The following is a 72089-nucleotide window of genomic DNA, read 5'->3' as shown; positions in this document are numbered from 1 at the left end:
GCCTTTATAAGCCTAGCTATGTTATACCATTGTTCCCTTATTGACCAAGTTGTATGGTCTATATTTGTATCACAAGTCTATGATCAGCACAGAGTGCCCTTATCCAAGAGGTACATGGGTGCCACACACATGGTAAATTTAAAGTCTCCCATCCAATTGTGTAAGGTATGCTTAAATATGGTCATTGAGGAATTTTGTTTTGCATGAATAGGAAGTTTATTCCAGAAGATTGGCAATCTTTGCGAGACATATCTGTCTTTTCAGCATGTCCTGTTAATGTCTCAGGCTACAGTAAGATCTCAGACTGAGTGAATCTTGTCCCATGTGACTTGTGGATAGGCAGCATTTCCATTATGGCAGGGATTCAGACTGCTCTGTTGCCCAGGTACAAGTGGTCTCTCAGCAGCCTATAAGATACAGAGTACAGTGATGGGGCCTTCAGTCTGTCAGGAGGTCATGTGTTGCAGGCCCTGAATTTTTTTGGTGAGAATCCTCTGAGATCTGTCCAGCTGCAGATGTCTGGTGAGGTACATACAGAAGGGAGCATTGTACTGTATAGTGGTATGATGAGGGATGGGTACAGGGGAGTTATAACATCCTTAGCTCTGGATGTGATGCCCTTACTTATAACATGTGCAACTTAGAAGGCCTTCCTTACCATTGTGGAGACATGATTATCGAAGTTAAGGTTGCTATCAACCTGTGTTTCCAAATCTCTTGTCACAGGGTTTGAGCTAAGGGGGACACTGTTAATATTGGAATTTGCATGGACTTCCCCTTTGCTGAAAGGGATGATAATGCATTATTTTGCATTTATTTTGAGTCTGTGGCTTTGGCACCAATCATTTGTCTGTGTAAGCCCTTTTTGTAGTATGCCAACATCATTAGGGGATTCAATGAGTGCACCCAGTTTGCAGCCATTGGTGAGCATGGTAAACCTCAGACGATTTATTTTCTCCTGAACTTCTGAGAAATACATTCTGAATAGTGGATGGCCCAGCACAGATCCTTGTGGTACAACAGTGGTAACTGGTCTGCTGCTAGAGGTAGACTCTCCAACTTTGACTGTATGTATTTGTTGGTGATCCAGTTGACTAACCATTATGTGACATGTGGGTTAAATTCCAGCTGTGTGAGTTTCTCAATGATGCCTGAGTGGGGGATTGTGTAAGAAAGCTTGTCTAAGTCAAGATAGGCTGTATGTAGTGTTTTGATTTCATCCAGGACTTTGATGACATTCTTGAAGAAGTCCACCAGTTTTAATAAGCATGATCAGGTCTATATTAGAACATCTAAGTTTCAAAACTTCGAATGTTCTAATATCAACCCCTATTCAGCGAAAGCTGAAAACATCGAACATACAGAACAGCAAATTTTTTCCTAGGAAAACAATTTGCTGTTCAAAAACACATACACACAACACAAGCAGACCAAACAAACAGCAATCCACACACATACACCTAAAATCTTACACCTAACCCTACACTAAACTATACACGTACCACTAACTATCCTCTTACCTTAACCCAAACCCAAACCGTAAGGTCCATCACTATCGCACACTCACCTCACCCGTGCCCGAACCCTAACTTACCTACCCCGCCCTAACCCTCACGTCCACACAATCGCACACTTACTTGGCCTGTGCCCTAACTAACCTAACCCACTCTAACCCTCACGTCCACACAATCGCACACATACCTAACCCACGCCCTAAGCCTAACTCACCTAACCCACCCTAACCCTCATGTCCACACAATCGCACACATACCTAACCCACACCCTAACCCTAACTAACCTAACCCACACTCAATCGCATACTTACCTGAACCTGACCCGTAACTTTCCACCACAGAGCTGAAAATACCAAAGCAACAGAAATGGACAACAGAATTCTTTCCCCTAGGAAAAAATCTGTTTTCTGTTGCTTCAATATTTTCAGCTTTCGCTGAATAGGGGTCAACATTAGAACATTTGATGTTTTGAAACTTCGATGTTCTAATATAGACCCGCATGATCTACCCTTAACAAAGCCAAATTGTGTTGGGTAAAGAGTTTGAAGATCACTTATATCTTTGATGATAAAGTCCATGATGATGCTCTCCATGGTCTTGCAGATAAGTCTGGTTAGGGTTATGGGTCTTCAGTTCCCAGAGTCGATTGATGGATCCCTTTTGTGCAATGGAAATACTGTTCCACTCTGCTTGGATAAAGCCAACACTTACACTTGTGGTTGGAAAGACTAACAACCGGTTCTTCTAGGACCTGTTTCAGACCATTTAGAATGCAGCATGGGATGTTTTCCAGTCCCACAGAGACTGTGTTTGTGGCTATGGAGAGTGCAGTTATGACCTGATCTTTGGAGATACCGAGGTAAAATACTGGTGACATGTATGCCTTTGGGTATGTCTGGTAGGGATGGAAGGGTGAAGTTTGCCCCAAATCTGTCTGGTAGCAGGTTGGTGATGTCGTTAGGGTCAGTATGAGTGGCAACATCCACTATTAGTTTGGCACAAAGCTAGCCCTTCCCTTTCAGATTTTTGACATAGCTAAAGAATGCCTCCTGATTGTCTTTAGCTAGGGATGCTACTTAAGCTTCCTAGTTGGCATTACAGGACTTTACAAGATAGCTAATTTGCTTGTTCAAGCTGTGGAGGGTGTCTTTCCTCTGCTGAGTCATTTTCCTCTTATTCTTAGAAATTAGTTTCCTCCAATTGTTGCATAACCTATTTATGCTTGATTCCCTCTAGGGTGGCTTGTTTTTTTCTTTAAGTCCTTGTTTTGATCAATTCAGGTTCAGACAAGTGTATACATTTTATAGGTGTTTATACAGGCTATTTGTGTACACCTCCGTATAGCAGTCATTGTTGACAGTGGTAGCAGGGGGTTTGGAACTATTTATGGCATCTCTTAGGAGGCTATAGTTTGCTTTGGAGAACATTTTCATCCTTTCTGCTCTTGGGGGGGTCAGGTATGATCATTAATTTGAACAAGACTGAATTCTGATCCAACCTCATTAGGGAGGGCAACACAGATGGGGTAGTACAGAGACTCCCTATACTGGTGAGAACTAATTCTAGGATATTCAAGCCCCTTGTGAGGGTGTAGACTATCTGTTACACAGGATTTGTATTAACAAAGTCCAGGAACCTTAGGGCGAGTGTGCTTGTGATCATATATGACTCCCAATTGATGGAAGGATAGTTGAAATCACATATCACCAAGGTGTTTGGCTGTATAGTGAGTGACTCAAGTAGGTTAAAGTAGGGAGTGGTTCTCGTGGTTCATGGTGAGAGACTTATAGCTAACAATGATAAGGAAGGGGGTTTACCTACAGTTAGTTGGACTTGGGGAAGAGCTACGGAGTCATATTGTTTGAGGAGTCTTGAAGTGTATTTGTCTTTAATGAAGATTTATAGACCTCCGCCTTTGTTTTTTTCATGCTTGTTTTTGGTCAGAACATGTGGAAGGCATTGGCTGGGGGGGGTCTCTCTGCGGCCTTGAATCATGTCTCTGTGAATGCACAGACATGGGCATCTTCCAAGGTAAGCAGTGCTTCCAGTGAGAGCAGTTTCTGATTTATACACTTTGCATTAAGCAGCATAACCTTGAATTTGTCTTTAATGGATTTTTTTTTTACATCAGGAATTTAGTTGTTCTGACATTGGCTAAAAAAGGCACTATGGGGGAGGCAAGTACCTTTGCCAGTAACTGAAATCTAAGAGGTGTTAGGTAAAGACCATCTCTGGCAAAGCATCATGGTCTGTCAACCATATCTTCCCAGGCTGGCAGATACAGGATCCTCCTGGATTGACAACATAAGCTAAGCCAATTGTTGAAGTCAATCATGTTTTGTTTATACTGAGGCATCATCTTTAGTGAAAGTGGAATGCTGTTAGGGCTAGAGACATACCTGCCTGGGACAGATAATCTGAGAGCTCAGTCATGTCTCTCTTCATATAGTACAGTGAGGTACATCTCTAGTCATTTACTCCAACATGGGCTATGACAGTCATAACAGTACTTGATGTTGAGAGACTTGAGTGCATGCGTGATCTGATGTATTCTGGCACCTAACAAACAGCTAACTATAACTTTCTCCTTGTCCAGCCTGGTGAGTAGGACATCTGTGTGTATCACTATGGAGTCACTTATGACCAAGCCATTTGATTTTGAGATGTTTTGCTTTAGGACCTTATTGGCTGAGACACTGTTGTGTGTATTATTATGTGTAGTGGATTCTGTTGAGCCTGCAGTGTGTACAGTAGGTTTGCGCTTGGGACGTCTCTGATTTGTAGGTATGCTTCAAGCAAGAACCTCCACATATGTGAGTTTATGTGTTTTGAGCTTGTTATGCGCAAGAGGTGAAGTGTATGTGCTGACAACATGTTTGATATCTGGTTTGTTGTTATGGAGAGAATTGATTCCAAATTGATAGTATAGCTACAGCTTTCACGTGTTGTATTAGTTTGTTTTATTAGTAACTTTTTGACAGTATACATGAGGCAATTGCTACATTGCCTCAGGATGTCCATGTCAATCAGGCTGCCTGGAGAAATAGTGGCAAACTGTCCATCCATTATGGAAGGTATATACTGTATTAACTAATGGGGAATGGGCTAGATGGATCAGGTTTTGCTATAAGACTAAAAAAAGCATCTATTCTGTGGAGGGCTAGGGATAGAAAGATGTGCCAGTGATTCACAATGCACAACTGAGTTGCTCCCAGGTCAGCAGGGCAATCTCTGAGCAGCTCCAGTAAACTGAGTGCAAACCTGGACAAGCATGATACTGGAATACAAGCAAAGTTAAATGATTTTTAAAAAGTAAACAAAGGGAAAGACCAAGACTGAGCCTTATTCCAGGAATCCCCAACGCAGATGGGTCCTTGGCTGCACACTTCTTCCACAAAGATGCAGGGGGGAATTCTTAATGTAATGTGGCTGGTTTTAGTGCTCAAATGATACCAAACCATCTATATTCAGTAAGCCTGAACTTAGCCTATGTTTTAAAATGCAGAAGTATTACAAATTCAAAGTGCAGAAAATTGCAATCATAACAGCACTGGAGCCCAAGTGCTTAAACCATAACAAAGCCATTTAGAACAACAGGCTCGATTAGCATTCAAGCGGCAATTCCCAGCTCAGAAAGGCAGAGGCTACCATCTCCTCCCAAATGGGAGTAGACTACAAACTTTCTTAACTCACTGTAAGACAACTGGCCTGAAGCTCAAGTGCTTAAGCCAAATATAAGAGGCTTAGAATAGCAGTTACAATTTAATGTGACACATGACAGATGATAGTGACATGTCTTTTAATCTACCGACGTACATCATGTCATGGTTAGTAGACCCGGTGTTATCTTGATAAGAAAGCCCTATGGTATGTCCAGCTGCTGTATGTGTCTGTTGAGGTTCATGCAAAAGAGAGCATTATACTGTATTACTGTTCTGATGAGTTTGACTACAGTGTTGTCATACAATCCTGAGTTATGGATGTGTCTTATGATGTGTACCATAGTATGTACTAGAAAACATTAAAGAAAAAAGTTCAAAAGTAATGAGACACATTGCACTTCCTGACTTCACAACCCTTACAAGAGAATTCACTAGAAAATTATGACATAATGATTCTATCCACTGTATAATTTGGCAAGGTAAATATAAGTGACAGGTACAATTATCAGTTCAACAACAAAAATGCAGATATACTATGCACTAATGTAGTTATGCACTCTGTATATCAGACACAAAAGCTTTTGTATCCCTGAATCCAAAAGAGAGAAAACAGGGTTATAGCACAGTTATCATCACTTGCACAGGGTGTTGTGTGTGTGGGTGAGGGCAGGAAGCCTAGGCTGACACAAATGGCTGGTGACTGTGTGTGAGTAAGGAAGGGAAGCAGGCAGGCTAAATCATGTAACTGTTGTCTGTGTGTCTATAGGGGTCCTGCATGTGAAAGTGGTGTGTTTGAGTCTGCATGAATACAGCCAAGCTCAGTGCTAGCTCCACATCTTACTATGGTGGACAAGTGTGAGCCATGCATGGTACATGTGGCAGTTCATCATTGTCACCCTCAACCATGAGAATTGGCACTTCCAGGAGTTACTACCTGAACATGACTGATGTCTGCTGAGCATGCTTCCTTCACAGGAATGCTCAAGACCATATCCCCATGGCCTGCCATGTCTGGATGTGGACAGCACACTCACAAATGGACCAGAGGAAGTACTGCCACTACAGGAGTGTGATCTGGCACAGCCATGTTGGCTATCAGCAGATGTTGTGGCTGACATATGCCCATGAGGATGCCATTCCCTTCCAAGCAGATGTTCCATCACAGACACTGCTCATTCCATGACAGACACCCTTTGGTCATCACAGACACTCCTCGTTCCAATGTGTCATTCATCTCATCCAGTGAATTAATGACACAGTGAAGGCAGTCACACGTCAGACTGTGCCATATCCACAACCCTGAGAATTTGTCTGAAGTACCTTTCTGAATGTGCCTGTGCCTCCATGATGACCCTAAACATACATTGAGTGACATGGGAAGAGACTCCTGCACCAGGTAGAGGAGAGACAGAAAGCCCCCTCCACGCACCCCTAGCAACCATCCTGCATAGCACTTCGCCAACAGTTTGGTTATGGCCAGACTCAACAGGCAGTGAAACCATACATAATAGCCACAATTCCCTGCTCAATGTCCTCACCCTACACCTGTCCAATATCTTTGGGCTCAGTGGGCAGGGTAGGTATAGGCCTACTGGCTGTGTCTGGGGAAATTTAAGGGTGGAGCTGCATGTCACCCTCTGTGTCAGATTCAACCTCTACACCCCCTGATTGTGCCTCAAGTTTCACCACCCACCATCATCATCATTGTCTGATGAAGCACTGACATCAGGTGGTACAGGGCCACACTCCCACCATCATGATTATCTGTAATAAAGAGGGATAAACACAGGCATGCATTAATACCTGCACTACTATGGTGCAATATATGCTAAACAATTAACAGTGCTGCAGCTATTACAAACAGCACAACAATACACACAAAAGGCCAAAAAGGACACATTATGATACTTATTAAGTTGATCTGCAATTGTTTGTGTCTTTCGGCTTTTCCCGGTTAGGGGTCACCACAGCGGAACTCCGGTCCGCTAATGATTGGCAGTTGATTTTTACGTACCGGCTTGCCAGGCCTGACACACAACCTTCAATGAAGGTGCATCCATTCACGCATGTCTCCATGCAGAAGATGCTCTAGCTGAGAATCGAACCGGACAGCGTCTTACTGTGAGGCGACAACGCTACCGCAGCACCACTGATCTGAAATGCTGAAATAAATTTATTTGGCTTACCATCTGCAAGAGGCATATGTTGCTGTATTCCTGACAGTCCTGAAATAAGTTAAACAAGAGGTAATGGCAACATCATCAGATTTAACAGTAAGATAGGGGGTACTACGTGTACTCCTGTATATCTGCATTAAGTGTACTTTCAACAAGAATGTGGCTGACAACTCCAAAATGAGGTTATCACTGTACCAATCATCAATTCCCCACAAAAAAGACATGTGACACAGAAGTAACTTTTATTTTAATTGTTTTACTATACAACAGTATTCAACTGGTCACATAACAAACCTACCTGGAAGATCCTCCTGGGACTCAGAAGGAGTGGCGTCTATGTCAATGACATGTTGTGGTCCACCCGGCTGTGAGTTGTCCTGTTGGAGGATATTTACCAGCAATTCCTCGTTTGGGGTGAGAGGTGTTTCTGCAGAAGACCCACCCCCCAGTTACCCTCTGATCTCAAGCAAGCCTCTGTGCAGACATAATCATGTTATTTGCCCTGTGGTACACCTGCTTGTATGTCCAGCTATGGCTGTCCACAGAATTTATGTTAGCAACAATCTGCTGCCATACTTTGCCTTTTTGACATATTGGATGACCCCTTCCCAAAAGAAATGTCCCATGTTGATGGAGCGCATCAACGATATTTTTCAGCTTCACTGAAGAGGAGGTCTCTCCCTCAATGACATCTTGTGTCCTAAAAGACAGCAGAATGATAATACAAATAAGTATCACATAACTACAAAGTAACTCTTACCAGATAAAACAGTAAAGATAGGCAGTCAGTAGTACCCACTGGAAATACATGAAACAGTCTACAAATGTGAAATATTAATGGCAGGCAGGTTGCAAAAGAACAACAGTAGCCAGAACAACATATCCTTGTATGTGCCATAGCAGCAACTCAACTGTGCTCCCCTCCAAAACAACAGTTCATTCTAGTTTTTGACATAACAGTAGCTTTTCTTTGCTCCCCCCACCCAAAAGTACAGGCACCTGAACCATTTTGCTAATAAAACACATTTGAAATGTTATATGTGCTTTCAAATGACCTGTCCCTGAAACATTTGTAGATATTTATCACACAGCTTTCTATTTTCATGTATTATACCTCTAAAATGGTTTGAAAATATGACCATGCATCTGTGCACTTCTAATTAATGCATGCAGATAACAGTGTAAAAGGCATTGATTCACATTATTCATTAATATATCTCAGCATATGCATTATGCAGGTAACAGTACAGGATCATACCTCCTGGAGTTCAATACTCCTCTGTAAAGATATCTTTGGAAATATTTTTTAAGTCCTGAAAACATGTAGCAGGTGTCCTCACCATCAATTTGGATAACTTTTTATAATGGATTAGTTTATTAATGTATTTCACCTCTCTTGGCCTCTATTTCAGAGAAGCCATCTGAATTGCATGTTATTCAACCAATTTGGTGGAGCTGTTCAACAAGTTATAAAGCAACCATGCAGACTCCATGCTGTTTTTTCCTGTGGAATTCAAAAGTAGTAGAGTACAGACACAAAAAGTCTAGACAGACAGAATGTTAGGAGCTGCTGCTGCTGCTCAACTCCACTTGTATATGCTAAAGGCTGCAGGCAATGCTGATGCCAATAGGCCTAGACTAAAACAGAGAAGAGTTTTTAGGCCACATTTAACTTATCACAGCATACATGTCATGGACATTGTAGAATGTTACAGGGTGGACAGAGATACAATACAGGAACTCTGTGACCTCTGCCAGCCTCAACTGAGTGCCAGAGCCTTTACTTCCCCATGTATTATCTTTGTACTGCTTTCCTCACAGCCAGCCCTGAAGTAACACTGTGGTAACTGTTGCATTTGCAAGGTAAGTCCTGAATGTGTACTGTATTGTATAATAATATTATGACATGTCCTTGTATTTCATCACTTTGTACAGTAAACAACTACAAGGTGGGAGATTTGTACAGAAATTAATGTAACATGTGACAGCAGAGAGTAATTTGACTTATATGTGTCCATTAGCAAGTAGTAGGCCTCAGGCCTCAAAGATTCAGACATTGATACCTCCACAAAGTACTGATGATCACTGCATGCCCTCAGTTTAGCACCACACATTTGTAATGGAAAATCATAACAGAGAGAAGTTAGAAAGTAATTAGAAACATAGCAGTTTCTGGCTTCATCACCCTCACAAAGGTCAAACAGGCAGGATACAAAACAAGGAGAGTAACAAGAGCAACACACATTTGTTTGTGCCATAACAGTAGCTCAGCCTGGGTCTAGACCTTTGAAATAAGTATGCCCTTGCATGTGCCATGACAGGAACTCACCTTTGCTCTCCTCAAAAAAGGCAATCTATGCTTGTTCATGCCATCCAACCTGCCATTCACTTGATGACAACTGCATATCATAGTGTTCCCAGTTAATATCCTCACACATTTTAAGGTAAATCATATAGCCTGGCTTACATGCTGCCTGTCTGTAAGTACTGGTCAGATAACTGATGAATAACCAAGAAACACAGAAAGGTAGGACACAGCTGTATATTTTCAAGGAATAATCATAGCAGGTTGCATTATCACTAACTGCACTACATCCAAATATATTAAATATAACACATTTACAAAAAACAGGTCATGCCTTGATATCAGTGTACATTCAGTTGCACTTGGTTGTATGAGGAACTACTTCATTTATTTACTGCAAAGCTGTCTGTGTGGCAAAGATGGATAAGTCCCCCCTCCGGTTTTCTGACAGTGCACTGGAGTGAGAGTTGGGATCCAGACCTATGTAGTCATATATCATGTGTATTAACTAACATTTTATGCTATGTATGTCATAGACTGATTTTCTTCATTTCAACTATTTCTCCATTTTGTATAACTTTTTTTTGGGGTGGGCACTGTTTGCATGATGCACCACATAGCACAAACAGCTTTGGCTATGCACATCTCATTTGCATGTAGAGTGGCAATGCACAAACCAGACATATGGTCCACCCAGGTAGCAAACAGGACCCAGATAGCCACAAACATACACCAGATGCATTCAATTAATACTACTGGCCATCACACAAACACATTTCCTGGCAGTGCACACTCTTGTGCAACATGTTTGTGCAATGGTAAGCAATGCTCAACACTTTCAAATGCTGCAAAAACAGAAATTGTGCATTCCCAGTAAGTGAGATACCTGCAATTGATGGGAAAATATCATTCTGGATTAGTGTTGATCTATGGTAGCCATTGCAGGTGTTCCTGGAGAAGTTTTGAGATCCCATGATCAAAGGTGGGGTGTCCAGGAGTCCAAAGTGTTTGTTAGACTCCTAGTGAATGAAGACAAGCCCAGGCTTTTGCAGAGGGACTATCATAGCTTACATTACAAGGCAGAGGAATGGAATAGTCTGGCCCAGGCTCTGACCAGTTCTAGTTGTGTCTGCCACACTGGTAAGCAATGTAGGAATTACTACAGAGACCTCAGGATGAGGAAGCAGGATACCCTCAACTGTTGTATTGAGGAATATAGGACTAAGACTCACCCCACATATGTGTAAGTTTCACTTACAGAGACTATTTGTAAGAGTTAAAAGCTAGATATAGTCAAGATTGGTATGCTTAATGGTATTCTGTTCTGTTTTTTTTCTACAACAGTCACAGACCAAGAGCTGAATGTATGAACCCATGCTGGTAGACTGGCGCAGATGCAAGAAACTAGTGGTATGTATGCATCCGAACAGTACTGTTATTTTAGCATTAAAAGTAAAGAAACCTTTATTGGTTTATTATACAGCTGTATTGAATTGAGCATTAATTTCTCAACTGTAATAGGAAAGTATGCATGCATTAGTCTGGAGGCCAAAACAACAGCTCACTATTACAATGTAGTCATAGGCTGTGCCTTCAAACACCACATTTCTCAAATATACAGTACTGTTAATTTTTCATTGATATTGCAATGTAACATCAGAGCTGTAAAGTAGTGGCACCAATGGCCTGTTGTAAATGGTAGTCATTATAATTGGAACATACATATGTGCAATATTTGCACACATCAAGGATTGCTTGCTGCAATCTAATAGTATATTGTCCTCTGTTAGGAGCCAGATAGTCTTAACAGTAAACACGGTATTTGTTAAGGGTTGGTAGTCTTAAAAGCAAAGGTAACAGAATAAAGTCAAATAATTGTATCAATGGTTTGTATGTCACATATGAAGTTGTTAATGTTCTCCCTTTTTTCTCTCATCCCAACCCTTATCTTCTCTTTTTTTTTTTCACACAGCACAGCAGGTTAGGCCTGTCTCACGGGATCCTCCTGCCCCCACTCCACCAGCTATAACACAGCTGCCCAGCACTTATGCTGTGTGACCTGGTAGCACCCGCTCTGCTGCTCCTGCACTACCTGAACCCTCAGGTAGTTCTGCCCCACAGGATAGGCCAGTGGTTCTCTCCAGGAGCAGTTGTAGAGGTGGTAAGTTTACCACCCACGATGAACTGCCAGAGTTGGTGCATAGGAATGCGCACCACACACTCTGTGCATGCCTATGCTGGACTGAGACACTGCTCACCATCATTGTATTGAATAACACCAGGAGATGCAGACATTAGACAAAGCAGCCAGTGGCACAGTGAGGTGAAGGTGATGACAGTTCAGTGGGTGATGACTTGATTCTCACTGTCACCAAGCTTGACATCCATGGATTTGCGATGTCGCCACCCTCACCACAACCATGGCATTCACCCACCTCTTGCCTTCATCATCTCTGTCTCTTGTCTTCTTTATCTTGTCTGTCTGCAATTGCTTCCTCACCTGCCCAGCTTACCTCACTCAGTCATTCCTAAATCCCTTCCCCAACATTCCTCTCTCTCTCTCAAAAAAAAGGGCAGCTGTCCCAAAAAAAAAAAAAAAAATCATCCCATACATAGCCCTTAATTTTGCACACATATTTATGACACACTTAATTCAGTCCAATTCCTTTCACATTGTTCAATACTAAATTGAATTTCTGAAAATCAAAAGTAAATGTATACAACTGGTGACAAAGATAAAATCTTATTTTTCCTACCTTTATAGATATAGTTTAAAGCGTACATCTGAAAGCTGTGTAAGACATACCAAAAAAGTAAAATTATTCACAAACATCTGTGCAACTGAAATATTTCAGATCACATCAGCTTTAAATTTGAAAATGGAAATATCTAAAAAGCAAATACTACTGTGCAACACTTTAAAAAGGAAGTCAACCTTGTGGTCCCCTACCATAAACAAACTCTATAACAGAAGAAAGAAACTGTTGCAAAAAAGAGTAACATCCCATGACTGGAGGAATTCCCTGGTCAGCCTCAATAAGAAGCTGAGATCCTCCAAAGCTAGTTATGAAAACAAAATTGCCACTGATTCTAAAGACAACCACAAAACATTCTTTAGCTATGTCAAGCATCTCAATGGCAACGCTCAGATCTGCTCCGAGTTACAGCACAATGGCACTAAATATACAGAACCAACTGATATTGCCAACATCCTGGCAGATAGGTTCAGTGCTAACTTTACCCTCCTCTCACCCCCTAAAAGGCCCATCACTATAGCGGAAAAATGCAACGTTTCTGTAATCATGGCTGCACAGGTAAAAACCACACTCTCAAAAGCCAAGAACACCTCATCCATGAGACATGACAGCATCCCAGGCTGCATTCTACATGAACTACAGGATGAACTGGCACCCCACCTAAGCACCATGTTCAGTCATAGCCTCACCTCAGGATTTGTGCCCACTGAATGGTGCACAGCAATGGTTATCCCACTCCACAAAGGGGGAGCCACCACAGACCCAGGAACTACTGTCCCATTAGCTTAACGAGCCTGGTCTGCAAGGCCATGGAATGTATCATCACATAACTTATAAACAAAGACATTGGTAATCTCTAAACTCTGGACCCCACCCAGTTCAGGTTTGTAAAAGGCAGATCATGTCTCCTAAACCTGATAGACTTCTTTGAAGCAGTCACCAAAGCCATAGACAAGGGTAAGGTGGTTCACACAGCCTATCTAGATCTCGCCAAGGATTTTGACACCATCCCCCACTCTGGAATTATAGATAAACGCACTAATCTAGGTATAAATCCCTATGCACAAGATGGGTTGCCAACTGGCTCACTGACAGAACCCACACTGTGAAAGTAGCAGACTCCAAATCCCACTTCAGACCAGTGGCAAGTGGAGTACCACAGGGTTCAGTCCTGGGTCCTCTCCTGTTTGGTATCTACTTTTCTGAAGTACAGGCTAACACAGAAGGTCTTTGGCTAATGGAGTTTGCAAATGACTGCAAACTAGGAGCCATAATCATAACTCATAACAATGTGGACATCCCACAAAAGGGCCTCACTGAGACAGATGCCTGGTGTCAAAGCCATGGCCTCAAGCTCAATGCCAAAAAGTGCATTGTCATCCGCTTTGGTAAAAACTCTGTACCCATGAGCTACCACATAGGTGGTAGTGTACTTAACACTGAAAGTGTGATAAGATACCTTGGGACCTAGGTGGACAGTAGTCTCTCCTTTGATAATCACATTGCCACAGTAGTCAGGAAATCCTTCTATGTGGCATACCTCATCACAAAAGGTTTCTCATCCAGGAAAAAAAGAGATAATTGTTTCCCTCTTTTCGTCACTCATTAGACCCATTATAGAGTACAATGCCCCTTTTGGTATGTACCTCACAAGACATCTACAACAAATGCAAAGTCCGCAGAAATACCTCACAAAGAGGATGACCGGCCTCAAACAGATGCCCTATGCAGACCGTCTCTAAAAACTCCAGCTTTACTCCGTCACATATCACCTACTCAGAGGCGATCTCTGCCTGACATGCAAAGCTATATGAAACCCAGAGCTGTTGGACATGCTCCACTTAAAGAAATCCCAATCCCTCTGAGCTACATGCTCTAGGAACCTACACCTTGTCACCACAATAAACAGAACATGCTGGAGGGATAGATTCCTGTCTCAGAGACTTCCTATACTCTGGAACAAACTACCTATCTATATCAAACAAAGCTCCTCATTAGCACTCTTCAAGAAAAATCTTGATGATTGGATCAGAAATAGGAAATTCACCCCAGCAATCACCTCTGTGGCTCTGCTTGACAGGAGAACAAGAAAATAATTTTCTTGGGTGGCGAAAGCCAGGGTACCTTTTTGGCTAGGCTTATATAGGCCCTATGGCCAATAGCCTAGTGCCTACCTATGAACCTATGAACTAGATTTCCTGCATATATTCTGTAGGGCTGAATAACAATGCAGTGGTATACCTTAAGGAAAATGACAAAATCTTTAATGACATAGTAGAAATTCTGTTAAATAAATTCTGTCCAGAGAGGCACTTTGGTATCTATTCAGTAAGACAGAGATAGGACTTGCCAAATGTTAATCCAATTAAACCAAAACAGAAAAAAATATCAACATCTTATTAGTAGCATAATGTGAGGAGTGAAACTGTGTCTCTGTGTCTCCTTAATATAAACATGTTTAATAAATATATCCCCCAGTTTCATTAATCTGCCATGCAGGACTAAACTAGTCCTGCAAGTAAGTGGCAGTGTAAGAGGAGGATGGCAGCGCACCATGCATAATAAAGATGGCGAGCCACCGGAGCTCCAAATTTTACACTGAGTGTGGACGAGTGCAGGGGGCGTGTCTGAGAGCAGAGCTCTCAGAATAAACACGCCCCTGCAAAGTAGAACAGAAGAAAGTGTAAATAAATGAGCAAAACCACTCATAGGTGTCCACATATCTCCACCAACAGTCCCCATGTGTTCAGCAGCAACATTACATTGAAATAAAACAAAGAAACCCTTGTATTTATTTTTTTAAACCCTGAGTACAGCTAACCATAGGTGCGCAGGTTTGCCCATTGTTGAGCTACAGTTAAAGCAGCTGAAAAGGCTGAAGAGGATAACAAGGAATACATATGCAAATGAAGCAGCACATCAATAGTGTAGTGGTTAGAGCATCTGCCTAACAAACAGACATTCCTGGCTCGAGTCCCACTGCAGCACATATCATTTTCCTTGTGAAAACTGTATATGAACAGATATTTCCATCTTTATGCGGTATAACTTACATATTAACATTTAAATGTGAACTGGAGTACTGCATGAAATGCACATGTGAAGTGTCAGTGTCATAATGAATAAGGCACTATTAAGCAGGTTTAAGCACAAATAAGCAGTAGTAAGCGTGTTAAAGTGTGGTTGAGCTGTGGTAAGCATTGCCTACACAGATCATGCAAAGTAAAAGCTGAGTAAGAAAACTGTATCCGGTGATTAGCAGTACTTACCGTCACGGAAACCCACGCATACCCGCTTACAACTGCTTTAAATTGCCTTAATCACTCTGGATCCAACGGGCCATGTTCTGCCCAGCAACAAAATAAACTGCCTCTGCAAGTCTCAAACTCAGGACCCGGTACGCTATAGTCACAGTAGTTAATAACCAAGCCATCATAGCAATAGATATGCATGAGGCATCAGCAAACTAACTCTCATCACAGGAAAATCAAGCCAAACATGTGAACTGCATCTATGTACAGTGTGATGTTGGATAACCTGCAACAGAACATAAATATGTGAACTGGAGTACTGCAGTAAGCATAGATTGGAGGTGTTATTGTATACAGTGTATATACACATGAATCATGGATACCAGACACATATATAACCTGTAATGAAGAATAAATCAATGCAAATGGCAAACATAGTGCTAATTAACCATTAAGCAATGATAACCGCAGCACACCTTGAGTTAGTAAGTGTAAGCAATGTGTAGGTGAGCCAATTCAATCTGCCTAGTGGTATACCTCTTTAAGCAGTGCCAACCTCATGTAAGCAGGTCTGCTCAAACTTAGCCTTTTCAAAACTGGCCAATAATGGTGAAGTGAGGGAAATGTCCGTATTTAAACCCCAGAGCTGAGAATACTACCCATAACTGGTTGCAGCACACTACTGCAGGCAGAATGGCTGGTGTGGGTGAAGGCACTCGATTTAGAGCACAGCACTGGGGCATCCAGGAGTGAAAAATCATGGTATGACCCTTGGCAAAACACCATGATCAGAGACTATTGCAGGGCCAGTACAAGGGCTTGCAGTATAAAACAGAGGCCTGGGACAGTCTCGCCCACGATGCCACTAGTGCCACAGGTATCCCCGAACTGGTGAGCAGGTCACATACCACCATGATGACCTGAAGCAGCGGATGGGGGATGTACTGGAACAGTGGATCCAGGAGTCTCGGCAGATGCCCAATGCCCGAAGACTGAGTAAGTACTCATTCTACTAAGTAGTAAATAATTGCCTAACTTGTGTATACTATGGATAGGTATGTCTCAATATCACTGCATTCCTCTGACAGCTGCAGATGAGCAGGCTGCGAATCAGCAAGCCCATGATGCTTAGCTGCAAAGGCTGCATACAGAGGCAGGTTAGTAATCAGTCTGCATGTACTGTCATAACAAATAAATATAAGCGCCTTAGAGAGTTTTGTACCAGTAGAAATAAATGTGCAATAGTCTGTGAATAAAGGTATAACCCCTGGAGTGCTTCTGTTTACTCTTCTCTCATATGTTGGTGATCTGTTCCATACTATAAATAGTAATGTTGTATCTTAAGCAGTATCACCCACACCGTGGTATGCAGATAAAATGGGCATGAAGTCCTACATAACAATGTTGGAAGTGCCAAGACGTCAGTTATATTGTACAAGTTAGGGAGACTTAGATAGAAAACACTTGAAAGCTTTACATCAATACCCTGATAGCACAGTGTACTGTGATATTAGCTATAATAGTTTGTCACACACAGCAGGGGTCTGAATCCTGGGAGTGCTACTAAGTTGTATGCATACTCATACCCCACAACTGTACAGATTGTGATACAATGTCCAGATAGAAAGCCATATGCATACTTACAACCAACAACAGTACAGAATTTGCTAGAATGTTCAAAATGTAAATTGTATGCATATTCATACCCCAGAACTGTTCTAATCTGTCCAGCATGTCCAGATAAATGGCCATATCACCAGTTTGGTACCCTGTTCCCCTGAATATCCAGTGTGCTGTTCCAAGACATCTAGGCAGCTGTCAATGACATATAACTGATATTCAAACATGTACATAGTCAGAGAATGTATATGGAAACAAACCTGTCATTCTAGCACCTCACTCAAAGTGTATGTCAGCAAAACTCAACATATGTTTCATTAATACCTGCAGCCTATCCACGCCTGTATGTAAGACGTAGGTCATATATATAACAACTTACAAACATACCAGTGTATAATATAAGGCCATTGTGTAGTGTAATAATACATGTAAGGGAAAGACCACTGCAGTGACTAAGAATGTTGTGTAAACTACAAGGATATGTTAGTTGTTAATTGAAGCCTCTCTCTCACCCCTACCATATGTGCATAATAACGCAATGACACTCCTAAACTGGTATGTGTACACTCCACACTTTGTTAGGACATATGTCTTAATAGTGTATAAATATTCACATTTGTTTCTATGCATGTGCCATGTGAAAATACACCCATATTGGTGACCTGTTGCCGTCAATGAAACCTGCATGCACCTGTAATGGCCACTTTTGTTCCATCTATGCATGTATTCTGCTTGCTCTGCAACTGTGTTAAATCTGGTGTTTTGGGTTAATGGGAATACTTATGCATGCTGTTATAATCCTAAATGCTGTTGACTGTTACTAACCCATATCTGTCATAAACCTGTAACAACACAGCTCATATGGGAAGGCCAGTCCCAGTGGACCCACCAGTCCCACCTCAGCTGGCCATGGCACCGGACACTAGCACATCTGGGACCCAGCCTGGGACCTCCTCCTCTGTGGACTCAGGGCTACCTTCGGGTGGAACCGCTGCAGTAGATGAGGCTTGCCCCCCCCCCATTGGAGCTGGCGCAGAGGGGAACCTGTCACCCATCAACATGTCCAGGCCGTGGTGCATAAGGAGCTTGATCTGGAGTATCAAAAGTGGCTACTCCAGCCTGAGGGTCGAGTGGTGTGATTAGAGGGTGAGCCTGCCCCTCCTACACAGCCCCCAGCACAGCCACCTTCAGGGCCATGAAGGTGCAGTGGTGACTACCCATGGGAGGGGGACCTCAGTCCCACTGTTTCCAGTTTGGGGCTCATGGGCTTGCAACTTCCAAACACCCCTCCCCATCCAAGGTGTTTATCCACACATATCTCATATACCAGCCCTGTATGCATCTTGTGTGTCTTGTCTGTTAACCTACCCAACCTTCCTCCCCAACTATAACAACTACCTCTCCCCAACATCCCACTCTTACATGACAAAAAGAAAAAGGGCAATCTGGTCCCAAAAAAAAATCATGCCCCACACATAGCTGTCCATTTTGCACACGTGTCCACTGGGCACATGTAATCTGGTGTAATTGGCATCACAATGAATATATGGCATGCTCACCGATCTCCCAGGGGTTTGAGGGTCCAAATCTACCTGCAAATATAGTGTATATATACAGTTGTTGCTGTAGAACCCTTCCTGCACATGCCTAGTTAATTTCCCTACTGTCTTTCCCTCTTTGTGCCCCATTTTTCACCACTGTCCTATCAACCCCTTTTTCTTTTCTTTTAAAGGAATTAGCATGGGGGTAAGTGGCAGTAGGCACCATTAAGCAGTGGTAAGCAGGTTTGCGTGGGTTTGCATGGGGGAAGCTTTGCCTACACAGGTTGAGAAATTTGAAGCTAACTGACTGTAAGGAAACATAAGCGGCAGTTGGCAGTGCTTACCATTACACAAAATCACACAAACCCACTTACAACTGCAAACCTGCTTACAACCCCTTAAAAGTGCCTTAATCACTGTGTAGCCAATGCCCCTTGTTCTGCCCAGCAACAAAATAAGCTGCCTCTCCAAGGCTCAAACCCAGGACCTTGCACTCCATACACAAAGTGATTTATCACTAAACCATGGCAGATAAATATAACCTGATGTTTTCACAAATATATCATGCAGCAAAATCAGTTAACAGTACAGGAAATGTATTATTATCATACCACATATCCTGTTAATGCAAGAAGTCTGGACAAAATATGCCACACTGTGAGTATAAATAGGGATATAAGTACAAATAGGGATATATGTCAACTCATGCTTTGATACACTTAAAATGTTGCTAGTTACATAGTTATATGTATTAATACACATATTTAGAAGGAGATGAAGTCTGAAACACAAAAGTGTTGCCGCTAGTTACTGACTTCAATGCTGCAATCATCCATGACAATTGCCAAGTGAATGAGGAACAGGCCAAAATATGAGCCGAACATGCATGGACATATGGGCAGATATATATCTGTAAATGTAGACAGATAGACAGCTATATGTAGATATATATTAATGTATGACTCACAAATAATCATGTAACATCAATTTTATATAGATACAATACATATGTTCATATGTATGTATATATATATATATATATATATATATATATATATATATATATACAGAGAGAGAGAGAGATATACACATACATATGTATATATCTATAGATACATATATGTAGATATAGCCATATGAGATATATATAGGTACATACACATACACACATACAAAATGTATCAATAGCCATACATATGTAGAAGTAGTGTGGAAGTACTGGGTGCAAAGTATATCCCTCAGCCGCAATCCCTTCAACTGGCACCTGTGAAATATGTAGTATGGCAACCATTCCCACCAATGAGAATACTGACATTAAACATTTACCCACCCACAATTCAATGGACATGACACAACACACAGGTATGCATACACAGATAGCCTTTACTCCTGTAGTATACAATAATGTATGCCAGTACTGACACCACAAAAGGTTTGAAATATGTAATCAGTCATGAATGCAAGGCCCACACAAACCAGTAGATGCAAGCAATGTCTATATATACCATACTATGATGTCCAGGCCAAGGCCTTCAATTAGTACAACAGTACAAACAGGTTTTGCCTTCAGGATACGTAACAATCAACAATTACAGATGTAGTTCAGCAGCCTCCAATTACACCCTGTAGTCAAGCCCTAGGGGAAAATTAGCACTTGTGTTAATGTCATAGCATCTTGTACAGAACATTGCATAACCTAACATCTCACTATCACACTGAATGACCTTCACCTTAACAGTTATATCCCTGACAAGGTGCCATAGCCTAGGTTACTGGCATAGAACCCCCCACCCCCATAAAAGGCTGTACAAGTGCAAGGAACACTGTGTACCACACACTTACCTCTGGAATGCACAAGAGCACATATGTGTTCTCCAGCTGTTGCCCCCATATATATGGACCTAGCCCAACAGTTGGTGGGGGAGACCATGACATGACTGGGATGATAGCAGTAATGCTAGTGGTAAATAATGATAGGCCATTACCTAACAACTCATCCTGTATCACAGCAGGACAAAGACTGGCATATATGTGGAGGACTGAGGCAGGAACATTTGGCCATATTTGCATTATTGCTGTTACACACCCTGGAAATTGCTGGTGTTACAGGATTCGTTGCAGCATACCCTTATGCAGGGATACAACATTGAAATACAAATGGATGTAGCCATGTACTGATAGCACTCAACAGACAGGCTGCCATAGATATATCTGGGACAATACCTGGATGGTGCACAGACAAAACCTAACAGACAACCCCCTGGTATCATATGGATAGGCCCCAGTTGAGAGCTATGCAGACAGACAACATTCCATGAAAAAGTACCGTGTACACAGAAACCCTGTAAGAGCAGCAAGATACATTGCACACAACAACACTACTCACACTGTCTGTAGGTCTGGAATCATACCCAAATGTTGATTTGCCCTATGTCTGCAGGTTCTGCTGTAAGAGGTATTGCTACCTGCTCTAACACTGATGTCCACACGCAGGAAGGATGTCATCCATACTGTAAAGGTGAAGGGACAACGCCCACAGAAGGCAGCACTTTACAGTACAGGGCTGCCATAACAATGATGATCTGAAGTACTACACAGCAGGCTGCATGCAATTAAAAACTGGTGGACACTGACTGGTGCAGAGGCCACCACCTGATCATGTGCAATACCAACAAAAGCATGCAGCAATCTTTTCATACCAGTTCATTCACTCTGCTGGAGAGACTGAGAGAGAGAGAGAAAATAAATAAATAAAACCTTCAAGAAAGTTCACAAAGCTCGGGGTTGTGTTACAGCAGAAACAACATAACAGGTATGTGAAACAGATATGCATTTACTGGCATGCAGTATATGAAATAGAATAATAGGATGTATACTGTGAAAGGATGTATATGTGCCGTAAGTACTTATTACTGTAATGATGTTGTGCTGAACAACAGCACTGGACAGTAAGTCAGTCCCTGTGGGCAGTGGGACATACCTGGCAAATGTGCAGACTAGCAGTGAATGGCAAAGATGTGACCCATGATATTTGTGTTCTGTAAATTACTGTGGCCAACGGCTAGTGGGGGCACTAATACTGCCATAATAGACACATGGGTGAGAGACCACACCACCTGCAGGAAAGTCATGTTAAAGTGTAGCATAACATGGCCAACTGCCATAGTAGTATAGTATACTTATCTACTGTTTGTCACCATATATACCCCCTAATGTTAGTCTGTGTTCACACGTAAAACCTGTCTGTGTTGCAGCAGGGCCGAACAGTTCAGCTGTGAAGTAAAGAGGGTACATGACTATGGTCCAGATGGTTGTATGCACCTCACATTCAGATACATATATGTGTGATACATATTCACAGCTGTGTATGTGTGCAGAATTTCTGATATTTATACATTCATACAGGTATATAAACAACACAAAATTATATCTACACATATATGCACATATGTATATATACATATATATATATATATATATATGTATACAGACAGACAGATATATATATATATATATATATATATATATATATATATATATATATATATATATATGTGTGTGTGTATGTGTGTGTGTGTGTGTGTGTGTGTGTGTGTGTGTATGTCTATATATATATATATATATATATATATATACATGTCAATACATTTCCCCTGCCATGACATGTGTGAGAGAACATCACACATCAATACACAACATACCTACACACCAGTATATGGCTGCAAGATGGAGTGCAGAGTGAGGTGTGTAACCAATGTTGGAAACACATTGCAGGTGTATGATGTGGTAGGATATATATGTTGGTGAAGGGTATAGGGCATATATTGGTATGTAGGTCTGGTTGGGTAACAAACAAGACAGCATACACTTCTGGTATATGACACATGTGGTGGTTAAACACTGTAAATGGGTAGTTACATTTGGAATGTGGAGGCCATTGAGCCCCCACATGGGAAAAAAGATAACATGGTGCCCACCCATGGACAGTCACAACAGCATCTACATGGACCTAAAGGTGCCTGGGCTGTGTGCTGGGCAGGAGGGACATGCATGTCGCACCTTGTGTATGTGTACTGCATGCCTCCAGGTGATGTAGCACATACCCCATGTCTCTGTGGAGCTCTCTATGCACAATACCCATGACCTAACTGGGTGACAGACACATGTCTGTGTGTGCTCCATGGGGGGCACCATCCCCTGAGGTGGGTCCACATGAAGGTAGTGATGGAACAGTAGATAATGTGGTTCCATGATGGGCCACGGATGTGATGTGTACTGGTAACATGTGCACATTAGGTTGCAGTGGTGTTCCTGCTGGCAAATAATCCCTACACATACTGGTGTGTAACTATCATCGAATATATGTGGCCTGTAATAGTCCACACAATCACAGAACATGTCCAACAGCATTCATAGATATCCCCAATACCACATAATGGCAGATGTGTAGCAATCACACAGCAGGCCTACCACATGCATATGTGGGAACATAGTGGCAGTGACAATAGCATGCAGGTGAAATACCCTGTAACAGCCCTGCAACTCTAGTGTCCCCACAGGGGGCATGTCTATAACCACATAGCAGAAAGTGTTGTACAATTCTATATATGGCCCAATGGTACACATACCGGACACATGCCACTAGCATAGTGTGAACATTATGTTGGAGTTGATATGGTGGCGGGAGACTGATATGTGTATTGTATTATGGTAAACTTGACATATGAGTTGCTCAGACATATTTCCATCATTATGTCTTTCAGGGAGTGTGGCACAACCGAGGAACCCCAACTACAGTGCCGCTGAGGAGAAGATTATCATCACCGGCATCATCCACAACTATCAGCTGTTGTTCTCATGGAAAAGCCAGGACCAGATGGAGAGAACAGCCATGTGGACTGATGTGGTCCACAGGGTGAATGAGGTGTGGATGTACAGCCGTACTTATGAGCAGGTCTGCCACCATTGTAGTGACCTGCTCTGGCAAGTACATTGTTGTGCCACTGCCATGTGGGGTGACCACCTTGCAACGAGGGGGGCCATAACATCCATCCCCCCCTCACCAGAGTGGAGGAGCTGCTCATCAGCCTGGTAGCACCTGCCCGCCTGCAACAGCTCCAGACTTATACAGTCATGGAGGTGGGTGCTACTCACTTACCACACATTGACCATGCAGGTATGGTTCCAGGGCATATCAGTAGACTACTGTACTGTATGCATCTGTACAGGTAGACCATGCATATGTGAGATGGAGAGTATTTTGCTGTGTAGTACCGATAAGCAGTAATGCATAAACTGTAGTACTGTGGACTTCAGCTTTTGTTGTACTGTAATATTGTAGCCACCCTGTAGCAATGCCACAGCTGTGGCCACTGACATCAACTCTACCCATCTCAATGTAAGTACCTCTGGGATACCATCAAGGCCGCGACCGGATGCCAGTGAGTATGGTTTAAGGTTATGCTTGGTAATTCACTGTGCATGTCATAGTTAAGGTGTAGGCCATGTACACATCTAACACACCTTCCCATAACGCATGCAATACATGTGCACAGTGACACAGCACACACCTCGATAATGGGATTACCAGCATCAAACACATGCAATACACAGTCCATCTCAGACAACTGTGGCTACACTCCAGTGCACATTGCCCAGGCACAGCTGACATCTGCCCAACATGCACAGCTATGTCATACACAGTGCAGTTGAACATGCTACATATAATAACATCCCACTCCCTCTGCTAACACATGCTCCAGGGTCCTAAACCTAATCAACACATTACACAGAACATATTGGAGGGATAGGGCCCTGTCCTGGGGAATCCTCACACTCTGGAACAGACTACCCATACATGGAAGGCAATGCTGCTCATTGGTCCTCCTTACAGAAACACTTGGCAATTGTATGGGGAATGGGGAATACACCCTGGGTTGCATGTCTGTACCACAGCCTGTCAGGGGCACAGGGAAATAACATTACTGGTTGGTGCATGGCTGGGAACCCATGTGGTAAGACTTATGTAGGCCCCAGGACCAATAGACCATTACTCACCTATGAACCTATGTGTACCACAGTCAACATCAGCCAGGGCCAATCATTGTAAATAATTGTCTTTACACTCACCATGGGGACAGTACATTGCATCTGTGGTCAGTCTAATGGTAGTCTACCACTCATACATGCACCACTGATGATGACATATGTGAATACACATCAAGCATTCACTAAACACGTGTCCACATGCAATCCAGGAACACACAGAGGCTGTGAGCAGCAACGGAAACACAACTGACACCCAGAGACACATCCTGCAGTGGTGTGTACACCCGTGACGTATGGTGCACAGTACATGCAAGGGTGCTGAACAGATGCACAGAAATGCTGTGGACATGGGTGCAGTGAGGTCCAGGGGGAGGGCCATCACCTACAAACAGAAGCCATGCATCACAGCAATGTATAATGTTGGTAACGGGGACTGACTACAGTTGCACTGCATGCTGTTGAGCCCATGTCCTGCATGCTAACATGTGTGTAATTACAGGCATGTGTGTGATACTGTACTGCACCATCACCTGCTATTGTGTGTGTTATGGGGTTGTGGGAGCTGTCTGTAGGGGCTGTCTGATGGAGTGTATGGGTTGCCATGTATGTCGACTGCATGTGTGTATGCCTGTGTGTGGCCATGTCGGCACACATGTGTGTGTGTGTGTGTGTGTGTGTGTGTGTGTGTGTGTGTGTGTGTGTGTGTGTGTGTGTGTGTGAGTGTGTGTGTGCATGTATATACTGTTTAGCGGTGTTGTACAGGTCTTACAGTCTGTTCCCTGTTTTTCCCTCACAGGTGGCAAGGTGGGGCTGGGTCCCCCCCAGGGAATCTGATGTCACTGATACAGACAGTGACCATGAAGATAGGTGTGTTGAGGCACAGGAAGGGTCATTAGGGGCTGCCGCTGGGCCACCAATTGACAACCCACACGTATCCACACCATCCATGCACACAGTCACACTGCCTCTACACACCTCATCACCATTGGCCCTAGCTGAGGGACAGCCTATGGTTGGCATTGGCCAGGACAGTGTGGTATCTCTGACACATGTGTCAGGACACAGCAGCCATAGCCAGATGTCTGGTGGGGTATCACATAGGCAGATGTGTAGCGGTGCTCGTCGAAGTATTGCTGGTCATCATGGCCCTGGCAGACGTGCCACATCTATTTCAACCACACGCATATTCCAAACTGTCATGGAGGCACAGGCATGAATGGAACGGTACTCCAGGAACAGTCTAAGGGTGCAGAGGGCTCATCACACCTCTGTAACTGACAGCATCAGTGATCTAGCAGGTGCCATCCGTAATTACACGGAGGTCATGGATAGATGGTGGAGTGAGACAATGGAACTCATCCACAATGTCATGTCCATTCATCAGGACAAGGTGGGATGGTTGCGACATCCACGTGGATGTCTGCCAGTAGAACCAGCAGCTGGAGGTTGCCATGGACATCCAACCAGTCACAGCCTGCTCCTGTAGTTGCAGTACCAGCCCCAGCACTGTGGGGGGCTCTCCACAGACTGTCATAGCAGACCATGTGCACGTGGCCCTGGGCAGTCCCAGGAGGTACCTGGATCCAATGGACGTCTGTCTAACTCGGGGGACAGTACTCGGTCTGGCTCTGTACCTGATACTGCCTGTAGCACCCCTGCCAGGCACAGGTACAGTGTCCATGGCCAGAGACGGTGAACTGCAAACCCTGCCAGGTACAGTCTGCAGCTGTCCCACAATTCCCTGTATAGGGCAGAAACATGGAGGAACTGTGTGCATGCAGACACACACACATAAACAATGAACCTAGGGCAACCACATACCTGCCTACATGACATCACCAGTTACCCATAACAATACTCAGCCCCCTCATACACACACACATGTTGTCAATTATATGGCTCAGCCTAGGACTCTGGCAATCCAATAACACACCCTGTGCATATGGTGATACCTGTGCCACTCCCTGACATCCATAACATTGATGCAGGGACAGGCTAACATGGTTCTGATGCACAGGGTGACTGTACAACTGTGTAGCAATGGAATGATGTGTAGCATGTTGTCAGAAGTAAAGTGAAATGCTAATATCTTGGAAGGTGTAGCTGTGCAGCCATGATGCATCATAGCTGTAATTAACAATGTTGTATTGTTGTCACCTGTATCTGTTCTGATTGTGTTGTGTTTGTCCATGTGCCACATGGGTGATGGGTGTAGTGGTGTCAGAAGGCCTTCTACAGTGGACACCAGTAAGTGTAGTGGGTGGTACACATGCCATGGATGGGTACAACACACAGTGGCTTTGGTTTGGATGCAGTACAGGTACAGGACTGTACACAAAGTGGTATGTCCCCATGCAGGTAACACATCTGTTGCACATGTAATCCCACCAAGGCAGGATAGGCACAAGCACACAGTGCTATATATTCAGTCTGAAATGTGGATAACATTGAACATGCTAACAGCAGGGTGTATGTCTCTCTCCCCACTCTACTGCAATCCTCACCTAAGTAACATGTGTGTGCCAATGCTAGTGGCATAGCCCTACCCTTAGGAGGGTGTGAGGCGCTCAACTACTGTAAATGGTGTAAACAACAACTAACAACCTGAATACATACACTGTACAGTATTACAGACAGCTATGTGGGGGGATAGATGCAACAGTAACTGCAATAATGGCAGTCGTGTCCACAACAGCTACACCCAGTGAGTTATAGCAACCCCAGTAGTGCTGCACACCTCAACAGTGTGGAGGAGGGCATTGACACATCTATGACCTGTGAAGGACTGTATGTCCATGGGATGGCACCTGTGGTATGTTGGCATATGCCAAGCAGTCCTGGTGGTAACATATTCTGTGAATGGAGGTAGATCCCGTAACAACTACACACATTCCTACAAGCGGAATGGTGTACAAAAGCCTGCTATGATCTACATAGGCATTGTACACCTCCTAACCCTCATCTACACCTGTCATGATTAGATTAAGGAGGTATACCAGGTTCAGGTTGTATTCTCTGCCTTTGACAAGTCTAACATTGGCAGAGTCCCGTGTGTTGAGATAACCACTGACATTGGCTATGGGTTCATTGTTGATATGTTCCATGTCCCTGCAGACCAAGTTCATCAGGCTACTGGGTGGTAGTTCCCAGCTGACATGGTGGGTTTGTGGATGTCCCTGCCAACATTGGTGAATCCATTATCAGGTGTAGAGCAACTGGATTGTATGAGGTATCCCAGCTACTTACTGCACCTGCCCAGGGGGTCCCCCAAGCATGACACGTCACTTGACTGTACTGCATGATATGCTAGTAATGCCAGCCTTTCATCTGACAGGTGGGATGGAGAACTGTTAACATTTACTGCCCTTGTCATGTAGGGTCCTGCTTATGGGATCTGCTAAGATTGGTATTGTATTTCAGGCCAGACGTATTTGGCCAGGGGGGGGAATACCTATCTGTGCCAGATGAATGTTGTTTGGGTCTCTCAAACCCATCAATGGTGCATGTGGACATATATGTTGTGGTTACATTCCCAGTTCCATCTACAGATGTATGTCCACATATACCTATATTGATATATATGTGTTCACTAAAGATGCAATTTTTAGAGTTGGATATATGTGTTCACCTTTGACAGGGGGACAATCATTCCTTCGAATGGCGGTTTCTGCAAACTGAAAGGACTAACCCGTCATTTCTTACTGCACCACAGTTAAGAGAACTGCAGTTCTAAAGGCACCTTTGCTGACTCTCGAACTTCAAGTTGGAATACATATCGTAATGGCTGGGGCATGACTCCATGCACCCTCCCCTCTGGGGGGTTGGGCCCCCACAACCACCTTACTCTGATATATGAACTCCTAGTGTGCACTACAGTGGGGATCGGCAGTTATTCCCCATTCCCGCTTTAGTGGCATCCGCAACCAAATTGCCTAATCTTCAATGAGTGAATGCATAGTGACATTCGCTCATTGCACATTTGCTGCATGTATTGTAAGATTGTGCAGTGTTCAGAACATACTTGTGGCCTTCCAGCTTCCGGACACATGGAGTTCTCCCTTTGAAAGGTGAGCCATATATATGCTGACATATATCCATTCCTAGTGATGTATATATGTGGACATGTGGATATATACATATATATCTATGGCTGTATGCATATATATGTATATATGTATTTACTGTTTTATATATATGTATATATATATATATTTATATATATATATATATATATATATATATGTCTATACCTATATCTACATATATAGATATGTTATATCCATTTAAGAATGAATATATATACATACACAAATACATCTACATGATGGAATACATTCCCTGTAGTGTTGTATACCTGGGCTGGATGATATGTATGTGAAAACATCATGATTAAGCATATCTGCCATGGTTTACTGGTAAATCACTTTGTGTATGATGCACAGGGTCCTGGTTATGAGCCTTGCAGTAGCTGTTTATTTTGTTTCTGGGCAGAACACACAAACCTGCTTGCAACTGCTTAATGGTGCCTTAATCACTCTCTATCCAATGGCCATGTTCTGGCCAGCAACAAATTAAACAGCTCTTGCAAGGCTCAAACCAAAGACCCTGCACACTCTAGACTAACCGATGTACCACTAAGCTATGACAGGTACAAAGATATTCAATGTTTCAGAAACATATCAGCCAGTCCTGTCATGCAACAGTACTGAGAATGTATACCAACATCTAGATGTCTGCCTGTGTATAGTGCAACCTTTACAGATACAACATATCCATATATGTATAGATACACATATATCCAAATATATATGTTGTTTTACTAACTCTATATACATATATATCACTATCTATGCACATATACCTATATATCTGTTAGCAGATAGATATATCTATATAGGTATATATGGCCATACATCTGTAGATAGCAATTGCAGATTAGCAAATACACCTGTGTTGACATGCACCATTAATGGGGTTGAGAGGCCCCACACACTATTACATCTTGTATGAATAGGCATCCCCCAACAACCAAACACATGCACCCTGCAATACACTACCTAGTACGTAATATGCGGAAGCCGTCATCGTCCCCAGGATACAGATACACAGACACATGTATGTAGATACAGATATACATATATATAAGTATATGTGTGTATATATATATATATATATATATATATATATATATATATATGTGTGACTACACGTACACATGCAGATATATGTACAGTAAGATACATATGTAGGAGGTGCACACAATATGGATCAACCACTATGCCTACAGTTAACACCTGAACAACTGGACACTGTATGGGCTACACATACTAATGTCAATCATTGCCTGCAAGATATACCCATAGAAAGGACATAGGAGAGACACCACACACAGGTTTGCAGAAATGGGACTCCTTTAATTGTCTACCATAACAGTCCTATATGCCATATCATATAGCTATTCAAATACTGACAACCATATAAACGGAGTACTGCAACTATGAAACAGTTACACTTATAAAGTAGATTGGAAAGATTCGCAACTGTTGCAGTCCAATCCAAGCCCTTCAAAAAGTACACTCGTGCTGACAGACTAGGCCACAGGGTACCACACAATCAATAGTATGTACTGCACGTGTGTAGTTCAGCAGGCTCTATCTGCACTCTGTATAAAATCCGTAGGAGGTAATGACATTTTGTGATCAAATGGCTTGTAACCGGAACATAACAAGGCATAACACACAGAACAGTCTGTATGGCAGGAGGCAGTAGGATTGCAGTACCCCAAGTCATGTAAGTAATGTCAATATAGGTGGAGTATACAATACTGTACATCCACATACCTTGTGGCAGCTCAACCCTGATACCCCCACATATGTAACAGCCTAGGGCATTTATGGTGCTCCCCATCTGGACTCAATAATACATGACCATATACGACTGTCACACACACTGGCCTTTGCAGTACATAAGAGCACACATGTGTTGTGTAGGTGATGCCCACACATATATGGCCCCAGCCCCACTGTATGTGTGGGAATCAACAGCAGTGGAGTAATGGCAGCATTGGCAATGTGATATAGTCACAGCCCACTACAGAACAACCCCCAACTGCATGACATATGTTTACAGCTTGGTATACAGATGGGGGACAGAGGCTGAAACACAGGCATATATGTGGAACACTGTTGCCATACACTAAGCAAGGTGCTGGTGTTACAGGATAGTCTGCAACATACCCTTAGTCAGGGAATTGAGCTTAGATATAGACATGGATGTAGCCATGTACTGATAGCACGCAACACACACACTGCCAGTGTCATATCTGACACAGGACCTGTGTGGTGGACGGACAACACATGATAGGCATACCTATGCCCAGCAAGAGGTTAGGCCCACAGTAGTGAGCTATGCATGCAGACTACATTCCAAGGTACACTAGTATGTACACACACACACACACACACACACACACACACACATACACACACACACACACACACACACACACACTCACCCTGTAACACCAGTACTATGCAAAGCATTACGCAACTCTACCCACAGTCTGTCTGTAGTTCCTGAACCTCCTACAAATATGTATCCACTCTGAGTGTGCAGGTTCTCCTGTAAGAGGTATTGCTACCTGCTGCCTGTATCACTGATGCCCACACACAGGACAGATGTCCATTACACAGGTAATGTAAAGGGACCACGGCCACATGCTGTAGGGAGTTATAGTGGGTGGTTGCCATGACAGTGGTAATTCAATGTAGTACACATGTGTAATTATATATATATGGTTATCTGGATAAGTATATGTACATATATTTCCACCATATGTCCTGGACATGGAGTGTAGCCATATGCCAGCCGCTACAGTCCCACAGTAGTAGTGCAAGGGGATGACAGTGATGTATAGCAGGTATATTACTAGACTGTTGCTAATGTCATTGGGAATGTCTTCACAGACATGGTGTGTGTGGATACTGACATCTGCTTATAACATGTGTGCCATTGGCTACTGACAGACATCCTAAGGAAATCATTGTAAGGTACCGCTGCTAGCATGTTTTGCCCCTGTGGAGTGCAGCAGAGATATTGGCCCCTATATGTGGAACTTTGGACACACCCTGTACAGTCCAGAGGTATACACATGATCCCTTAGTTCACCACGTGTACCAGGCCTGACAATATAGATGTAGAGTCATGTAGATGGGTATAACACGTAACAACTGGTATACATTTGGCACCATAGGTGATGGATTCACACACTCCTGTCTGGCTGACACATAATGACCACTGGTACAGGGGTGCCATGAACACATAACACCCACTAGATATTGACATGCATCTGTACAGCATCCCACTGCTCTGTCTGACATACTTAACATTTAAGGGAGGCTCAGCAGCAGTACATCTGGCAAGTATCTGCAGATAACATCCCACTGGTTAAGTTTACAAAGTTGCTAGACATGTAACAATGCACTATGCAGGCCACAGGCAGACTGGCTCAACACTGGCCTACATCTCTTATGGGGTAATGCACATGTACCTGCATATATTGCAGGCTCGACAGCCATGCCACAGCACAGGGTAATATACACCTGTGTGACAGTGCATAACCACAACCAATGTGAACACATCCACAGCTACATATGGTAAGCTAGAATAATATTACAGTATATGGGCTATCTGTTCTATACCATCCTCATATGTGACACTCAAAGAATGACCCTACATATACTGGGCTGCTACACAGTTTGTCATGATGGCTGTCTGTGGTATGGGACATGTGTGTGTATGGCCCTGCAAACATGTATGGCAAAATGGTACTGTACAGTGGGGCAGCATATAATATCTCAGAGAAGGGGAGCTAGAACAATGACATCTACCACAGTCTGTACACAGGCTGAGGTACATATTAACAATACACACACTGGCAACATTCACCATCACTACACAGACCTCAGTACTGTACAAAAATGTTCACAGAATGTCCAGCTTATGTCATGGAATATAACCAGTACTGCACATGACATGTGTAGCAATCTGATATATCACTGGCTTGTTTTCAGATATGATAACGGTATTTATGATGTACAACACATATGCACCACTTCATTCACACCATATGTATAAAGGTTGACAGAGGTGTGGCTGACAGCACATACACAGGGCCAGTATAGACATGTTACTGTCATAACCCCATATAAATTCCATTGTAGCAGGCTTTGTTGCAACATATGCCTTATGAGGGATATGAAGTCAGTAACTGTCATGGCCTTCACCATCTACAGGCTGCAATCCTCACACTACCTTTTACATACCACAGATTGATGCACTGTGGCTAACACATGAAACCATAGGCACAACACTGCCCAGCCTGTAGATGACCCTGCAGAAGGGGATTCCTCATATACATGGAACTGACATGGGAGGTTTTGTGACGTACGACAGGCATATCCAGACAAACACTGTTAAACCAACATTACTCCAAATGCAATATAGCAGCACTTACAGTCTGTAGGCAGGGCAGGCACATCCCCCTCCTGTTGGTTGCCCTCTTTCCACAGTGTATGCTGTTAGAGGTAAATCCCCAATCCATCTGGGATGCTATTTTCCAAACATCAAATCTATTTCCTGCTCACAGTGGTTACCTGATGTGGAGCACTCAGAACATATATGTCAGGGTGACTGACATCTGCAACGGGGATATGGTAAATATATGGCAGGTGTCGAACACATGCCTGTCTGCATGAGCATGTGCCAGTCAACACAGGCATACTCACACAGGAATGCACACAGATTGACACACCTGTTAGGGCCAAGAGTGCAACTCATCAGTAGTGGGATTGCCACAACACATCAATGTGCAGCTATCACATGCACCACACGGGTCAGACAGAGGCAGTATAGGTAAAGAGTATGAAGAGATGTCAGACATCAGACAGCATACTTCGGTATGCCCTGGGGGGTTGTAGTGAGTGTGGATGTGGATATACGAACCATACAACACACACACACACACACACACACACACACACACACACACACACACACACACACACACACACACACAGGGTGCCAGTTCTGACATGCATGGGTGCATGTCTACATGGGTGTGTGGTGGTCAATTGTGCCAGCAGGCTGTACAAGAGTAAGCAATGGATATACCATGGCATCAGGCCATATGACAATGGTCTGCATTGTGGCTCAGGGCTGTAGTTACTGCATTTGCCTACACAGGTGGGTATTGCATCCCCCATCCAGTCAGCTGGGTGACTATTGTGTGCAGCCAATGCTGTACACCACATGCCATGTATGTGCTCCTTAGTCCATGGCATGGATGGTGTCTGGCATGTGCACACCTCCCACATTCATGTACAGTGACGTGTGAAACTGTACCTGGGGTGTCTGGCCAAAGTTGTGAACACAGCTTATCATTGTTGCGCCAGTCTTGCCCACCTGTGGCAGGAACTGGTAATGGGCAGCAGGTTTACCCTTCACCTACATTGATAGCACGCCAACAGAATTCACTGATATCAGTGTCTTCTGTCCATACAGGGCATGTTGTCAGGCATGGTATGTCCGTTGTGAGTCACATGTGGAGGCACCAAAGGTGGTGCAGGTGTCCATTGGGGAACATGGTGGAGTTGCACTGTCTGCATGCACATGCATATTGGACAGAGGGCCAGGGTGACATGTCCTCTGTAGCCCACTATCACTGCATAGATACTATCAATGGCCAATATGCATTGTACTAACCACATATTGGCTGTTGCCTAGGCATGTGTGTGTGCGTATGACACATGGGTTGAGTGTGTGCTCTGGGTAATAGTGGGGTTCCTAATTTGGATTGGCTGGCCTTGATGTCACATGTATGGGTATGGCTTTGCACCCCAACCTCCCAGCTAATTTACATCTGTTATCCCTGTATGGTTGACATTGTGATATAGTAAGGCCACCATAAAAGTAATGCACAAAACCCCCTCCACATTGGCCCCAACTCACCTCTACACAGGACACTATTTACACACACACCTATCATGTCTGGGAGTTGAACCCCTACCTATCTAGTTTATTACACTACAGCACTACACAGTTATAGTACGCACCACGGATACTACTAGAGTACTTCTTCACCAAAGGTATATTTCACAGTGACTGACATCACCAGGATTACCAAAGTAGGGAATTTCACCTGTACTGCAAGTGGCTAGCCTAAAATGCAATGCTCCCTACACAAACAGTGAGACACACACAAAACATTCACAACTGCCACGTGTGGGTATAGAACCTCTGGTAATACCTATATTAAACTACAGCATGGAGCAGTTATAGGTCACACCACAGGGATTACAAGGAATTTTCTCCACAAAGTAGTATTTCACAATGAATGACATCAGCAGGATTGGCAACATAGGGCATTTGAATTGTACTGCACGTTAGTAGCATATGATGCATTGCTCCATACACAGACATTGAAACACACAGAAAACATCCAGAACTGCCATGGGTGGTGATGGAACCCTACCACAGTTCTAAAACACAATACAGCAGTACACAGCTACAGGCCGCGCTACAGACATTACTGGGCTATGACTTTCCCAGAGGTCTATTTCTAGGTGAGTGACATCAGCAGCCTTGCCAACATTGGGTATATGAATTCTAAAAAGTGTGTGTGACCTAAAAAGCATTATCCATCACTCAGTCATGAACAGACAAAGACACAAATATTTGCACATAACCCCTACCTAAATACTTTATCACACTACAGTGGTGTGCAGTTATGGGACACGCTACAGAGTTTACTGGGCTATGCTTTCCCCAGAGTTGTATTTCTAGGTGAGTGTCATCAGCAGCCTTTCCAAAGTTGAGCATATGTATTGTAGAGGGTGTGAGTGGCCTAAAAAGCATTGTTTTCTACGCAGTCAGACACACACACATTCACTAGGTTTGGGGTTAGAACACCTACCTAGCTACTTTAATCACACTACAGCAGTGCGCAGTTACAGGATGCGCTACAGAGATTACTGGGTTTTTATTTCCCCAAAGGTGTATTTCTAGGTAAGTGACATCAGCAACCTTGCCAAAGTTGAGTATATGTATCATATGGGGTGTGAGTGGCCTAAAAAGCATTGTTCTCTATGCAGTCAGACACACACACAAGCACACAGTTGCCAGGTCTGGGGTGAGAACACCTACCTAACTACTTTATCACTCTACAGCAGTGCACAGTTACAGGACACATTACAGAGATTACTGGGCTATGATTCCCCAAGAGGTGTATTTCTAGGTGAGTGACATCAGCAGCATTGCCAAAGTTGAGTATAGGTATTGTACAGGGTGTGAGTGGCCGAAAAAGCAATGCTTTCTACACAGTCACACACACACGGCAGGTCTGGGATTAGAACACCTACCTAATTACTTTATTACACTACAGCAGTGTGCAGTTACAGGACACACTATGGAGATTACTGGGCTATGATTTCCCCAGTGGTATATTTCTAGGTGAATGACATCAGCAGCCTTCCTAAAGTCGATTATATGTATTGTATGGGATGTGAGTGGCCTAAAAGGCATTGTTCTCTACACAGTCAGACACGCACACAAGCCAAGTCTGGGGTTAGAACACCTACCTAACTACGTTATCATACTACAGCAGTGCACAGTTATAGGATGCTCTACTGAGATTTGATTTCCCCAGAGGTGTATTTCTAGGTGAGTGACATCGGCAGCCTTGCCAAAGTCAAGTATATGTATTGTATGGGGTGTGAGTGGCCTAAAAGCATTGCTCTCTACACAGTCAGGCACACACATTTACACAGTTGCCAGGTCTGGGGTTAGAACACCTACTTAATTACTTTATCATGCTACAGCAGTACACAGTTACAAGATGCACTACAGAGATTTCAGGGCTATAATTTCCCCAGAGGTGTATTTCTTGGTGCGTGACATCAGCAGGATTGCCAATGTTCTGTATATGAACTATACTGAGTGTGAGTAGCCTAGAAAACATTTCTCTTTACATAGGCAGAGACCAAGACATGCACACATACACAAACTCACACAGTTGCCAAGTCTGGGGTTAGGACTAGTACCTAACTAATTTATCAGTACAACAAGACACAGTTATGGGACATGCCATGGGGATTACTGAGCTACACCTCCCCTAAAGGTGCATTTCACATTGGATGACCTCAGCAGGCTTGTCATGATACTGCTATGTGGAGGGCGGTGTGTGCATAGGCCATAACCCATTCATGTAGTGGTTGACATGCCACATGCGGGCACACATGGGGTCATATGCCACAGGTACGTGTATAGAGTTACTAGCTGACAACTTCCTTGTACAGTCATGTGGCACAGCTGGCATGTGCAACACGCTGTCATGCTGACAGATACTGTTGGCTAGTATCTGCAGTGAGTGACAACTGCACCTCATTTGCTTGGGGCCCTTTGGCTGTGTGCTGGGTGGGACAGGCCTGGATGGCTCCTTGTCATGGTCACCCTTGTCAACATATCTATGTCTGTCTACCTTTGGCTTATTATAGTGTGTTGTCCTTGCATATATGTCGGTATACCTATCCACTGTCTATGTAAGGCAGCAGTGGTGCATACTATGCGCCTGCACTAAGAACTGCAACTGCCAAATATGTCTCGTGCACTGTTGTTTGCTGACATGGCTTTCATGTGTTTATGTGTGTGAGCATGCCCAGTATGGCCTTTCAGTATGTTGTTGACTGACATTGCCTTCATTCCTCTAAGTCTGTGAGCATGCCCAGTATGGCCGCCCATATTGCACGTGTGGATCAAGTCCAGGTAGTTTGTACTGTGGTGCTGACCTTTGTGTTGTACACCGACATGTAGCATGCTGTGTCTGCAGGGTATACACTGTCATTTGGCATTGACTGTTGCTACATTTCTGTATAGCGGGGGCGGGGACACGTGACTGTTTCTACATTTCTACACAGGGGTGGGGGGGCACACCTGACTGTTACTATAAGTGTACATAGGATGGTGGGGCACACCTTACACTTTTACACAGTTGCTAGGACTGTACTGGTATGTCAGGTACACCATTTCAGTCTGTAGTCTTACCTATCGTGCTGGCTAGAGGCATAACAGTGCACTACAGATTGTAGCTTTCACTACCTACATATTAGTTTCTGACTTCCTAGCCTTCACAACTTATATCCAGCTGGCTGGCCTGCTGTAAGCTGTCTGTGTAGGGCTGGGGTAGAGGTTACCCATGGGGCTCATTCAGAGGCCATAGTACAGCATTTGTTTGTGTTTGTCTTCACCTATCCTGCTGGCTGTGAATGTTGTTGGGTATGTGCCACCCCCACTGGCATGTGTGAGTCATTTACCTTGTGGGTGTCCCATTATTGAGGGTGGTACTGCAGGGCTGTCTATGTCAAATGCACAGAATACAATTCCCTATACATGGTTGAGCACAGGTAGTGTCATGCTTGGCATCCCTTTTACTGTATGTGCAAGTCGGAGAGAGGTGCCATTCCCTGGGTCCCTACTTTGTCAGTGGATGTGCTATGCATTGCCTCTTTGCCAAGGCCAGGGCATACTGGGCATTCCTCCTTCTGCCTACTGGGGCAGGCTCTGGTTGTTCTTCCTCTGAGTCACTCTGTGTCTGTGCAGGTCTTGGCACTGGTGGGGGGCTGTGTCGCCATGCCCCATGCTGTTCCTGCTGCAGCTGTTTCAGCAGGATCATATTGTGTAGCATGGCACATACAAGGACAATTTGGGTACATGTAGTTGGTGAGTACTGCAAGGCTCCACCGGATGTGTCCAGGCACTGGAACCATGACTTGAGCATCCCAAACACACGCTCTATTATGATTCATGTCTGTGCATGTGCCTCATTATTGAGTTCTTGTTCAGGTGTGTGTGCATTTCTGATGGGTGTCATCAGCCATGGCTCCAGTGCATATCCAGCATCACTAGGTGACCATGTGGGACATCCCCATTGGAAAATGACTGGTACAGCCGCGTCGAATTCCAGATGTGGGAATCGTGGTAGCTTCCAGGACAGCCAGCACTCACATTTCTTATTATGCCTTGGGCATCGCACAAGACCTGGCAGTTGATGGAGGGGAAGCCCTTGCGGTTGATGTAGACCCTACCCCGCTCACCTCATGGTGCTTTAATGCTTATGTGCGTGCAGTCTATGGCACCCACTACCTCAGGGTATTCTGCTATTTGGTGGAAGAGATGCATATTGTTGGCCAACGCCTCACGGGTGATGGAAAAATATACATGCACACCAACATGTGCTGACATGGCATCCAGGAACTGTTGGAGTACCCTGGATGCTGATGCCTGTGAGATCCCCATCATATCCTCAATCGGTTTTTGGAAGGTACCTGTGGCTAGTATCCTTAGGCCTACACATACCTTGGTATCTACTGGGATGGGCTCCCCTCTGTTGGTTCTGTTTGTCAGGCGTGGCTGGCACAGCTCAACAATATGCTGTAGGACGTCCCTGTCCACCCTATAGTGCTCCACTATCTCCAGCTCATGTAGCCCTTGGTAGGTTACTTGGGTTCTGTACACTCTTCTCCATCTCCTCACTGTGAGTTGCTCAGAAGCATTCACATCCTCACCACCCTCAGCCTCTTGCAAATGCTGGTTTATGATAGCAAAAGCAGCCCCTAACATTTTTTCCCTTGCTTTCATTTTGTAAAATTTCCCCATCTGTATATACTGGTGGTGCAGAGTTTCTGGGAAAAACAAGGGGGAAAGGTGTTTGCATAGTTTATAGTGGCATGCTGGGTTGGGCTGGCCTGCTGCCTGTGTAATTGGCTGATTCTGATATATTTCACCTGTGAGCTAAGCTAGTTCTCTTTGATTACTTTCTGACTGCTGGTTTCCCTTCCCATTGCCTCCCTGTTTAAGCTCAGGGGCTTGCCACACAAACAGAGTACTCAAATGTGCACAGAGCTCCTTTTTCCTGGTTTAACTTCCTTTTTCTTCCTGTACAATCCACACCGCTTACACTTTGTAGAGAGTGCTAGGCAGGTTTAGACACATGCTTAGCTTAACTGTGCTAAGCTAGGAGCAATCCCGAGCCACAGATCTCCAGTCCACTTACAGTATACCTGACGTACCCCCCCATGATATCACCTATATCCTAGTCTTGCACCCAGCTATTTATACTCTTACACTCTTGGGACCTTCCTCACACCCTGGGAAAACCTGGGATTCACTAACCCTTCCCTCATTTGTATAGGATTGCCTGCTAATGCATAGTTACATGTCCCACACTGAGCCTCCCCCCTTAGCAACCATTACTCACCGGCCATTGACTTGCATGGCAGAATACTGCTTTTAGTTAACATGCTTATTTTAGGTTTATTTTATTATTTTCCTCCCAATCCCGTTTGCGTGTCGCTGCCCTATGCTTAACCAGGCGAGCTCGGCGAAAAGAAAATTAAAAGTTGTTTAATTTTTTTTTTTACAGTTTGCTATGCCAATGGCCTCCTACTTGGACATTGGCATGCATCCTCAATGATATACAGCCTTTATTTGGAGCTGTCATAGCTCCATTTGGTAGATTTTAGAACTGTACTCGGTTACTAACCAAGTACATTTCTGCACACTGCACTCGTCCTACACGGACAGCTTCCAGCTTCCTGGATCACATATTACTCTCATTTGCATGGTTATCACCTGCAAATGAGGGTAATTTGCATACAGGAGCTCGGTCTGTGCAGGATTAGCCTATGAGCTCATGTGCACATCCTGGGAGCTGGTTCCTAGTTTGCACATTGGCCATATTGCCAAAAATAACTCTTAAACTAATCCTGCATGCTATAAAGGGCTTCGTAAATCTGGGGCTATGTCTTTGTTGCACACAATAATGGCTAACAGCTATTACACTCTGCCTAGACCTATTAACAATATGACTCAAAACACATCAAACCTGATTCAAAATAATATTTTATATTGTAGACCACTTATCAAAGCCACAGCAAATTAATAAAATTAACTGGGATGACAACTCGCTGTCTGACATGTAAAAGGTGATACAATTACCTCAAGAAATATAACGATAAATAAATATTTCTTGTAGGTTATATTAAAGTTCATCGTTAAGACCTTTACCTTTAATTCATTTGTTTTCACATTACCCAATTCAAGGTTGCATGGGAGTAGAACTATATAAAAGCAATGTAACGGTACAAAGCTCCCTCCTAAAAATAAAATAAATAAATAAATGAATAGCACTAATCCTTTACAGAACAGTAACTCAGAGAAAACCATTGCTATTTGATAATGGTTTATGTCTGAATAAAACAATATGACACAAAACACAACACACTGCAAAAGTCCAGATTTTGCCTATCTTCACAAAGATCTTGAAGGGAAATAGTTGGTCTTTTAGTATATAACTTTACATTTACTCATTACAGATGAAAAGTAAAAGACAGAAAATACATAATTAATAGTCATATCTTCATAACAGAACAGGCAGAAACACTGAAACGAAGAGACCATGTTACAGTGTAGTGAATACAACACTTTTAAATTGGCCAGCTCAAATACTGATTCCCTTATGAAATAGCTAAATATATACCAAAATAAAATGCTGTTTTCATCTTGTTCTTGTCTCACTGCAAATGCAATTAGAATGCAAATATGTTATGCAAGTGAATTTAATGAAGTAAAAAAGTTTGGTTGCAAAACTTCTTAAGACATTCTAACCTAATGACCTTATACATACTAATTATATAGATGGTCTTGATTCACTATTAAAGTTTTAATTCCCTGTACAGCTAAAACAAAATCTCAGAAAATGCTAACTTAATCTTGCAGAGAATTTTGATGGAAAATAATCGGTAAAAACTGAATATGTCAGCATGTTTTGAAAAATGTATGTGAAAAACTGCAAAACAGAATATAAAAAAATCATGCAAACTTGTGACATACTGGATTATTCACTAACTGTCTCTGTGCCTAAAATTCAGCAATTGCATTGCTCTCATCCACTCATTAAGAACTGACACACTTATTTTCAGCTGCAGTAGACTACTGGTTAGTAGTGATGTATAACTTAATTACTGAAATGTCTGATGTGCATGTACAAGCTGAAATGTAAAATAAACATTGGAGCGATGTATAGTTGTAACTGTTTTTTGATAGTCACATTGGTGTTACTGAATAATGTATGAATGGTTCCCAATATTATCAACATTTTTAACTGATAGAAGAACAAAATTCCTTAGCTTTAGTATCATGGGATCACAGAATACTCAGGGCAACTGAGCCTCAAGGCCATTTCTGCCTTTTCAGAACCTACCCTTTGGTCTTTCGTCACATTTCAGGAAGGGGCATATCCATCACAAAAGGGATGAATTTATGAACAGCTATCCAGTTCTCCATTGCCATTTTAAATGGAGATAGCATGTCACATTGCTCAACTTGGAGAATGAGTTTATTCCAGAGAAGGGATATGTGCTGTATGACAAATCTATCCCTTCTCTTATTCTTATTTGTATGATTACATTTACATCCATAGCCCCAATGTTAGTTGGACCATTCAAATTTTTGAAGTTTAAGAGCTCTTAGACTGTTGGATCCTGTATAGTTCTATGAGCAAAACAAAGCTCTCACCTAATGAGTCTATAAGACTTTAAACAAATGAATGAATCATCCATTTCCATCTCTGTAGCTCAGATCTTTTAGACCCCTGATATTTTTGGTTACAAATATTTGGAGTCTTCCCAACTGGTTGATATGATTAGTAAGGTACATGCAAAGAGGATATTGTAGTTAATAATGGGTTAAATCAAAACACAGTACAATAAGGCAGGACTTCCTTTGAGTTGAAAATATAGTTTTTGCAATGAGCTGTACAAGGCAAAAAGATTTTGTAAAATTGTTGCAATGTGATGTTCAAATGTCAGACAGCTGTCAATCCATGAACTCAGGTCTCTCACAACCATTTTATTTTTAAGAGGTACGTTAAACATGCTATAGGTTGGAGCTTGCTGATGTTTACCAAAGCTTACAATGCTGACTTTTTATGCTGAGCTTGACCTCATTTTTAATACACCAACTATTTGCAAATGTATGCTCCTAGTGAAGTGTATTCATATCACTGGCAGACTTGACAATGACTATTAGGGTACAGTGATCTACAAAATTTGTTGACCAAACATCCTCATTTGATGTGTTGAGATCTTAGAGGTAAATGGTAAACAAGAGAGGTCCCAGCACAGATCCCAGAGGTTGTCACTGGTCTCTTTCATGCTATGAGAGGCTACACTTCCTACTTTTACTTCGTGGGTCTGGCCTCTAAGTCAGAAGGCTACCATCTGTCCAAGTATGGGTCAATTTGGTGCTCATTCTACTTGCTTAATATATTTATTTATGATTGAGGTCTACCACACTGCCTTGCTTAAAATCCTCCCCTAGATCTACTTGGGACTGCCAAATTAATACATTTGCCCATGTGTGAGTAGAACTTTTCTGAATAACTTTTTACAGTAACATAATTTGGGATAATATTTTTATACTTTAAATTAGAGAAACTTCATCATAGAATTGTAGGAGATATATATGTTCGAAGTCCTTGAACTCAGTGAAATGTGTTTCTGGTGGATTGAAGATCTTGATGAAGACAGTTACTACTTTATAGTCTGATTTGACTAATGAGTATGCAACCTTGGGGAGGAACTATACAGATGCTAAATTTGTTAAGACTTGGTAAAATATATTTGTTGTCTAGAAGGTTCTTAAAGCTCTGGTCTAGGGATTTTTTGTTTATAAAATGAAAGAATGTCTGAGCATATCATGCATTTGTGGCACAGATCTCCCAGTTTGTCACTGGGTAGTTGAAATCACCTAGGATAACTGCATTTCTGTTTAAGGTGAGTTTGTCAAGACTAGTTAGGAAGTGTAACTTTCAATTACTACTTAAGACTTTATCTTGATACCTCTAATAATTTATTTCTTCATACTGAGTGCCTGTTTGAGAAATCTCTCAGACAATAAAAACATGCTATTCAGTTTCTAACCACCTCACCCCAGAAACCATGATAACATTAGCCAAAGGAGGGCGCACATCAAGGGTAAACTGCATCTTCCTCTCATTCTCTTAAACTTGGCATACAATGCAGGTATCTCACACATCACTATAAATCAAGTATTGCACTTTATAGGAAGTGTTCAGTCACCATTTATAAGGTTCATAGGTAGTTACTTGTCTTGTAGCCTAGGAGACCATTTAAGGAGTCTAGTCTATTTTCCCAATTGCCCCACAGCAATGTCTGGTTAAGTGACTTGATCAGAGTCACAGAGTTTACAAATGGAAGCTAAGGGAGTTGAGCCCCTATTACAGGATGCAGCTCATAGCCTTAATCTTCTGTGCTAACAGACTCTATGCTTACCTCACAGAATCTTTCATTTTATGAGAGGCTTAGGTAGCAAACATTAAGCCAGAGTTATCACAAACTGCAGAAACAACTTGTCATGAACAGTATATCTATGCATAGCAGAAATTCAGACCAAAGAATGTGTTCTCATCCCATAATACTGTACTGTCTATCATTATTTAAAGAGCACCTCTGTAATTCTTTGAAAATAGCCAAATGACTCCCAGCAACTGCTAGAGCCACCTTGATACCATAATATTTATTTTATTTATTACAGTTTGAGGACTGGGATAGTCCACTGGGCCTGGAAGAGCCAGTTTTCATTGGAGGCCCAAAGAGAAAAGCTCCACAGAAGTTGTCAGCATATAAGAACTTATACAAAGTTTTTAGGTAGTAAAACAGTAGAAATGTACAAAGGATAATATGCAGTTAGTTAAAAAGACAAGAATATTTCTACTTCTAGGTAATGAATTACCAAAAAATGAGATTCATATAGTCAATAACATTAATTACAGTGTAGACCAATTGGGAAGAAGAAAAATGCTCATATTTATACAAAAGTTATACATTGTAATTAAGTAGTAGAGCAATGGACGCATACAGCGATACTATACAGTTATTTATTTTATTTTTTTATTATTTTATTTTAATTTTGTTTACCAGGATGTTCCGACTGGACAAGGTCCGTTTACAGCGAAGGCCCGGGGAGAAAAGCTCCAGTTTAATTAGGATAACATATTACAGTAAATAAACATATAATACCATATGTAGGCAATAGTATCTATTGAACAAGAAATTTCTAGACGGAAGTCAAAAGAGTAGACATTTGCAGTAAAAAAAAAAGCAATTTACATATACATTTAGTTAGCAAAGAGCATAGTCAGATTTTATTAGGTACATGTTTTCCATGTAAAATATTTTGAGGAAATATATTTATTGGGGCATGAAAAGACAGATAGAAGTTGGTTGTAAAGGTAACAGACTGTGGTCTATGTGATCCATGGACAGAGCCAAGAACTTGTGAGATGGGCCTTAAGTGAGTTTTTGAATAAAGTGGTGCTAGCTGCAGAAGTCACAGATGGGGGGAGATTATTCCAAGTTTTGGCTATAGTGTGTGAAAAGAGAGATTTTCCTGCTGTATTATTTGCTGAGGTAGTAGTGAGGAGTGACTTGTTGGCTGAGCGGAGTGGACGATTTGGAGTGTGGCGGGTCAGTAGATGCCTTAATGCAGGAATTTTATCGGGTTGTTTTAGGATGTTATATGATAGAACAAGTTGGTGATATAGTAGCAGCTGTGGCAGTTCGAGCCATTGAAGTTGTCTGAGAGGTATGCAGTGATGGGTTCTAAATGGGGTGTTTTTGGCAAACTTGGCAATTCTGTTATAACAGGACTCAAGTTTGTCTAGGTCAGATTTCCTAATGTGAGTGAGAATTGGGGCTGCATATAGTAGTGTAGATAGGAGATGGGTTTGTGCTAGGGTGACTTTAGCTTGATTAGTTAGGAAGTTCTTTTGCCTGTATAAGGAACCCATCTTTTTGTGCACCTTTTTTATAGTTTGAGAGATGTGGATGTTGAAGTGGAGGTTGTTGTCTATTTCGATGCCAAGGAGCTTGGTGTGAGGAGAGGGAGAGATGATAGTACCATTGGCGGAGGAGATGGAGAAGAAGACTGGAGTTGTTTTTGATTTGTTTGGGGTAAAAAGTAGTAGTTTGGTTTTGTTAGGATTTAGGATAAGTTGTATGTTAGTTATCCATCTTTCTACTGAGGTGAAGGACTCTTGGGTGAGGTCCTGTAGGGAGGTCAGGGATGGAGCTGAGCATATAAGGGTGGAATCATCTGCATATTGGATTAGTGAGGCATGCAGGCTACTTTTGTACAGGTTATTGGTAAATATTGAGAAGAGAAGAGGTCCTAGTATGGAGCCTTGGGGTACACCAATGGTGGTTGGGAGCAGAGATGATAATGCTCCTTGCCACTGGACAGCTTGTTGTCGTTCTGATAGGTAGCTTTTAAACCAAGCAATAGTGTTTGGGGTGAAGGCTAGGGAGGTGAGGGTATCTATTAGTATGGAGTGAGAGACCATATCAAATGCTTTGGAAAGGTCAAGGAATATGGCTGATACGAATCTGTTGTTATTCCTGTGTTGGTTAACTAGGTCTGTGAAGGAGAGGAGGGCAGTGGTTGTACTATGGTGAGGTCGAAAGCCATGTTGTGTGGGAGAGAGGAGATTGTTTATGTTTAGGAAGTGCATGACTTGTGAGTGTATGCATTTTTCTAGTATTTTTGATAAAGGTGACAGAATAGCAATGGGTCGATAATTTGAGAAATCATAGGAGGTGCCTCCCTTTTGAAGGGGAATGATATAGGAGACTTTCCACAGATGAGGGATATATGACTCCTGTATAGAGCGGTTGATAAGGATTGAGACTGGGTAGGCTATGGAGTTGGCTGCCATTTTTAGGAAATGTGCTGGTAGCCCATCTGCTGCAAGGGTAGTGGGTTTAAGTTTTAAGAGATGTTTCTTTATTGTAGAGGTTGGGATAGGTGAGAAGGTAAGAGGAGCAGAGTTGTTTGGTGCTGTATGCATGGGTGTGTAGTTATTTTTGGCTAGTTGAGTGGATAATGAGTTAATGGATTTGGTAAAATGTTGGTTAAACTTTGAGGCTATTTCGGTAGTTGTGTCTGTGGAGGTTGTGGTGGGAGAGGGTGTTGTATTTTTTCCTGGTTTTAGTACAGAAAAGCTCCACAGAAGTTGTCAGCATATAAGAACTTATACAAAGTTTTTAGGTAGTAAAACAGTAGAAATGTACAAAGGATAATATGCAGTTAGTTAAAAAGACAAGAATATTTCTACTTCTATCACTATCTGGCTTAAGTTATAGAAAAGATAAGACATTTCTAATTCTAAGTAGTGATTTACAAAGATAAGAGATACATAGTCATACATTTTTTAACAAAAAGATATGTATAAAATGCACAGATAAACATTTTTTATAGAAATATGAAGAGAGGATGGAAAGGAGAAAGGAGAGGTGGGAGACGTAGAGTATGATTTATAGTGGTGAAAGCAGTGGATATAGGAGAGTTAATGAGGTATTGGGTAGAGGGGGATAGTATTGAGGAGTTTATGTGGTAGGGGTACAGGAGCATTCCCACTTTGATAAGAGGTGTGATTGAAGAAGAGTTTTAAAGTTAGAGTGGCTCTAAATATTTTAAAGGGGGGCTGGAAGAGAATTCCAGAGTTTGGCTAAAGAGCAGGATAATATAGAAGTTGATCAATTTCAAATTTTGCCAATGTCAGACAAACAAACCTCACACTGAATCCACCCAATATAACCTATGAGACCTCTCCAGTCACAGTAATTCCCTGCTCAGACCCCATTTAATAGGCCTTTCATAAATGGGTCTAAGCTAAGTGCAACAGTAAGACCAAAAAATTTACAAGTGATCTAAAATGCAAGACATTCAGGGCAGAAACTGAAAAAAAAGAACTTTTCTGACAAAAATAGTTGCAAATGTTTGAAAGATGCTGGCTGATCTTATCACTAAATATATACTGTTCTTGACATATTAATATACATTTTTGATACATCTATGCCTGGTTTGGTGCAGAACAACTAGTTGAATGACATTACATAACTCTTCTGCTACTATAAATTGCATCTATAAATACTGGCCGGGATTCACTAATCCTCCATGTAAGACTAACTAAGTCTTACTTGGAAACTGCAGTCTAAGAGTATGATGTCAGCGCATCATGCATATTCATGAGGATGAGCTGACTCAACTCTAAGGCTGACACGGAGCGTGCACGAGTGCAGGGGGTGTGTCAGACTGCTGAGCAGTCCACATATCCATGCCCCTGCAAGTGCCTAAACTGCATATGTCAACTGAAATGAGCGAGTCCGCTCAAATGTATACATACCCAACACTACACTCCCCCACATTCTAAATCCCTGTACAAGTTTAAAATGTAAAGCTTTCCTTTTTTTTTTTTTTTTTTTTTTTATTATTCCCGATATAGCTGCCCATATTTGCGCATGTATGCGTGGGTTTGCCCATTGCTTAGCTACAGTTAGCAGTATAGACATCGAAGAGGATAATAAACTACTTATATGCAAATTAAGCCAAATAGCAATAGCATAGTAGTAGAGCCTTCACACAAAGAGGAGGCATTCCCGGTTTGAGACCCGCCACTCCCCTTCCCATTTTCTGTAGGAAATCTGTGCATAAAAAGAATTCCTGACATTTACCTTTAAAATTTTAGTAAAATGCATTGAAATGGCCTATGTGGTGGTGAATGATGTTTTATATATATATATATATATATATATATATATATATATATATATATATATATATATATATATATATATATATATATAAGAAGGTGGAATGGTTATGCATACTGATAAATGCATAACTAACGTATCTTAAGCAATGTGAAGCACTGCTAAGCAAAGTTTACTAGTATTAAGCACAGTTAAGTATAATTGCTCATAGCTTAGCACTGCTTTAACTGGCGCAATGGCTTTGCGCGGAACTGCGCATTGTGCCAACTAGCGCAAACAAAACATGTTTGCATGGAGCTGCGCACCGCGCTAACTAGCACAACGATGGGCAATGTCGGGCAATGTCGGGCAACGTAGAGCAATGTAGAGCAACATCGAGCAACGTTGGGCAAAGTTGAGCAAAGTGGGCTAAACACAGCCACACCTCCTAGCCAATCTGGCCAGTAGTAAAATAAAAAGCAATGACAGGCCTCGAACCCAGGATACTGTGCACCATAATCACAGTACTAAACCACTAAGCTTTACATATGGGTGCATTTCCAACACACTCATATATATCAATGGAAGTTTACCCATTGCTAAGCAGGTTTGCTTTTAGCTGAGATTTTTCAAAACAGGCCAATCACAAATAAGTGCAGGACATGAGGCATATTTAAGCTCCATAGGTGGGAATAATTGCCATAACTGGTTGTAGCTTCCATCTGCAGACAGTATTGCTGGTGTTGGAGAGGGCTCTCATTTTCGAGCACAACAGTGGGGCATTGAGGAATCAAAAGTAATGGTTTGGCTCCTCGTCCATCATCATGATGCAAGACTCCTGCAGGGCCAGTTTCAGGCCACTGAGTACAAAGCAGAAGCCTGCAACCATCTACCACATGATCTCACCAGTGCCACAGGCATCCCTTGGACTGGTGAGCAGGTCAGACACCACTACTCAGACTTGAAGAGACGCAAGGAGGACCGACTAAATCAGTGGATACAGGAGGCCCATGAAATGGAAAATGCCCCACTACTGAGTATGTAGCCATGGAATGAAGTATGTAAGAATTGCTATTGTAGTCTATATTATGGATAGGTATATCTCAATATTCCTTCATTTACTTCTCAGCTGCAGGTGTCCATGCTGCGAATCAGCAAGCCTATGCAGATAGGCTGCTAAGGCTGTGCCACCAGGCAGGTTAGTAATTATTCTGCATGCGTTGTCATATAAAAAACTGAGAGAGCCTGAAAAAGAGAGTTGTAACCCATTAATAAAGGTATAATACGTGTTGAATAACTTCTCTGCATGTACTGTTATATAAAATAAGTGAAACAGCCTGAAAAGGTGTTGTAACCCATTAATAAAGGTATAATATGTATTGAATAAAAGACCTCTGCATGCACAGATATATCCAATAAATGAGAGAGCCATTAGAAAAGTGTGTAATGTAATTAATAAAGGTATAATTCCTGGAGTGTGTCCGTGTCACTTTCTTCGATATGTTGTTGTACCCTTGCATTATAGAAATAGTACTGTTTTATTAAGCGCAGTCAACCCACACATGGGTAGGCCCATATAAAGTGGATGAAGGGAGTGCCAGTATCTGTTAAGCATATATATAGTCCTCAACTGTTGGTTAATGGCCGACATGTACAGGTTAATCTGGCACATGAGTAGCTTGTTATTGTGTTCCCCAGAAATGTCAGTGTGCTGCTAGAAATGTAGGTGGCTGTTAACATATACCTGATAATGTCACCTAAACACATCCAGACATGTAGATATAAAAATATAAATTAAATATAAAAATTTGTAGCAGTAACATCTGCATGCAGGGCAGTTTGTATGTCAGATACAGGTCAGGTATATCAAGAACTAGCAAAACCCATTTCACAATTTAACGGACATTGCCTAGTGTAATAATACATGTAGGGGATATATAACTGCAGTCACAGGAATGTGGTGTAAACTATAAGTATATATAAGTTGTTAATAGAGGTATCTTTTTACACCCTACCGTTTGTGCATAAACAATGCAATTATACACCTCAATGGGTATGTCTAATCTCATAACATTTGTTGGGACACATGTCCTTTTGGTTTATAAATATCTGCATTTACTTTGATGCATGTGCCCTGTTCACATACCACAATCTTGGTGGCCTATAGGCACCAATCAATCCTGCATGCTGTTGGAATGTCGACTGTTGTTCTATATATGCATGTGTTATGCTTGCTGTTCAACTGTTGGAACTCTGGTGTGTTGGGTTAATGGGAATACTAAAAATGCCAAAAAGCACAAATCCTTGATGCTCCACACTAGATCGAAGCACTGAAAACATAAAGTGCTTAAATTATAAATGCTTTAATTATCTTAAGTGTACAAAAAATGAAATCCACTTTTTGTCAAGGCAGATAGCTTAACTTCTTCAGAGACCATTCAGTGAAATGTTAAAAACAGGTGGCTAATATACATCATTATACCTATCACATGATAATCAAATTAAAATTTAAAGGTGAACAATATCTTACAAACAATTTTAGCAAAACTCTAAATAAATGGTTCACTTCAAAAGAATATATATATAGGAAAATGTAATGTATATGAACATACCAGAAGAATTATTTACAAGTAATGAATTTGTATGTTCATTTTCAAACGTATAAAATACATCTATTATAACAAAAATAAAATTAAAAATAAAAGGAGGTGAAATAAAATGAAATGTAAGGAATAGTTATAAACACAACTATACACTTGCACAAATGCAAGTGTATATATTGAACAGTCAACAATATATTGAAAGTGCGTATTATAATAATTATAATTAATAACCACCCTGCTATCAGTCGTAATGGCATAAAAATATAAAAATATAAAACCACAATTCTGTGTATAATTACATTATATGTACAATAAGATTCAATAATATAACCGTATAAATAACATATTAATAAAGCACTTATACAACTAAAATACTTATATGAGAAGGTATTTGAGAGTATATATATTTATATAAGATAAAAATATAGAATGTAAGCAAAAAACCTTTTAAATTCATTAAAACATCTCACAACAAAATAATGTTAATGTCTATCTAACTACATTTTTTAATCTTAAAATACACATTATAGTACTCATTTCATTAATCCCTGGATATTGACATGCATTTACTCTTAATTGCCAGAGAAGTTCATTTCTTTCTAACTTCAGTGACTCGGGTCCACCTCTTCCATCATTCCTTAACTGGTCAATAACCCTAAATTTGAATTGGTGACTCACATTCTCACTGATATGTTTGGCCAATGAGTTTTCTAGTTTGTTCTTCTTGATACTATATAGATGTTCATAAATTCTCTCGCTCAGCTTACTATCGGTCTTACCTATATAGAAAGCTGGGCATGATGTACATTTGGCCAGATAGACTACTTGCCTACTACCACAATTATATCTCCCATTGGTAGTGAATTTAGCATCAGCTATTGTGAATTTACTTCCCGTGTCAATGTATTTACAAAACTGACACATGTTGCACTTATACATGCCTTCTCTACTAGTGTGCAATTTCCTATTAGATTCTAAAATGGTTTTCAAATTATTCCCTCGCCTAAACACTACTTTAGGGGTTGGGGGAAAGATACCTCTGAATTTACTTTCTCTCATTAAAATATCCCAATTTTTCAATAAAATGTTAACAACCTTATAGGAATCCATGTTAAAAGTACAAATAAAACTATAGGGATTGCAAGGATGTTTTTCAATACTCTCCAATCTACTAATACCCTTGTTATTAAAAATTGGGGTATATATCCCTGACATTCTCTTATATTTCACCTCTTTGATGATCTCAGAGATGAACTGACATGGATACTCTCTCTGCGAGAAGTAAGTATGCAAGAGTGCACATTCAGCTTCAAACTCAGTATCCCTAGTGGTCATCCTTGCGGCTCTAACAATGTGACCTTTCACTACTGATTTTTTCTGAAAGGTTGGGTGGCAACTAGTGTAATAAAGAAACATGTTCAAATAAGTCTCTTTCGGAAGATTTTTGAAACATATACCTTTTCTTGGCAAACTTTCCTTAAGTCGACATCCAAATAAGCAATTCTGTCCATATCATAGTTAGATGTAAATCTCAGGAATGTAGTAGAAGAATTAAACATTTCTAACATATTATCTACTTCCTTTGCATTGCCCTGAAAAAGAATAAAGATGTCATCCAAAAACCGAGTATAAAATAGTATTTGCTCCTTGTATACCGGGTTTTTTAATACAAATTCCCTTTCCCAGTATGCCATTGCTAAATTTGCCACACTAGCACCGCATGGTGAACCCATTGCCACACCTACTTTTTGATGGTAAATTACGTTATTAAATAAAACATAATTATAAGATAAAACTGTATCAATTAATTCAGTGACTAGTTGGATCTCACTTTGGGAGGCTTCGAGAATTTTCAACATATGTGCCACCCATTCTACCCCCTCATTACGTGGAATAGATGAACAAAGGACTTTCACATCAATAGTGACTAATAAATTTTCATCTCTAAACTCAAGTTTATTAATGTTTTCAAGGAATGACCATGAATCCTTTGAAATTTGAGTTTCACGTATTATATATTTCTTCAAGATGTTATTGACCACTTTAGCACATGTATATGTGATACTATCCCTGCCATCAACCAATGGCCTCATAGGTGGATCAGTGATACTTTTATGTACTTTCGGGATACCAAATAATATTGGTATCTTAGGGGCTGGTCGAGTCAAGTAGTTATACAATGTTTTATCAATCCTTGACTCTATGTACAATTCTTCTATAAATGCTGTTACTTTTCTATAAGCTCCATACAGTTCATTTCTGGATGCTAACACATAAGTATCACTGTCTAAAATGGCAGACATTCTTCTATTATGGTCGTTAGTATCCATAATGGCTAAACCGCCACCCTTGTCCGGTTTCATGATACGTACTGGGGCTTGACATAAGAACTTTAAGTTATCCCTGTCTTCCCTACTAATGTTGTAATGATCTCCCCTTGAGTGACCTAATAAAGAAGTACTATTCTTTAAATTACGTAGGTCCAACTCACTAACCTGCTCAAAAAATGAAATCAATGGGTGTAATGGTGGATTATACACACTTGCAACATAATAATCTGTTTTCCTATTCATATCAATACCCATTAAAGCTAACTAATTCAATTTAGTCCTGTTTGTTTCCGTGTTAATGGGAATACTACTGTATGCTGTTACAACTAAATTGGAAGGCTGTTGGCTATTACTAACCCATATTGTCATTAAATCCTTCTAAACATAGATCGTATGAGAAGGCCGGTCCCAGTGAACCCACCTGTCCCACCTCAGCTGGTGATGGCACCTGGCACTAGCAGGTCCGGTGCCCAGTCCGGGACCTCCTCCTCCATTGATCCTGTGCCACCTTCAAGTGGAAGCACTGCAGGGGATGGGGCTCATCCCCCCCATGCAAGCATGGCTGGAGTAGGGCCACCTATCACCCTCTGAACGGTCCGTGCTCTGGTGCGTATGGAGATAGAGCGTTCAGTCGCTGATCCTCTATGCCAGTTCAAGGTGAGAGTGGCGTGACTCATGGGTTTTCCTGCCTCTCCTATGTAGCCCCCAGCACAGCCACCCTCCTGGCTGTGAAGGTGTAGTGGTGACTGCCCATGGGTGGGGATCTCAGTTCCACTGTTGCCATCTGTGGGCTCATGGGCGTGCGATTTCCAAACATCCTTCCCCGTCAATGGTGTTCACCCACCCCTTGTGTCATATTCTGCCCTTGTATGCGTCTTGTTTGTCTTGTCTGTTTACCTCCCCAACCTACCTCCCAAAATATACCTACTTCCCCTACCCCCACATTCCACTCTCACCTGAAAAAAAAAGGGCAATCTGCTCCCAAAAAAAAATTACGCCCCATACATAGCTGCCCATTTTCCACACATGTCTGCTGGACACATAAACTGAAATTTAATTGGCAGTGCAACATACTTTGTTGTCCTCACCCCTCTCTCAGGGGTGGAAGGTTTCAAATTTCCCTCCAAATTACTAGTATATTCACAGCTGTTGTGTTAAAGAAATGGGCAGCTATGGACCTTCCCTACACCCGTCCTGCACATCCCGAGCTGTTTTCTCTACTGTCTTTCCCTCTTTGTGCCCATTTTTCACCACTTTCCTATCTCCCCATTTTCTTTTCTTTCAAAGAAATGAGCGTGGGGGTTAGCGGGACAAAGCACTTTTAAGCAGTAGTTAGCGGGTTTGTGCGAGTGTGCGCTTATGTGCGCTTAGCTAAGTATTGCTAAGCTTCACGCAAACCCGCACAAACCCGCTTACAACTGCTTAAACGTGCCTTAGTCACCCTGCATGTGAGGGCCCTTGTTCTGCTCAGCAGCAAAATAAAACACCAATGTCAGTCTTGAACCCCAGGCCTTGGACACACTAGACTGCATGAAGTACCACTAAGCCACAGTAGACATACAGCAGGTTGTTGCTGAAATATATATATCATGCATCAGAATGAGTGAATGTAAAGGTAAGATAGGAACGCCATAACACAAAACCTGTTCTGTTCAACTTTACCAGCAGTTGTTGTGGAATTGCATTACATGACTGTAATAACAGATCCAGCCATTTTAGCAGTAAATAATGTTACAGCAGCACTTTACAACCCGCACACAGTATCATAGCAGGACAATCCCCACCCAAATGTACAAAATACCTGTGCCTTCAAGGTCCAGCAAGGATGTAGGTGGGCATACTCAGTACTGGAGTTGTCCAGTTTTCATGAGCATTCTGTGCTAATGTCAACAAAAAGAAAACACAAACTGTGCAGAAGTGAGTACATTAATATCCACAGTATAGCAGTTCACAAGCAGTTCATGTGCCAAATGAAAACATCTCAATAACTATGTATGTATGGCAGCTAATTGTATAAGTAGAAAAGAAACTACATACTAACATGTATCTCGTGTTAGCATTTGTAGGGGTGAGTATAATTCTACACTGACAACTGTGTACTGGAAATGGCAACATTCAGGTCTGAGTACAACATTCAAATCACTGGCTACACCCCTAGCATCAGAATACAAGAAGTACACCAACCTTCTGACTTACACAAAGGTGTCCACAGCAAACAAGCATGGTCCCCACTTTGGAAAGCTGAAAGAGCTACGCCTACTTGACCTAGCAATTTATAGCATTTGGTTGCTATGACAGTGAGTACTGCAAGTACCACACAGCAGGCTGCATGCAATTGCCAAATGGTGGCCAACAATTGCTACAGAGGCCATCACATGCACATGTGCAGATACCTATAAAAGCAGGCTGTACTAGCTGTCCACACATGCAATCATTTCATTGCATGTACGGAGGGAGAGAGAGAGAGAGAGAGAGAGAGAGAGAGAGCGTTAGACAGCGACACAGAGAGACACAGACCACAGCAACAGCAACAGGAAACAAAAAAGATATAAAAGAAAATATATTGGAAAAAAATATATTGAAAAAAAATATCTTGAGAAAAATATATTGAAAAAAATATATATTGAAAAAAAGAAAATATATTGAAAAAAAATATATATTGAAAAAAAGAAAATATATTGAAAAAATATATATTGAAAAAAAATTATATATTGAAAAATATAATATATTGAAAAAAATATTTTGAAAAAAAATAAGATATAAACAAAACAAAGTGTACAAAACACACGGAACTGACTACTACAGTAACAGATATGTATTTAATGGCATGTAGTAGATGTTTTTGAAGAGTAGTCTACATAGTTTGAATCATCTATATGTGACAGCAGTATGTATCTTTTCACAGATGCCCTGCATAACTACTCGCATGGAGAAATCAGTGTGTAGCTGTGTGCAGTGGCATATGACTGTGACATATGTAGTTCAGCATTAAATGTCAAACATCTGATCCATGTTATCTGTGTTCTGTACAGTAGTGTGTACAATGTCTGTTTGGGGGAGTAGCACATACAGTTATGTAAACATGGATGTGACAGAGTAACAAATGCATGATAGTCATATTAACGTGTAGCTTAGCATTGGCAACAGCTGTACCAGGCTAGTATGCTAATTTAGCATTTGCAGCTATATATACACCCTCTAATATTACTGTGTGCTCACATGTGACACCTGTTCATGTTGCAGCAAGGACCAGCAGGTCAGCCGTGAGGTACATGGACTTATAACAGTGTGGTCCTTGTGTGTGTATGGCACACACATACGGAGAGATCTGTCTGTGTCAGATATATTAGCATCTGTACATGTGCATAGAGCAAGGGACATACTGTAAATTTTTGTGAATGGTGGATATATATATATATATATATATATATATATATATATATATATATATATATATATATATGTTGTTGAAGGTTATGTGCATATTTCTATGTAGGTTGTAGTGTGTGGCAAACCAGACAGCATACAGTGCTGGTATATGACATGGGGTGGCTAAACACTGTGGGTAAGATTCGTCAGGTTTGCAGTGTTGCAGCCAATGAGGCCTGCTAAAGCTACATGGGCTGAGAACACCTTCAATGCATTCTGCACAACACTGTGCAATATTATGACATAACTGTATACCTCACAACCTTCCCATACTTGATAGTCCCACAATGAAAGGTGGACTGTATATGTGCCTATATGTATATCTATATGTACACCAATGGATATTTATGTGTATGTGTGTGTGTGTGTGTGTGTGTGTGTGTGTGTGTGTGTGTGTGTGTGTGTGTTTGTGTGTGTGTGTGTGTGTGTGTATATATATATATATATATATATATATATATATATATATAGAGAGAGAGAGAGAGAGAGAGTCATATTTGCTGCAACAGATGCCTGGTGACAAAGCCATGGACTCAAGCTCAATGTTGACACTGCATTGGCATCCCTCCTTGCAAAAACTCAGTACACATTAACTACCACATAGGTGGTAGTCTACTTAACACAGAAGGTGTGATAAGAGACCATGGGACACAGGTGGACAGTAGTCTCCCCTTTGATAGTCACAGTGCCACACTAGTCATGTAATCTGTCTATGTGGCACCTGTCATCACAAAAGGTGTGTCATCCAGGGAAATATAGGTCAGTGTTCCCCTCTACTCCACACACATAAAACCCATTATAGAGTACAATGCCCCATGTGGTATGTACCTCACAAGACATCTACAGCAACTGGAAAGGACACAGACATACATCAGAAAGAGTAATACTGGCCTCAAACAGATGCCCTATGCAGACCGTCTCACAAAACCACAACTAGACCGTGTCACATACCTCCTACCCAGAGGTGACCTCTGCCTAACATGCAAAGCTATGTGAAACCCAGAGCTGTTGGACATGCTCCATGTAAACAGATCACAATCCCTACAAGCTACATGCTCTAGGGACCTAAACCTTGTCACCTCAATAAACAGCACATGCTGGAGGGATAGATCCCTATCTCAGAGACATCCCATACTCGGGAACAAACCACCTATCAATAGCAAACAAAGCTACTAATTAGCAGTTATCATATAATCCCGATGATTGTATGGGAGATAGGAAATACACCCCAGGAATCACCTCTGTGGCTCTGCTTGACAGGGCCACGTGAAATGAAATTACCTGTGTGTCAAAGGCCAGGGTAGCGTATTGCTAGACATCTATAGGTCCTAGGGCCAATAGCCTATAACCTACCTATGAACCGATACACACCCAACACCACATGTACTTGTTGCAATAATTGCTATGTGAGGTTGACTGAGTGTGATGGTGAATGTGTTGGTGAATGTGTCAGAGTTCTGTATATGTGTGATAGCTAAGTGGGAAACTGTTTCTGTCATGGTTTATGTGTCCTAGCTGTGATCCCAGCAAAAGATGTGCATGCTATTGCTAGGCAGAAAAAGCAGTATGCCATACGGTCTGACGTAGTCAGTCGGTGTCGACTGGGGTGTCCCATTGTAGGTTACAGCAGTACATGTATGCTTATTGAGTGTTACTGCTGGTGAATTCAACCCCTGAATGAACTGTAGTACTACCTGAAGCTGTATGCCTAAACAGCACAGTATGGTGTATGTCCACATGTCTTGGAACCATTGTTTTGTTGTTACCCATAGTCCTCACAGATGACATACCTCAGGCATAAGATCTTGTAACTACTGACACACAGTACTGTATGGTACACAGGTAAAGGTCATATGGGTTGCCATACCTTTGTGTCTGGTATGTATGTCTGATGTGTGTGTGTGTATGCCTGTACCATGGCCTCGGTCATATGTGTGTTACAGGATATAGGTGCATATCTAGCAACATGTACAGTCTAGTACAGCAGTATGCCACTTATATTAATGAATGAGCACATATGTTAGGCAGGGTTTTGCCATCAATTACTAGTGTGGTATACTGGTAATACTGTAATGGGACTTTACAATAATTGCAATGGATTGCATGTTATGTTATGCATTAGCTTGATATATACCCCCTGTGGCTAGGTAGTGCATTGTGTCACATACAGTGTGCCATGTACTATTGTATAGTCTTACATACTGGTTTATCTTTGTTGCCGTGCAAAACATGGTTTGATATATAGACTGTGCCAGGCACTGTCAGGCAGTTGTGGGTTGAGCACTGATATGTGGTATTGAAAGTGTGTATCCTTTGACAGCCAATAGGTTGCTATATATGGCAGTTAATTGATATTTGTACTTTAGAATGTTAAGTGTGCCACTTGACTTGCTCACACATATTGTTTCATTGTCTTCCGGGGTTATGGCCCACCATCGCAATCCCTCATATAGCCCAGCAGAGGAGGAAGTGATTACAGCCACCATGGTTCAGCACTACACCCTGCTGTTCTCAAGAACCAGCCATGACCAGCATGAGCGGACTGCACTGTGGCAAGATCTTGTCCATAGGGTAAATGACATAGGCATGCATAACTGGACATATGAGCAGGTACGTCATCACTGCAGTGATTTAATTAGACATGTCCAGCAGCATGCATCTGATATCCATAGACAACAGCTTGCCACAGGTGGTGGGGTAGCCATCCATCCCTCCCTCACCAGAGTGGAGGAGCTGCTCCTGAGCCAGGTGGCTCCTGGCCAACAACAACAACTAACATGCATCATCATGGAGGGCGGAGCCACCCAGCAAGTTGACATGGAGTGTGCAGGTAACATGGCATAGCTGTACACTACTGCTATCTCTATTTGGTAGATCATGCTTATGTGAGATGTGTACTGTGCAGTTACAAGATGTGGTGCCTAGTGTTGTGCAATAATAATAATTAGGAATATAATCTGCAGGTCTGTGACTGTCAACAGTCATACTACTGTAAGATTGCAAACAGACTGTAGCAATGCCACAGTTGTTGCCACTGACAAACTGTCGCATATCCATGTAGGTCCCTCTGTTGTGACAGCAAGGCAGCAGACCCATGCTGGTGAGTGTGTTCTACATTTAATATTGCTAATTAAATGTGCATGTCATAGGTGAGGTGTAGGCCATGTACATGTCACACACCAGCGCATAATGCATGCTATGCATGTTTGTTGTGAGACTATGCACATCTCAGTAATGTGAGTAGCTGCCTCAAACACATGCAATACACAGAGCATCCCACACAATTGTGGCAACACTGTAGTGGACGTTGGATAGGCAGAGTCGATACACATGCACACAACATACACAACTGTGTCATACGCAGTACACATTAACATGCTACACATGGCGTATTCAGACACCTGCTGTAAGGTCACACTCCAGTATCCCACATGTCATTCACACAGCACACATAATATACCTGAGGGGTAGAGGCCTCTTATGTGGCTGTGCGACACTCTTCAAGACATAACACATGCATGTTAGGCAATGCCCTCTATTGGGCACCTTACAAACCCATGTAACAACTGGCCGTGAAATAGTGAATGTAGCCATGGTACTGCAGTTCATGTACAGCATGCTATGTGCCTGTCTGGCAAACATTAGTAGCCTTGAGTGACCACATGATGCTGCATGATGATGGCTCATGGTACTACACCCCATCCAGTTACAGTGGCCACAGTACTACACATATCATTAATTGCTATGCACCTCAATCTTGTGTGTGTGGAAATGCACCTGTACACAATATGCATAGCAATTACCATTTGTACAAAGTGACACACATATGTCTTGTAATGCTATTGAGTGTATAGGTCCCATGACACACATTGTGTATGTGTGATGTTTAATGTTGCAGTTGTGTGGTAGCATGCCATGTCATGGCTGGCACTGGCATGTCCAAAACATGTCCTACCCTCACCATAACCACTGTACAATGGCTATGTTGAGCAGTGGTATTCCACCAGGTATACATGCACCACTCATCCTGTGTGTATACATAGCATGCATGTGCTAAACCTGTGTCCACAATTATCTGCTAAAGACACAGATGCTCTAATCAGAAATGGATATCTATGTGACACACTGATACACATCCAACCATGGAATGTATACCTGTGAGTGATGGTGCACAGGGCATTGCAGAGCTTTTAATACTCACCCAACAATGTTGTGTCCATGTACACATTGCGTTCCAGGGTGAGGCCAATCACTGAACAAAACACACATGCATCAAAGCTGTGTATACTGTTATTAGCAAGGGCTGTCTACACTCACACTGCATGCTGTTGAGCAACACACGTCCTGCATGCTGTCACATTTGATATAAATGGCTTGTGATACTTACCCCACCATCACACGCTATTGAGTATGTTCTGGATTGCTGGTGGTGTGTGCGTGCGTGTGTCTGTTTTAGTAAGGAGTGTATTTGTGCGCATGTGTTCATGTGTTTTTGTGTGCATGTGTGCATGTGTGCATGTGTTCATGTGCGCATGTCTGCATGTGTTCATGTGTTCATGTGTTCATGTGTTCATGTGTGCATGTGGGCATGTGTGCATGTGTGCCGACATCATGTACAAGTCATAAAGTGTGTTTCCTGTCTTCCTCTCACAGGTGGTGATTTTGGGCTGGTTCACTGCAGCAGGGAAACTGATGTCACTGAGCATAATAATGATAATGATAGGTGTGTTGAGGCACAGGCATGTTTGCCAGGGTCTGTTGTTGGGCCACCAATCGACACTACAGAAGTGTCCACCCCATCCATGCACACAGTCATACTGCCAATACACCCATCACCAATGCCCTTAGCTGAGGGACAGCATACACCCGGCATTGGCCAGGACAGTGTGGTATCTATGGCACATGCATCCTGACACAGCAACCATACCCAGATGTCTGGAAGGGTACCACATAGGCAGATGTCCAGGGGTTCTCATCAGAGCACTGCTGCTCATCATGCCATTGGCAGACATGCCACAGGTCTTATAACCTCACGCATGTTCCAGGCTGTCATGGAGGCACAGGCACTTATGGAACGGTACACCAGACAGGGACTAAGGGCACAGAGGGCACATAACACTGCCGTAATTGACAGTATCCATGACCTAGCAGGTGCCATCCGTCATTACACTGAGGCCATTGATAGATGATGAGGTGAGACATTAGATGTCCTCCGCAATGTCATGTCCATGTGTCAGGACAGTGCGGGATGGTTGAGTAATCAACGTGGACGTATGCCAGCAACATCAGCAGCTGGCAGTCGCCACGGACATCCCTCAAGTCACAGCCGCTCCCGTAGTGCCAGTATCAGCCCCAGCAATGTTGGGAGTGGGCTGTCCATAGACCGTCCTAGAAGACCACATGCACGTGGCTCTGGACAGTCCCAGCAGTGACCTGGGTCCAGTGTACATCCATCTACCTCTGGGGATAGTACCCAGTCAGGCTTAGTACCTGATAGTGTCAGTAGCACCCCTGCCAGGCACAGGTACCGTATCCATGGCCAGAGACAGTGATCTGTAAAGCCTGGCTGGTACAGACTGTGGCTGTCCCACAAATACCTGTATATGGTGGCCACATGGTGGAACTGTGTGCATGCAGACACACACACACATAAACAGGACACCTAGGGCTAACACATATCCGCACACATTACATCAACATTGGCCCATAGCAGTACTCTTGGCCCTCGCTCACACACACACACACACACACACACACACACACACACACACACACACACACACACACACACACACACGCACATACATGTTGATTGTATGGCTCACTGTAGGCCTCTGGCAAACCAACAACACACCCTGTGCATATGATGAAACCTGTGCCACCTCCTGTCATCTGTAACATCGATGCAGCAACAGGCTACCATGGTGCTGATGCACAGGGTGACTTTATAGCAGTATAGCAATGTTAGCATGTTGTCAGCAGTAGAGTATAATGATATGCTTGAAGGTGTAGCTGAGCAGGGATGATGCATTTAAGCTATGATTGTCAATGTAGTAATGTTTACACCAGGGTTAGTTCCAATAGTGTATTGTCCGCCCACGTGCCACTTGGCTGATGTGTGTAGTATTGGCAGCATGAGTTAGAGAGTGGACAGTATGTGTGGGATTTGTGTGGCACAGATTTGCAGGTGTACATTTGTGAACATGGTGGAGATACACTGTCTGCATGTACATGCATAGTGGACACACGGGCAGGGTGACATGCCCTGTATTACACGGTAACACTCCATAGTCTCGATTGGTGGTCAGTATGCATTGTACTACACACATTTCAGAACTTGACTACACATGTGTGTATGACATGGTTTGACACTGTGTTATGAGTAATACTGTTACTATCTGTCATTGTTTTGCATTCTGGTAGTAGACATAACTTCAACAGCCTGACCATAACCAATCGTTAGATGATGTCTTGACAACTGACACACAGATGTAGTACACACAGTAACATTTGGATCCTTCACGTACTATACTATGCCACTAACCAGTGGTATTCACCTGCACCCATTGCTGAGACCACTCCTGTTTGGCATATAGCTCTCTTAGGTACAAGCAATCACAGTAGGGACATGTCTGTCCACGTCTGGTAATGCATACTGTGGCCTATAATGCATTCTCCAGATGACACACAAATCCTCCACAAGGGTATCACACAGACAGATCCCTGTTGTCAAACCCATGCTGTAAAGCTATAAGCCAACCAAAGCATGGTCATCCACCTTTATGGAACATAGTATCCCCACAGTACCACATAGGTAGCAGCCACCAACAAGAAGAACAGGTACCGATGTGTACATGCAACCAAGTGGTATGTCATCTCTCCTTTGATAATCACATTTTCAAAGGTAGTTTTAAATCCCTCTGTGGATCACATAAGTAATAAGGGGTCTGCATGCATATCCACAAAGGTTGTTGTACACCTATAATGAATAGCCATCATTGATAGACTTTGCTGCGTTTGAACAGGTCTGACATATACCTTGGCCATATACCCTCACTCACACAATTCTATAGAAACCGTAATGAGTGTGTGTGACACAGTTGACCTAGGCCAGAGATCACTGCAGTAGCTGGCCTTGTCACAAGCATACAGATGTGACCTAAGTTCTGGAAAGCAGCAGCACACTCTTGAAAAGATGACAGATGTGTTCTTGGAGAAAGCAGGGTTCCCACACATGCAATAATTGAGGTCACATGTATGTATCTTTATTTGCCACACAGCTACCTCACATGTGCAATGCACATACTGGTGTCATATTGTTATGTCATACAGTAGTAAAAGCAAAACCCACAACCCATTGACCAACAGTGTCACAAACATAGAACGCACACACATACTCACCAAGTGCAGGATTCAAACCCCTACCTAACCACTTCATGATACTAGAGGAGTATGTATCCCCTTTGTTAAAAACTCTGTACACCACTCTATACACATTACTGTGAGTTTTCTTTTCCACAGGTATATTTGTCGGATGGTGACATCATCAGACCTGATAAAGATTAGTATACCAATTTTAAGGTGTTTGAGTACTCCCCAAAAAGGGTGCTCCTCTCGTAGAAGATAACACACACACACACACTTGTCAAGTGCAGGATTCAAACCCCTACCTAATTGGTTTATGATACTACAGGAGTACGCATTTACATGATGCACTATACACATTACTATGAGCTCTCTTTTCCACAGGTATATTTGTAGGATGGTGACTTCATCAGACCTGACAAAGATTAGTATACCACTTTTAAGGTGTTTGAGTAGTCTCCAAAAATGTTGCTCCTCTCCAAGGAAATCACACACACAAACACTTGTGAAGTGCAGTATTTAAACCCCTACCTAACAGGTTTATGATACTACAGGTGTACGCATTTACACAACACGCTAAAGACATTACTGTGAGTTCAACTTTCCACAGGTATATTTGTAGGATGGTGACATCATCAGACTAGACAAAGTGGGTTACATTAGGTGACATTGGGTGGGCTACATAGAAGGAATGTCTAAACACTTTGGCCATGTGATCATCAAAGGAGAGTTTACTATCTAACTGTGTCCCCAGGGCCTTCATGACTTTCTCCATACATACTGGAGTACCACCTATGTGGTAATTTGTTTGCACTTTGTTTAGGCAAAGGGGATGACTATGCATTCTTTGGCATTGATCTTGGGGCATTGTTTTGACACCAGGTATCTGTCTCTGTAAGCCCCTTCTGGAGGATGTGTGTCAGCCATAGAGTCGATTATGGACCACAGTTAGCAGTCATCTGCAAACCTGTTCAGCCATACTCCTCCCATGCTTGCCTGTACCTCTGAGCAGTGTCTACTGAACAGGTGGGGTCCCAGGACTAAGACCTGTGAGATGCCATTTGTGACTGTCTTAGAGTCGGACATGGCATCCACAACTCTGAACATGTGTGTTTGATTTGTGAGCCACTTGGCCACACATCCTATGACATAGCTGTTAATGTTCAAGCTGGTAAGCATGTCCATGATGACAGAGTGGGGAATGGTGTAAAAAGTCCTGAGTGAGGTCCAGGTGGGCTGTGTGGACTACTTTCACCTCAATCTATGTCCTTGGTAACTGTTTGAAGTAAGTCAACTATGTTTAGGAGGCAGGATCTGCCTTTAACAAGGCGAGGTTGTGTAGAGTCCAGTGTCTGGAGGTCCCCAATGTCTCTGTTTATGGGTTCCATGACAATTTGCTCAATAGCTTTGTAGACCAGGCTGAGTAGACATATAGGGCAATGGTTTCCAGGTTCTGTTGTGGCACCCCTTTGTGGAGCTGGATGACTGTTAGTGTATGCCATTCTTTGGGTACATACCCTGTGGTACGATTGAATCTGGGCAGTGAATGTAGGTGAGGGTGTAGTTCCTTTTGGGCCTAATGTAAAATGCAGCCTGGGACACCATCCAGTTCCACTGATGCTGTGTTCTTGGATTTGGAGAGGGCTGTCTTTACCTGCATGTCAATGACGTCTGGGGCTCTGCATCCTTCTGTGATGGACACAGGACCTTTTGGAGGTGATGGGGGGGAGTTTACACTGAACTTGTCCCCCAGTATGTGGGCAATGAAAGTTGGTTCAGTGTATTCCTTGCCATTTGTCAGTAGCTGACAGCATACTTGGAATTTGACACCTACATGTCTGGTATAGCTACCGCAGGCTTTGTGGTTGTTATTCTTATAGTCTTGGCAATTTGTCTTTTGAAACTGTCCTTGAATTATTTTATGAGCGATCATTGCTTCTTCCTAATAATGATCAGTGATGCCTTTCCTTTAGTGAAGTTGGCTCTATCATGTGTTAGTTTCCTCCTTCTGTTGTCTAGCTTATTTATGGACAATGACCACCAGATTGTTTTCTTATTTTTGGAGGAGTGCATCTTGGTTTTATTTGTGATGTCTCAATCCATGCATCCCTGTAGATGCTCATAGGATGCACTTGTAGCTGATTCGGCAGATTGTATACCATTATCCTATAGCAAGGAACTTTCCACTTTGGTCTTGGGATGTGTGCAGTTTGCTTTTGAAAATGTCTTCACGGTGGTTTCATTGACTGAGGGGGGGTGTGGATGTCCAGTGTGATTACTTTATGATCTGATATTACCAACGAGGGTTTTATCTCTGTTGTGGAACACTGGTACCCATGTTGGTGATGATCATGTCCAGTATGGTGTCACCTCTAGTGGGCATGGTGACCAGCTCTTCCAGGGTGTTAGAGCTTTTAAACTCTAGGAAACATTGGGCAAAGGACATCGTTCACAAGTAGTTCTCTCACTCAATGTTTGGGTAGTTGTAATCACCTCATATAATGGTGTTTGATAGGACCTTTATATTTTCCACTGTTCTCAGCAATACTGAGTGAGGTTCCTGTGACAAGGCAGGTGATCTGTAGCAGGCTACAATCTAATGAGCAGCTTTGCCCAATGTTAGTTGCACTTGCATGGTTTCCAAGGTCTCATGCTGTGCCACTAACCTGAAGGTGTGGGTATACATAAGGTAAATGGGTACACCCCTTCCTTTTGTATTTCACTCCTGGTTTTGGGTCTGAAGGTCAGAGGGATTGTAAGTGTTTTACGTGGAGCATGTCCAACAGTTCTGCATTTGACAGAGCTTTGTATGTTAGGCAGTGAACACGTCTAAGTAGGTGATATGCAAGGGAGTACAGATGGAGCATTTTGAGATGGTCTGTGTATGGCATGCATTTCAGGCCACTAATGCTCTTTGTGAGGTATTGCTGCAAGATTTCCAGTTGTTGTAGTTGTCTTGTGAGGTACATAGCAAAAGTGGCATTGTACTCTATTATAGTTCTAGTGAGTGATGAGTAGTGGGGAACAATGTCCTCTTCTATTCTGTATGAGACACATTTTGTGATGAGGTGTGCCACATAGCAAGGTTTCCTGACTACTGTGGGGATGTGATTATCACAGTTGTGTCCAGTGTCCACTTGTGACCCAAACATCTCTTGTCACACTTTTAGTGTTAAGTGTACTACCACCTATGTTGTAGTTCTTGGCTACAGAGTTTTTAACAAAGGGGATGACAAAGCACCTTTTGGCATTCAGCTAGAGCCCATGGCTTTGACAACAGCCAACTGTCTTGGTGAGGCCCTTTTGTAGGATGTCCACATTTTTAGTGTTTACAATTATGGCTCCTAGTTTGCAGTCCTCTGGAAACTTCAGTAGCCACAGACCTTCCATGTTAAAGTTTAATTCAGGGAAGTAGATACTAAGCAGGACAAGACACAGGACTGGACCTTGTGGTACTGCATTCATCACTGGTCCAAAGTCATACTTGGAGTCTGCTACTTTCACAGTATGCATTCTGTCAGTAAGCCTGTTAGCAACCCATCTTGTGACATAGCAATGTATACCTAGTTTAGTGGGTTTATCTATATTTCCAGAGTGTAGGGTGGTGTTGTAAGCTGTGGCAGGATTAACATAGGCTGTGTGAACCACCTTACCCTTGTCGACGGTTCTGTTGACTGCTTCAATGTCATCTATCAGGTTTAGGTGACATGATCTGCATTTTACAAACTCAACATGGTTGTGGTCTAGGGTTTGGGGATTACAAATGTAATTTTTTATATGTTGTATGATGATACATTCCATGGCCTTGAAGAGCGGGCTCGTCAGGTTAATGGGGTGCTAGTTCCTGGGGTCCATGGAGTCTCCACCCTTATGTAGTGGAATAACCATCACTGTGCACCATTCAACAGGCACAAAGCATGAGGTGAGGCTATGACTGCACATGGTACATCAGTGCGGTGCCTGTTCATTCTGTGGTTTGTGTGGAACACAGCCTGTTAAGTTATCTGGTCCCATGGCTGCTGTGATACTGGCTTTGGAGAGTGTTTTTTACCTGTGCAGCCATGATGACAGCAACTTTGCAGTATCCCATTATAGAGATGTGCTCTTTCATGGGTGAGAGGGGGGTACAGTTAACATTGATCCTATCTGCCAGGATGTTGGCAATATCAGTTGGGTCTGTATATTTAGTGCCATTGAGCTGTAACTCAGAACAGATCTGAGTGTAGCCATGACATGGACCTGTCTGTTGGGCAGAGATCTCCTGAGTAGGCAGTATGCAACAGAGTACAGATTGGGTTACATTCAGTCTTGCTGCATGCGGCAACTGTTTGAGGCCAGTAATCCTCTTGTTAGGGTACTTCAGTGGTCTTTCTGGCTGCTGAACGTGCCTAGTCAGATTCATTGCAAGTGTGTTGTGGTACTCTCTGATGGGTCTGATGACTGATGAGTAGTGGGAACCTCCTTTGACCTACGTGCACAGACCTTGGCAGTTTGTGTGAACACATAGCATGATTTTCTGGCAACTTTGTGAATGTGTTTCTGGAAGTAGAGATGTCTATCCACATTTGTCCATAGATCCCTTATTATCACCTCCGTATTTGGCATAAGTGTGTGAGCATGCCCAGTATGACCTTTCAGTATGTTGTTGCCTGACATTTGCTTCATTTTTTGTGTGTGAGCATGCCCAGTATGACCTTTCAGTGTGATGCTGAATGAAATCCACTACATTTGTTGGAGTGTGTGAGCACACCCAGTAGAGACATTTATACCATATGTGTATGGAAAATCAAGTCAGCAGCAGGCCTCACCTTTGTGTCATAGATCAACAGGGATCATGCTGTGCCTGCAGGGCTTCCATGAGACACTTTGCATAGACTTATCAACATTTCTACATACAAGGGGGACAGCTATTCTTTGTACATTTCTACCCAGGGGCAAACTTGATTGTTAGTGTGGGTGTACATACGATGAGGGGTTCACCTGACACTTATGCACATTTGCTATGCCTGCACTAATATGTACGGTACACCATTTCAGTCTGTACTGTTGCCTATCATACTGGCTTGAGGCATATTACTGTACCACACTTCTTAGCATCCAATGCCAATTATATATTAGATTGCAACTTCATAGCCTACACAACCCACATCACACCGCCTGGGCTGATGTTTTCTGTCTCCATAGGCCTGTGGGGGAGGTTACCCATATGCGTCTTTAGGGCCATGTTACAGCATTTCTTTGTGTTTGCATTACTGTACAATTGTCCTGCTGTGTCTGTGCTACTGAAATGCTATCATGGCTTAGTGGTTCAGTACTGTGACTATAGTGCACAGTATCCTGGGTTTGAGCCCTGTCACTGCTTTTTATTTTCATGCTGGGCAGACCAGACTGCTTAAGGGACAGTAAAGCTAATATGAGCATGTTTACCTGTCTTTGCTCAACTTTGCCCGACCTTGCCCAACATTGCTCAACATTGCCTGACATTGCACTAGTTAGCACAGGCAATTTTGTTTACATATACTAAATATTGGTAAAAGCTGCTTAGCACTGCTTTATATTGCTTAAAACATGGCAATCATGCCTCAGGTGGTGCTGCAGGGCTGCTTATGTCGGATGCACATACTACATGCCCTATACATGTTTGGAAACAGGTAGTGTCAAGTTAGGCATCCCTTTTGTTTTATGTGCGAGTCAGAGAGAGGTATCATTTCCAGGGTTCCTACTGAGCCAGTGTATGTGCTATGCATTGCCTCTTTGCCAAGGCCAAGGCATACTGGGCATGCCTCCTTCTGCCTACTGGAGCAGGCTCAGGTTGTTCCTCCTCCAAGTCATGCTGTGCCTGTACAGGCCATGACAATGGTAGGGGGCTGTTTGGCCCTGCCCCATGCTGTTCCTGCTGCAGCTGTTTTTGCAGGATCATATTGTGTAGCATGGCACATATCATGACAATTTGGGTACATGTAGTTGGAGAGTACTGCAAGGCTCCATCAGATGTGTCCAGGCACTGGAATCATGACTTGAGCATCCCAAACACATGCTCAATTACATTTCATGTTTCTGCGTGTGCCTCATTATGGAGTTCTTGTTCAGGTGTGTGTGCATTTGAGATGGGTGTCATCAGCCACGGCTCCAGTGCGTATCCAGCATCCCCCACTAGGTGACTGTCAGGGATGTCCCCATTGGCAAATGTCTGGTACAGGGGAATTGGGGAAGTATACATGATCACCGACATGTGCTGACATGGCATTCTGGAACTGGTGCAGTACCCTGGATGCTGATGCCTGTGATATCCCCATCATATCACCAGTTGGTCTCTGGAAGGTACCTGTTGCTAGTATTCTTAGGCCAACACATACCTTGGTTTCCACTGGGATGGGTTCCCCTCTGTTGGTTCTGTGTGTGAGACGTGGCCTGCACAGCTCAACAATTTGCTGCAGGAGGTCTCGGTCCACTCTATAGCACTCCACTATCTCCAGCTTATGTAGCCCCTGGTAGGTTACCCTGGGTCTGTACACTCTTCTCCATCTCCTCACTGTGGGTTGCTCAGCAGCATTCACATTGGCACCACCCTCAGCATCTTACACATTTTGCCTTATAATAGCAATGGCAGCCCCTAAATTTTTTTATCTCAGTTGAGCTTTTAAAGTTTTCAGTTCTCTTTGTAGATTGTAGTGTTGCAGTGTTTCTGAGAAAAACATGGGGGAATGTTTGCAAAGTTTTAAGTGCTGGGCTGGGCTGGGCTAGTGTACTGCCTATGTAATTGGCTGATTCTGATTGATTTCACCTGGCAGGTCTGCTAGTTTTTCTTGCTTAACTTCCTACTACTTATTTTCCTTCCTTTTCCCTTTCTGTTTCCACAGGGGGCAGCGATGCGCAAACATGTGCAAACATGTGCAAATGCACACACACAGGCTTACATGGGCTTAGACGGGCTTACACAGGCTTACACAGGCTTAGGCAGGTGCACATGTGCGCACACAGGCTTAGACAGCCTTACACAGGCTTACATGGGCACACACACGCACACACAGGCTTAGATGGGTTTACCGGCCTGCACACGCACGCACACAGTGCAAGAAACTTTGGTGATATCCACGGCGTACACCTTCGGTTTCTGAGTTTCAGTTAAGACAACTGTAGACACGCCTCTTCCAGTCCTGAGTCACTTACAGCAAACACATGCCACTCTGCTCCAATAAGCTTACAGTCTTTGATACATACCCCCTCATGATGTCACCTATCTTCTACTCTGTTACTCCCCTAATCCTACTCTTACACTCTAGTGACATGGTTCACATGGCAGGCAAAATTGGGATTCACTATCCTTATCCTCATTTGTATAGGATTGCCTAGTAATGCTTGGTTACATCTCTCAGACTGAGCTTCCCCCCTTAGCAACCACTACTCACTAGCCATGTTGTCTTCAGCCTGCCATTCACCTGCATGGCAGATGAATATTTTTAATAAAATGTCTATTTTTGGCTTTTATTTTTTTTTCTGGTTTTTAGAGCGCCACACATTTGCGCAGTGCTGCGCTACACTTAAACATCGGAGATCGGGGGAAAAAATATTTTTTATTATTTTGCAACATATAAAAATGCCAATGGCCTTATATTTGGCCATTGGCATGCTTCCTCAACTGGATGCATCCTTTATTTGGAGCTGCCATAGCTCTGTTTTGCTATTTGCAGAATGGTACTCCGTTACCAACGGAGTACATTTCTGCAAATAATACTACTCTTACTCGGACAGGTTAGTGTTTCCTGGATCGCAAATTTACCTCATTTGCATAGCTTTCAGCAGAAAATTGGGTAATTTGCATAAC

Source organism: Protopterus annectens, chromosome 4.part0 (assembly GCF_019279795.1).
Source record: "Protopterus annectens isolate FY-2018-M chromosome 4.part0, PAN1.0, whole genome shotgun sequence".
In the NCBI taxonomy this organism is placed as follows: domain Eukaryota; kingdom Metazoa; phylum Chordata; order Ceratodontiformes; family Protopteridae; genus Protopterus; species Protopterus annectens.
Note: the sequence above shows the minus strand (reverse complement) of the source record.